General features: G+C 34.9%; 2 protein-coding genes across 3 annotated transcripts; one reads left to right on the top strand and one right to left on the bottom strand.

The window, feature by feature from the left end:
• Positions 1-526: 526 nt before the first annotated feature.
• LOC8275072 (50S ribosomal protein HLP, mitochondrial) lies at positions 527-3,168 on the top strand. 2 transcript variants are annotated; one of them, XM_015723622.3, is made up of 5 exons: positions 579-678; positions 842-970; positions 1,884-1,938; positions 2,257-2,348; positions 2,648-3,168. In XM_015723622.3, exons 3-5 carry the CDS (start codon positions 1,905-1,907, stop codon positions 3,020-3,022), a joined length of 501 nt encoding a protein of 166 aa, XP_015579108.1. In that variant the 5' UTR covers positions 579-678; positions 842-970; positions 1,884-1,904; the 3' UTR covers positions 3,023-3,168. The 2 variants fall into 2 exon arrangements, with proteins under 2 accessions (XP_015579107.1, XP_015579108.1); XM_015723621.3 differs by lacking the exon at positions 842-970 and having other exon boundaries at positions 527-678.
• Positions 3,169-29,013: 25,845 nt separating this feature from the next.
• LOC8275074 (protein argonaute 1) lies at positions 29,014-38,817 on the bottom strand. Its single transcript, XM_002526229.4, has 22 exons — positions 38,620-38,817; positions 37,214-37,890; positions 36,921-37,129; positions 36,683-36,832; positions 36,470-36,603; positions 36,231-36,340; positions 35,888-35,994; positions 35,662-35,800; positions 35,475-35,591; positions 34,550-34,657; positions 34,364-34,435; positions 32,616-32,738; positions 32,356-32,518; positions 31,973-32,232; positions 31,718-31,860; positions 30,633-30,695; positions 30,480-30,543; positions 30,149-30,284; positions 29,986-30,059; positions 29,809-29,903; positions 29,546-29,577; positions 29,014-29,438 (listed from the first exon to the last, which is right to left on the bottom strand). Exons 2-22 carry the CDS (start codon positions 37,880-37,882, stop codon positions 29,215-29,217), a joined length of 3,192 nt encoding a protein of 1,063 aa, XP_002526275.1. The 5' UTR covers positions 37,883-37,890; positions 38,620-38,817; the 3' UTR covers positions 29,014-29,214.
• Positions 38,818-72,089: the final 33,272 nt, after the last annotated feature.

Here is a 72,089-nt window from a genome sequence, read left to right as displayed (position 1 = left end):
AGAATTGAAATTTTTAATTGCTTAATATATTTTTTATTTGAAAAATTATTATATGAATTATATTACAGTTTTCTTTTATAAAGAAAGTGAACGAAAAATAAGTCTTTTAATTAATTTGATTATCCTTCTATTCATATTTTTTTATGAATCATAAATAGATTTTATATGTTTTTAAATTATAATATGTATTCTTTCTTTAACAAGAACAAATCATAACTAAATAGAATCATTAAAGACTAAGAGAGGAAAACTAATCGCTTACATAAATTCAGGTCTTTGGGATCTGGGAGTGGAAGAAACAGAAGAAGCCAATAGTTTTTGATATGGTTGTCTTGTGAAATGTAAGCAAGGTAATTGCCTTTGAAAAAAATTTAGGCACTCCAATGAGAAATATAAGGATTAATTTCAAAACTTCAAAGTAATAAAAAAAAGAAGAAGGATTTTAGTGGTATTAAAATTAACAATAAGGAGTTTTATGATATAGATTAAACTTTAGGGACTGCGATGAGAACTAAGCTTAAGTCAGGGACTGAAGAAAAAATATACCCTATCTCTTGTTGCCTATGAAAAGTGAAGACTGAACTGTAACTAAACCCTAACCTTTTGAACTGGTGATTACGGGAAATAAAATTTGAATTCAGTGCCCTATTTGATATCCCATTTTCACCTTCGGATCAGGTCAGTACTCTTTCTCACCTCTTCTCTTATCTCTATCTACTCAATTTGTAATTTCAAATGTAGTATCAGTTGTTAGTATTCACTTGAAATAATTTGAATTTTTCACATTAAATGCTTCCAAACGAATGCTTCGGTACTTAGGGTGAGAACATTGAATTTGTAGGACATGAGAATGTGATGGACAAACCTGGATGATGTGTGGGAAAGTAATGAAAAAGGATTCAGTGGCCCTAATTCCTTCTTTTTTCTTCAAGTATAGCCTTGAACTGGGTGGCATTCTTAGTCAATTGGGGTAGGAGTTATTGCTCTCTTTATTGGATTGATTGTAAAGTTGACTTTCACTTGGGAAATTCTAATCCTGTGTTTTTAGCATGACCAATGGCAATTTTAATCAGCATGCATCCATTTTTAAGATATAGCCTTGAACTGGCTGGTATCCTTAGTCAATTATGATAGGAGTTAGCCACTATATTATCCCTTTGCTCTCTTTATTGGATTGATTGCAAAGTTGATGTAGTTCAAATTTCCTTTAGGAATTCTAATCCTGTGTTTTTAACATGATTCATGGCATTTTGATGAGCATCCATCCTTTTATTTAAAAAATTTCTTTTACAGCATCATCGAGTTTTACATGTTGCAGTTAAATCTACAAGGAAGCTTTGTGTGGTAATTTTAGAGTTGAGGGATAGACACCACACAAGGGTGGCAACTTTCAAGTATTGCTATTAGATTTGCTCAAAAAGCAACCTAATCTAGGATTCTTTTATTACTAAAAGTACCTATACATTTGCCTCTCTTAAGCATGCCTTTTGTTGTCTAGATGAGTAATGGTATCCTGATAAAATCATGAATTGGAAGTCCAAAGAAGAAACTATTATTAGGGCTTAAAAATCAACTGTTAAGTCTCAATGTAATGGTGTATAAATGTTGTATTCTTCCTTCGAGAGTCTAATTTGGATGAGTCGGCAACAGTACTATTGGGTTTGACGAGCATATAGCAACAATATAATATCTTTATCAGCCTCTTTCTTATTTTTCTTCTTTTTCTATTAGGGTTCTTCTTTGCATTTCAATTTTTAATCTCAGCTCAATGGTGGAATTTAAAATTCCAAGTTCTAATTTTTTGTATTTCTTGTTCGATATTGCTAGTTAGATTTGGAGTTTTATATAAAATTTGATAGTCTATTTTATCATTTTTTTTCCAGCGATCGAGTTTGGCACACATCATGGCTTCAAGTTTAGTTTCCAAATGTTCCTGTGGTACGCTTTGTCAATATAATCAACTGGATGATTATTGGTTTTAATTATATGTTCTTTATAATGAATTCTTGTTTTAGATTGAGTGGATCATTTTGTATTTACCTTAAAGGTTGCTGTTTTGATCTTAGGGTTTTAACTTTTTTAGGGATAAATGGCTATTAGCTTCATTCACTTTTATGTAGAAGATCAAATTTTGACTTACTTTTATGTCTCTTAAACTTTACTTTGTGCTATTGCCTTTGATTTCATTTTAAACGTCTTGTTATTAAGCATGGTTTTTCATGGTTGACTTATTGAATCATTGGTGAACATGACTAGTTGGCCGTTCAATTTTGGGAGGTCTTGGCAGTAACCTTTCTGGTTTAATGGGCACATCAAATCAAATGACAAGCAGTAATTATATGTGTCAGGTTAGCTAATTCTAAATTATGTCATTTTTATGTAAATGGCCACTGTAATACAAGATTGGGTTGATATTTGCTTGTAGCCTGCTTTCGCCTGCTTTGATTTCTTCAATTGATTTCCACAATTGATTAAAGTGTATTTGGAGACTAGAAGTTCATTTTTCTTTGAAATTTGCAAAATGACCATTGATTGAAATCGTTGATGAGCAGTTGATTGAGCTGTGACATTTCTGTTAAATCTGCTAACATCTTTTGCTGTACCTTGTTTCTATAGACGGTCGTAATATTCATTTGTGCTTTTGTAGCAACTAAGGACATTTATACAAATGAGGACTGTTCTCAAAGTTGTTGACAATTCCGGTGCAAAGAAGGTGATGTGCATACAAGCTCTGAAGGGGAAGAAAGGAGCAAGATTGGGGGACACAATAATTGCTTCAGTAAAAGAAGCCATGCCAAATGGGAAAGTGAAGAAAGGAAAGGTTGTATATGGTGTAGTTGTTCGAGCTGCCATGCAGCGGGGCCGTTGTGATGGGAGTGAGGTCAAGTTTGATGACAATGCTGTTGTTTTGGTTGATAAGCAAGGTCAACCAATTGGGACTAGAGTATTTGGGCCAGTTCCACATGAGCTAAGGAAGAAAAAGCATGTCAAGATCCTTACTCTGGCAGAGCATATTGCTTGAGGTCAGGATTTCTTGCTATGAAAAATATTTCCAATTTATGATCTCTGCAGGGCCTGGGGACTTTGTTAGTGTATTGTTGAGGGAGAGCTTTTAAGATGAAAAACAAATTGTTGAATGCTTTAATTAAAGAGTAGAAGTTGATCATATTTCTTTCCTCTAAGAATTCAGGTCAGTAGGAGAAAGACAATGTGAAAGAGAGCCCCATAGGGTGGGAGCTTTGGCTACCATATGCTAACTTATTTTATTGGTGCAGTCATTATTAGTTATTTTTAGCATTAGAGGGCCATATTGTCCTTGTACTATTTGGGCCCATTCAGGTGTTTCAGTAATTCTCTGTTTTCAAATTATAAAATAAACGTTTTTACAGTTTGAAGAAAATATGCAATTAATTCTCTGTATTTTTATTTAAATACATCTTTAACAATGAGAAAATGAAAATCAGGAGTCTTAATTAGTTCTCATTTTTTTCTTTACAATTTCTAAATTAATCTCATTATAGGCAAAATGGGCACTTGGACACCTGAATTTTAGTTATCTTGTTATTTTAAAACCTGTACTTGAATTCTATTTTTTAATTTTTGATTTAATTTAACAAATATAGAAATATATTTCCTTTACAATATGTAAATACTTATGCAAAATATTTGTAGATTTGTTAAATGAAACTGTACGTAAAAAAAGTATAAATATGATAATAAATTATATTAAATGTTTGTCAGGTAATGAAGATTTACGAGGAGTTAGACTCGCTATTGGACTGCAAGATTTTTAGACACGGGCATTTTACGTAAATATTAAATAGTTAGGCTCATTATTATTAATTTATTTTATAAATAAAATAGAAAATATGATTGAAATACAGAGAATATAATACGTTTTTCGTTGATTTTCTCTTTAACTTAATGAATTCAAATAATATTTTGCTCTTTTTCTAAATTATCTACTCCAGTTATTTGTAGTAGTATACTTTTATTCTATTAATTATATGCTTTTATATTACTTAGTTTTAATTTTAAACAATTAATTAAAAATAAGACATATTTTGAATTAAATTTTTTATCTCAAGCATTTATCTAAAAATTCCTTGATTAATCGCGTCTTATATGTCAAGTATATATTGAATTGCATTTTTTGATACTTTATATGGACCAAATTGATATTTAGTTACTGAAAGTCAAAATCAATTATATAATAAAATTATAATAGAAATATTGCCAAATATTAAAAAAAATTCTCTAAGAATTCGATACATTTTTTGTTTGATATTTTTATTAGTCAATTTAAAAAATCCTAATAGTGATAGAACTTTAAATAAAAATTTCCAATATAAAATTTTATATTTTATATAGAATCTCCAAGCATGTCATCATATGTTTATTTGGTGAATATATTACTGATTATATAATTTTTTAGTGTTCTTACAAATCTCTGTTTTTTCCTAAGTGTAGGAATTATTAGAAATTTATAATTTAAACTACTATAGTAAATCCTATATTTCCATGCAAAAGTACTAAAAAAATTTATACGTATACAAGCTTCTCATTCTTTTTTTTAATCAATGTTATACTTCATTTCTTTCAACCGAATTTAATAATTTATTATATATAAAGTTAAACTTGTGTTTTAATGTATTTTTAATATTATTTACTAATAATGTTTTTTATGAATTTCTCTATTCATTTTTTTCATTAGTAATCATATTCTATCTAAAAACGCAACAACAAAAATGTTATCTTTAGTTGCAATAAGATTTCATGAGTATTATGTATAAAATATTAATTTTTAATTTTAATTTAATAAAATCTTATTTTATAATTAATATAAAAAATTGTAGAGTCACACTTTTAGGGCTAAATTTTTACTTGATGAATTATTAATATTATCTTTAATAAATTTAATTAATAAATGATCAAATTAACCAGATTAATCAAAATCAGTAAGTTCCTTTCGGTAAATTTATTTTTTCGTTTTTCTTTTACACTTTTATATGTATTTGTTATATTCCAATAATAAAAATTAAAATAATCATCATAGTTAGAATCATAAACACTTTTAGTGTTATATTATGGCATAATTTTTAAATTAGATTAATAGAATCATAAACACTTTTAGTGTTATATTATGACATAATTTTTAAATTAGGTTAATTCATCTTAATATTTAAATATGAAAAGTAATTTATATAATTTATAAATTAAAAAATTCAATTGTTTGCCACAACATAAGGTTATAATAAATATATCAATCACTAATAAGATTACTTTTAAATGACAAACTTGTATATTTCAAGTTATCTTAGGAAATCTATTAGCAAGCAAGTTATGCTTCCATTGCTTCCTTGATTCCGTATTCAATTTAGGTTTATATTTTTTGGACTTAATTATACTTAATGGATGAAGATTTTAATAGAGTTGAATTTATAAAATTAGACTTTTATTTAATAAATTAATTATGTTATTTATTATTAAATTAAATTAAATGACTAAACTAATCTAATTAGCTAAATAATTGGTAAGTATTAGAATCACATGGACATCTAGTATTAAAAGATAACATCATGTTTAAATACAATTGGTTTACTATTATTATTTTAAATTATAATTTTTTTCTATTGTTTGTTATTATAACAATTGTTTCTGATCTTAATAATTATTAATTAATATTTTAAGGATAAATTTTATATAATATTATTAAAAATAATTTAATTGTCTTTTCTTAAATATATCCAAACTTTTTACCTTAATCTTTTGTCTTTCTTTTCTTTTTTCTATTGTAATTTTCGTTGATTTTTATCTACAATCTTTTATACATTAAATTTATGATCTAATTACTTAAAAATATTCTAACTTTATACATTTTAACAACTCGTTTTTTCAAATTTTTTATAAAAAAAAAAAAAACTAAATTTTCAATTTTATTTTTAAAATATAACCCAGCCACCAGAAATGGCGGTTTTTACTGAGTGTTATTTATCTGCAAAAAAGAAAAGAAATGAGTCAACAATATTTTGCTGAATCATTAAATCCAAAAAAAAAAAACTGTGTAATAGAAGGACAAAACGATGTCCTGAAATAAAACTAAACTAATACCACCTATTTTTCTCAATATAGCTCCAAATACCGATCAGTACCACCACCACCAATAGCACTATCAGCACCAAACATAATATCAAAATTGAAAAACAAAAATCAAACTTTATAAATCTTAGTTCTTCTAGCTAGAGACAGTTCACTAGCTCCAAACTAACCCAACACAACCAAAATCCCCTTACTTTACTCTTGCATCTTGTCACCAACCAAACAAAACCTCAAGTCCAAAGTAAACTCAAAAAAAAAAAGAAAACAATGAGCACACTTAAAATCCCCTAGAGTAGTAATTGACTGGAACACAGTTGGTTAGTGACGACCTTGTAGAAACTGAATCGAATAATATTTACAGTTCTAGACACTTCGATTCATAGTTAAGAAAGAGAAAGAGTACTGGGTGTCTGCAATTCGCGATTGAGATAGAACTATAGAGAAGAAGAAGAAGACGACCAATTTTTTCTTCATAATTTTCAATTAGCTTTTCTTGTTTTGGTTGCATCGAAAGTTTCAAGCACTTCTTTGCTTTGCTTTGTTTCTGGGTTCCTTTTATTTATTTATTCTTTGTTGTGTTTTAGTGTGACTGTGTTGTGTGTGTTTTTGGGTCTCTCCCTTAATTAGTTGAACTTGAAAGCGCATCTCTCTCTCTTTCTTTTTTTATTTATTTTTTCATAGTTTGGTGCGACTGTGTTGTGTGTATTTTTAGGTCTCTCCCTTAATTAGTTGAACTTGAAAGCGCGTCTCTCTCTCTCTCTCTCTCCTCTTTCCTTGTGCCATCAAATAACTGAAACGAAGTTTAATTTTTCACTTGAAGGAAGACCTATCAAAGATTTGAGCCCCACTTCTAGCAGTCGTTGCCACCGACACTGATTTGGTGTTGTCTAAGCTTGTATGCCAAGATTACAGACTAATCACGATTAAAGATACTAACTTTATTACTGCCTGGTACGGACGACAGTGGTCCCTCATACATTGGTGCTGGAGGTGGCGGTGATGGAGATGGTAGTGGCTTGTAAAGTGTTGCTGGCGGGGGTGATGGCCATGGTGGATGTGGAAAATATTGTGCACATGGTGATGGCGATAGAGGTGGTTCTATACAAGGAGGTGCAGAGCGCAATTGATGATGAATAGACTGGTAGAGGAGGTGGAGAGTAAACAGGGGAGGCAATCACACAAGAGGTGGTGGAGATTGTGGTACGACAAGAATAGGTGGCGGAGAAGGGTAAAAGAGTAACACCGAAACGATGTGTTTTGCTAGTGTTGATGAGTCAACAATTTTTTTTGCTGACTCATTCTTTTTTTCAAAATAGAGAGTAACACGTCAGCAGATGTTGCTGACTCTTTTTTTTTAAGAAAAAGATTATTTTCACTTAATTGTCCAGTCAGCAAAAAACCATTGCAGGAAAACATCAAATTGTATTTTAAAACAAATTATTTTAATATTTTTTGAAAAAAAGTTACAAATATTAATTAAAATTATTAAAATTTAAAGAATTTTTGGATAATTAGACTTAGATCTATTATTGATTTTTATTTTTAAGCACTGTTTATTTGAAGAATCAATTGAATACAATAATTCTTAATTAATTTTTTTATTGCATCATATAAATTATAAATAATCAGACTCATTATTATTTATTTAATAAAATTTAAATTATTTACACAATGTAAAATAATATACATTTTAAATATTGCATGTAACTCATTAAATTTATAAACATCTAAATTCTATTATTAGATATTTAATTTAAAAGTAGAAAAGATTGATATATAAATATTATATCTTTATATTTAAATAAAATATACATGACTCTATATAGTAACTTATTATGGTTGAATAAAATTTAAATACAATATAAAATCAAAATTTCTTAATTTATGCACTGCAAAATTTGCAAGTCCCAATATACATAGAAGAATTGTTTAATGCAAGCAAACGAAAATTGTTTTATGATATTTACGGTATCTTTAGGCTTTAGCTAATGCTCAAGGAGCTCCATAATGCGGGTGTTTGTTAACAGGAAGAGTTGTCTTAGCTGTGTTAGCCTCGTTTTTGTACTAAAAATATTTTTGTATAAATTTTATTTAAATATATAAATTTAATTGTTTATAATTTTTTAATATTTTATTTTTATACAAATTTTAAGCGGAGCCACTCGACTGTAAAGGAGAGGAGCTCCTGCTTTAATGCTGGCCAACTGTGTCACGTGAGTTTTGTTTTATCCCCAAAATTTTCCCCACGTGCGGCCTAGCTCGCTTGATTTCCCCGAAGTCAAGATTACTAGTCAGCCTTCCCTCGGATGCCAAACTCGGCAAAGTTGCAGCAATTACGCTAGCGGTAGTAAGTTTAAGAAAGTGGCACAAAGAGAGCACAAGAGTTTTGGAAATGTAAACTTATATTACTTAGTTCTCTATCTTTCTCTCTACAATTCTCTCTCTCTCTCTCTACTTCTCTCTACTTCTCTCTACCTGTCACAAATGAAACAAGGAGGAGGTATTTCTAGATTTCCCCCTGTTCACCAACATGGCCGTGTTCCTGGCCGTGTTTATAACACGGTCGTGCTCCTGGCCGTGTTGAGAACACGGTTTGGTGTTCCTGGTCGTGTTATTCTCTGTGGCCGTGTTCTCTAGAAGCTTCTGGTTCTTTCATGTTTTGATGCATCCAATACGGCCGTGTTTATGGTCGTGTTGGCAACACGGGCTGTGTTGAATCCAGCACGGCCGTGTCAGGGTAGCCTTCCTTGCCTAATTGTGAGGCGGGTCGTGACATTCTCCCCCACTCAATCTGGCAACGCCCCCGTTGCCTTCTCCTCGTAAGCTTTGATTTTCTCCTCGAATTGCCACAAGTCACGAATCGGCTCCCAACTTGCCTCACTTTCAGGGAGTCCCTTCCACTTGACAAGAAACTCCGTCATGGGAGGTTGATTGGATTGTGGCACCTTACGATGAGAGATGATGTAGTCCACCTCTTTGTCATACTGAGCCCGCACATTCAAAGGAGCTCTTGTAGACTTACCTCGGCTCGGGTCATCGCGATCCTCCCTATAAGGCTTCAGCATGCTCACATGAAAAACAGGATGGATCTTGATGCCTTGTGGTAGTTCTACCTTGTACGCTACCTTACCCACACGCTTAATAATGGGGAAAGGTCCATCGTACCTTCTTCGGAGTCCCCAATGAAGTCCGTCGGCTTTGCCATGCAAATATAGCTTGACAAGCACCTTGTCCCCTTCCTTGAACTCCATTGGTCTCCTCTTCTTGTCCGCCCACTTCTTCATTCGCTTGGATGCCTTTTCCAAGTAGGCTCGAGCAACGTCGGCTTGCTCCCTCCATTCCTTCACAAGCTTGAAGGCAGGTGAACTTCGGCTTGACCAATCCATGGCACGACCCTTCTTTAATAGATCCGTCAAAGGAGTGGTAATGGAAGAATAGCCCTTGATGAACCTCCGATAATAGTTCACCAAACCAAGGAAAGATCTCAGCTCGGTCACCTTGGTTGGCGGCTCCCAATCTTGGATGGCCTTCACCTTTGAACCATCCATCCTTAACTTTCCATCGCCAACGATATGCCTAAGGAATGCCATCTCTCGTTGGGCAAAGGAGCATTTCTCCTTCTTGACGTAGAGCTCGTTATCCCGCAAGGCTTTGAACACTAGCCTTAGATGCTCTACGTGCTCCTCCAAAGTGTTGCTATAAACAACAATATCGTCGAGATAAACAACGACAAACTGATCAAGGTAAGGAGCAAGTACCTTGTTCATAAGTGTGCAGAATGTGGCCGGTGCATTTGTAAGGCCAAAGGGCATGACAAGGAATTCGTATGATCCATATCTCGTCACGCATGCTGTCTTTGGCTCATGTCCCTTGGAAATGCGCACTTGGTAGTACCCGGACCGTAAATCCAACTTGGTAAACCACTTAGCACCACCAAGTTGATCGAAGATGTCGGCAATGTTAGGAATCGGGTACTTATTCTTGACTGTGATCTTGTTTAACGCACGGTAGTCTATGCATAATTGAAGAGAACCGTCATGCTTCTTCTGAAACAAGACCGGCGCACCTTATGGAGCTTTGGATGGCCTTATATAGCCTGCATCAAGCAGCTCCTTAAGTTGCCTCCTTAGTTCCTCTAGCTCCGGAGGCGCCATACGATAGGGTGCAAAGACGGGTGGTTTGGCTCCCGGTTCTCACTCGATCTCGTGGTCCACTTCTCGTCATGGAAGAAGCTTCTTCGGCAGCTCAGGCGGCATAACATCTTTGAACTCATCAAGCACGCCTTGGATAGGGCTTGGAAGTGTGGCATCATCAATATGGGAACCTTCTTCCACCTTGAGGGTTGCTAGAAAGGTTGGCTCCTTCCTTTTTACCCCTTTAGAGAGTTGTATGGCCGATACCATCATATCTTAGCTTAGCTCCCTCTTTATCGGCACAACACAAGGTTGGCCATTCTCCATTATGCACATGGTGTTGGCGTAGGGAACTAAGAATGCCTTCACCATGTCAAGAAAGTCCATACCAAGATAGAATCATTGATCATTAATAGGAGCAATGGTGATATCGACCTTACCTTACCATTGGCCTATACGGATGTTGGTCCCTCTCGCTATGCCAATGATAGGTAGCCTATTCGCATTCACGCCCTTGATGAAGCCCTTTTCCTTTTTATAAGGCAGCTTTATAGAGTCGGCCACCTCCTTCGCCATGTACACCGTATCAGCCCCGGTATCCACCATGGGTTGGATGCTTTCGCCTCCGATGTTAGTCTCCACGTACATCCGACCATGAGGCTTCTGCTCCACTTTGGCTTGGATGGCATTGAGGAGTCGAAGGGAAGCAATTCTTCGTTCTTCTTCTCGCTTCTCCTCTTCGGTGATTACTAAAGCTCCAAGTTTCCCACGCTTTGGACACTCGTAGGCACGATGAGGTCCGTCGCAGATGAAGCAAGCAAGTTTTTTCGGAGAAGAACTACGCTTGTCTTCCTTCTTCCACTTGCCTTTATCCTTATATGAAGCCTTACCATCCTTGGTAGAAGATTTTCCTCTATCTCCACCACCTTTGTCACTTCCTTCGTACTTCTTTACTTTTGGCTTAAATGAGTCCTTCTTCTTCAACTCTATCAAAGACTCGGCAACCGCCATCGCGGTGGCAAGGTCCTGCACACCTCGCCTTTCTAGCTCTAATTGAGCCCACCGAGACAACCCATCAATGAAGGCATGGAAAGCTTCTTTGTCTCCCAAATCGGGAATCTCCAACATCAATTCGGAGAATTCTTTCACATATTCCCGAATATAACCATCTCTATGTTGGAGTCGTCGAAGCTTTGACCTTGCCTTCTTCTCGGCATTGTCGGGATAGAATTGCTTCTTAAGCTCCCGCACAAAATCTTTACATGTATTAATGGTGCAAAGGCCCTTTTTCACATCCTCGCACCTACGTCTCCACCATACGGTAGCAATATCACTTAAGTAGAGAGATATGGACTTTGCCTTAGTGGCGTCATCCACTATGCCCACTGCATCGAAGTATCCCTCCAAGTTCCACAAGAAGTTGTCGATCTCCATTGCACTCCTAGCCCCACCGTAGGCCTTTGGTTTAGGAGCATCGACTTTGTGCACCGTTGTTATTTGCGCTCCCCCACTATTCGCCAACGCGGCCTTGCACAAGTTAAGCTCCACCTCGAGCTTATCGACCTTCTCCAGGCATTGGGCAAGCAACTTCTTAAGAGCCTCATTGTCCCTCGCTAAATTGTCGGCGAGAACATTTAAGGCACCTTGCATCTCCCCGCGAAGCTCCCCATCGTCCTCCTTTCTAGCTTCTCGATGCGAAGGTCCATGTCTTCGATTTTATCACACCAATCAGACATGGCAGTCTCCACCTTGACTAGCCTTTCCTCCATCGCGCCAATCACGTCGCGGGACTTATCCCTACGGCCCTTTCCGCTATCCTTTCCTCCTTCCCTTGGAGTGGGAGGAGCGGTAGAAGTGGATTGCTCACCAACTTTGGCCATAATCTCGTGCAAGAATTCCCCAAAGAACTCAACCGCGCTCTACTGCCAACTGGGCTTTGACACGAACTTGGCTTTGATACCAACTGTCACGTGAGTTTTGTTTCATCCCAAAAACTTTGCCCACGTGCGGCCTAGCTCACTTGATTTCCCCGAAGTCAAGATTGCTAGTCAGCCTTCCCTCGGATGCCAAACTCGGCAAAGTTGCAGCAATTACGCTAGCGGTAGTAAGTTTAAGAAAGTGGCACAAAGAGAGCACAAGAGTTTTAGAAATGTAAGCTTATATTGCTTAGTTCTCTATCTTTCTCTCTACACTTCTCTCTCTCTCTCTACTTCTCTCTACTTCTCTCTACCTGTCACAAATGAAACAAGAAGGAGGTATTTATAGATTTCCCCCTGTTCACCAACATGGTCGTGCTCCTGGCCGTGTTGAGAACACGGTTTGGTGTTCCTGGCCGTGTTACTCTCTGTGGCCGTGTTCTCTAGAAGCTTCTGGTTCTTTCATGTTTTGATGCATCCAACACGACCGTGTTTATGGTCGTGTTGGCAACACGGGCTGTGTTGAATCCAGCACGGCCGTGTCAGGGTAGCCTTTCTTGCCTAATTGTGAGGCGGGCCGTGACAACTGGGAGTAGGTTTCGGCTGCTCTTTCTGTGATGCTATTTCGACCTCCCCAATCCTTGAAAGCCCTCCTCTCTTGAGCCTAGCCCTCTTTCTCAACTTGAGTTTTAAGCTCAGCAGCTTTTATCGTTGATGAAGATTTCTGGTGCATAAACACCAGTAGAGTTTAATCAGTATGTAAGTAATCAGTTTCAAATAAGTAATTTGATTTCTCTTTTAGCTATATAAAATGAATCTTTTTTGAATATCTTTTAATTACTTCTTGTGAAAAAATAAAAAAGAAATTGTACAGTATGAAATAACATAAAAAACGACTCAACTCATAAAAAAAAAATAGACCGATTGTTCAAATAGTTCAAATTCATTGATGTAAGCCGGTATAAATATTAAAAAAAACAGAGCGCGACTATCGAGGCACAATCCAAACTTAAATATTTATATAATATCACTATTTGTTACCTTTTCCATTAAATCTTATTATATTAATAAAAAAATTTAATAAATTTATTTGTACTCCCTTTCCACATTTATATATCAAAAGCAAAAGAAATGCATTCCACGTTCATATCAACATAAGAAATAGAGGCATATATACGTCATTTTTAAAAGTAATTGTAAAAATCCCTTGTTTTCTTTATCAATTAAAAATCCCTTGTTTTCTTTATCAATTAAAAATCCCTTGTTTAACTGTATCACATTTTTTCACTTTTTGTTGTCTCTTTTTTACGTCTTTTATTGGTTCTTGTTTCTTCTCCACTCCTTTGTAAGTGCTCTTCCTTGGCGCGCCACTGCTGCCACCTCCACTGCCGTGAGTGTCACCATCTTTTCTAAAAGATTTGACTTCTCTCTCTCATGGTCTCGATGTTTTGCGGCGATGAAAGATGAAAAGTAGGTCGTTCGAAAGCTGTAGAGAACGAGGGGAAATTATCTGCTGTTTGGTGGTGATTAGTGGTGGAAATGGCAGTGAACGGTGGTTACTGGTGGTGGCGACGCTGATATGTGCGGAGAGAGGGAGAGAGATAGAAGGAGGGACTTAGAAAGGAATTTGTTGTAACGGAAAAATCCCCTTAGGTCCCTAAATGGAAATTATGCTATAGTGTTCGATTTTTAATATTTTATTCATTTTCTTTCTTCTTCTTTTTCTTAAAAAAAGACTTCATTATAATAAAAACTAATTAATACTAATCTAGTCTCATTAGTAACAGTAATGAAAATAAATTCTAAGATATTAAATATCAAATTACTCTTAAAAATTTATAATCAAATAAAATTGAAAATTTAGAGTATTACAATCTATTTAGAAATGATTTAAAAAATATTTAAAATTACTTTAGTTTTAATTAAGTAAAAAGTTTAATGAGTCAAACTTGAATTTTCCAAACACTTTGATTTAATAAATATACAAGATTAATAAATTTTTATTATTGATCATTATATTTGAAAATTTACATAATTAAAATTAATGCCATTGTTAAATTTTTATTATTGATCATTATTTATTTATTTTAAAAATCTAATTTTGTAAATATAATAAATCAAAAATTTTTGAAATATTACTTTATTACTTTAAACGATTTTTTATTGATGTTTAGTTGATATTAAAATATATATTTAGTTTATGTTTTGTTGATGTTTAATTTCATTTGTTTATCGTCTAGTCCACATATTAATAGATTTTAAATTTAAAAGTATTTAAACTATTATAAAATTTAAAAAAAATCTTGAACTGAAATATTGAAAAAGAGGATAAAATTCAAATGTTTCTATTAAAAATAATGGAGAATATAATTGTAAGAAGAATATTAATGTTAGGTCTTCAAGAAAAATAAAAATCAGATGGTGATGGTGATGGCAAAGGAATTGCTTTGCTCCATGTTGATTTTGATTTGTTATGATATTATTTTCATGAAATTTAGATATCTGATTTGTTATGACAATAATGTCCTTTGGTAATAGAATGCTCCTTGCATCAAAAGTTAGATATCTGATATTTTCTTTCAATTATCCATTGTGGTGAAGAAAAATAAGTATTGTGTTCAAATTTATACATGAAAAGAAAATAGAAGATTTCAAAATCTGAAAGGAAACTATATGTAACAATTGAAGTATGATATACCTGAAATATATTAGTTATATACTTTTTATTGTTTCTTCTAAAATTATTTTATATATTGTGTAGATTATGCAGAATAAAAAAGGAAAAATACCTCTTGATGATTCTACAAAAGTGTTCATTAACACTAGATCACAAATACAATTCACAAAGGAGTTGTATTTTAATGTTCACAACTCAAATACTAAAGTCCTAAATTTGTTGTAAAAATTCAGAGAGAACTTTTTGGTTCCAAGTATCGAAGATGTTAGAAGTGGTGGTTATTGTAACTTCCACAAAAATAACTTTTTATTAATTGCTTTGTATTGGTAGCTTCCCCAGTAGTTAGCAATACAAACAATTAACAATAATTATCTTTATATTAATAAATTAGTTATAGTTAATATAAGTTAATTAAATTAAATGAGTTTGGGTCAGCCCATCATATGGGCGACCCAACCCAAATTTCAACATCTCCCACTCGCACATGACAGATAAACATTATGGTGGATGAGGGTATAGAGTCTTATAGCAAAAAGGAAATAATGACAATGATGAGAATAGTGATGTGGAGTTTGTGAAAGGGGAGGCACTTGTTGTTCAACATACACTAAATGTGAAAATGAAGCATGATGATTATAATGATACTGAGCAGCCTGAGAATTTATTTCACACACATTGCCTGATTTCTAACAAACTTTGCAATTTAATTATTGATAGCGGCAGTTGTACAAATGTTGCTAGTACACTTCTTGTGGAGAAACTGAAATTACCGACACGAAAGCATCCTAAGCCTTGTAAGCTACAACGGTTCAGTGATACTGGAGTTCAAAAGGTAACCAAACAAGCTATGATCTCATTCTCAATTGAGAAATATAAGGATGACCGTGAAATCATTTGTGTAAGAAAGACGCCTCATCTAGAGACATACCTTCGAAGACGTTTTAGCAAGAAATGCAACAATCAAAGATGCCTCAATCAGAGATGCACCAATCAAAGACGCCTCATTAAGAGACATAAATGCATCAATAATCACAGTCTCAATTCTTAAAGACGCAGGGGGCAAGCTTACACAAAAGACATTAGGATCACAGTAGCGCAACAAAAATAAAATCTAGATCACCAAGACATTGTGCAAAATATGTGAAAAACACTTCATGCATAAGACGTAGGATGCCCTATGCATCAGACGTTCAAACATCAGTGAACTCAAAAGACACAGTGCACCACACACAAATCCTAGACAAGGTACAACCTTATACTCATAAAAAAATCTTTGCTTTGATAAGACTCTTCTTTTTCAAAATGCTTTTTCCATAAAATCTAAGATTTTGTTTCAAAAAAGTTACCCTCTAAAGTAGGGGGCAAACTATTATCAACGAAAATCGAGATTACTATTTCCATAAACCTAATGATGAGAATTTTTAGTTGGCTAATGGTTAAAAGGAAAGAAGGTATAATTTTGGTCTAAAAGAACTTTGAAGAGTAAGAGTGACAAATACTTGAGCTTTTATGGAAGTGGAAGTAAGGTTAAAAGAGCTTTAGCTTATATGCAGTCGCTACTTGTACTTGTGTACAAGAAATCATTGCTTAACACTAATGACTTAACAGCTTTTGTTCCAAGTGTTATTTTAAAACTTTTGTAGGAATATGAAGACTTGTTCCCTGAGGAGATTCTAAAAGGCTTACCACCAATTCGTGAGTAGAACATCAAATTGACTTTGTTCCTGGAGTGAGCATTCCTAATAGGCCAACCTATAAGTGCAATCCCAAGGAAATAAAAGAAATTCAAAAAACAAGTGCAATACTTGATGGAAAAAGGTTATGTGAAAGAAAGCATGAGTTCGTGTGTTGTACCTGTACTTTTAGTACCTAAAAAGGATGGGATGTGGATGATGTATGTTGACTATCATGCAATTAATAAGATTATGGTAAAGTATCGACACCATATTCCTAGACTAGATGACATGCTAGATGAGTTTCATGGATCGTGTGTGTGTTTTCTAAAATAGATCTTAAATCTAGGTATCATCAAATAAGAATGAGAGAAGGAGATGAACGAAAACTGCCTTTAAAACTAAACATGGTCTTTATGAATGATTAGTAATGCCTTTAGGCTTAACTAATACACCAAGTACTTTCATGCGATTAATGAACCATGTTTTACGTGCTTTCATTGGTAAATTTGTAGTAGTTTATTTTGATGATGTTCTTATGTATGGCAAATTTATAGATGAGCATGTTAAACACTTGAGGGCTATTTTTACTATACTTAGGAGTGAAAGTTTATATGCTAATCTTAAGAAATGCGCATTCTGCACTAATGAAATAATCTTCCTTGGTTAAGTTGTTAATGAACATGGAACTATTGTAGACCAAGAAAAGGTTAAAGTAATTAGGGAGTGGCCTACACCCACGAGTGTTCATGAAGTGCGTAGTTTTCATGGTTTGCCTAGTTTTTACAGGAGGTTCATTAAAGATTTTTCCACTATAGCCGCACCATTAACTGAATACATGAAGAAGAATGTAGGTTTTAGGTAGGGTAAAGAAGAAGATGAAGCTTTCAAACTACTAAAGGACAAACTTAGTTCTACACCTTTACTTGCGTTACCTGATTTTAACAAAACTTTTAAAAATTGAATGTGATACAAATGCTATAGGTATAGGAGGTGTCTTAATGCAGGAGAGAAGACCACTTGCATTCTTCAGTGAAAAGTTAAGCGGAGCCAGCCTAAACTATCCAATTTATGATAAAGAGTTTATGCCTTGGTGATGGTACTTAAGACTTGGCAACATTACTTATGGTATAAGTAGTCTGTCATCCATACAGATCATGAGTCCTTAAAATACCTAAAAGGAAAAGGAAAGCTGAGTAGAAGACATGCCAAGTGGGTAGAGTTCATAGAATCTTTTCCTTATGTGATCAAGTACAAGCAATGTAAGAAAAACGTGATAGCTAATGCTTTTTCACGCAGGTATACTCTAATCTCATAACTTGATGTAAAAAGTGTTAAGATTCGAACTTATTAAAGATGTTTATGCTTCTAACCCTAATTTTGCCACTATATATGTTGCATGTGAGAAAGGGGGAGTGGATAGGTTTTATAGGCATGATGGATTTCTATTTAAAAAAAACAAACTTTGTGTGCCTCAATGTTCTTTAATGGAGTTGTTAGTGAATGAGGCACATAGTGGAGGACTAATAGGCCATTTTGGTGTGAAAAAGACTTTAGACATACTAGATGAGCATTTCTTTTGGCCTTACATGAGAAGGGATGTAAAGAAATTGTGTGAGCGATCCTTAACATGTAGACAGGCCAAGTCTAAGATAATGCCCCATGGGTTGTATATACCACTTCCTATTCCCAGTGAACCATGGGTGGATATATCAATGGATTTTGTTTTAGGTTTACCTAGGTCTAAAAGTGGCAAAGATTTTGTGTTTGTTGTTTTTGACAGGTTTAGCAAAATGACACATTTTATACCTTATCAGAAAACCAATGATGCAACACATATAGCATATTTATTTTTCAAGGAGATAGTAAGATTGCATGGCATTCCAATGACTATTATTAGTGATAGGGATGTCAAGTTCTTGAGTTACTTCTAGAAGACTCTTTGGGGGAAGTTAGGTAAAGCTCCTATTTTCAACCACTTGTCATCCACAAATTGATGGACAAACTGAAATGGTGAATAGGACCTTGTCTACACTTTTAAGAGCAATCATTCAAAAAAACTTAAACAATTGGGAGGAATTTTTACCTCATGTGGAGTTTGCTTACAATAGGACAGTACATACTACAACTAAACATTCACCTTTTGAAGTGATCTATAGCTTTAATCCGCTCACACCATTAGATCTGTTGCCTTTACCAATTGATGAGAGAGTAAGTCTTGATGGAAAGAAAAAAGCTGAAGCTATTAGAGCTTTACATGAGAAGGTGAAATCGCAAATTGAAAAGAAAACACAATAGTATGCTACTGCACACAATATAGGGTGAAAGAAGGTGTTATTCAAACCAGGTGATTGGATTTGGTTGCACCTTAGGAAAGAAGATTTCCTAATCAAAGGAATTCTAAAAACTCATGCCTTATGAAGATGGACCGTTCTAAGTGCTTGAACGCATAAATGATAATGCCTACAAACTTGATTTTTCAAGTGAGTATGGCAATGTATCTGCTACTTTTAATGTGTCTGATTTATCTCTTTTTGATACAGGAGATGATTCGAGGACGAATCCATTTGAAGAAAAGGGGAATGATGAAGAATAAGATGGTCTAGCTAGCCAAATAGGTCCATTAACCAATTTTAAAGGACCTTTAACTCGAGCTAAGGCTAAAAGTGTTAAAGAAGCTTTATGAAGCTTCATCCAAAATATTAGCTCAAAGCTAGCTCATGGAGAAGAACCCGAAGCTCATGATAGTCCAGTCTTGGTTAACTTGGTTCAAGGCATCACAAGTGAAGAGAGGAACTTGGTTTAAGGGGACTATTCAGCCATTTTATCTAACACATTTAGAATTTAATTTCATTAGAACTTTATTTATATCTTTAGTTTTTTTCTTAATTTAGGCCATATATTATGTGTTGGATTTTCTTAATTTCTTTAGTTTATTGAGCTTAAGTTAAAATTATAATAACTAGTCTATGAATATGATAAAGTTAGGCTTGTAGTAATATCTAATTAAGTATAGTTAATGGGCTAAAAGTTCAAGTATTTAATTAAGTACTAATTATGTTTATTATTTGTGTAGTTTTTAGGTTTAGATTGAAGAACATAAAAGGAGAAAAGGAGCATGATTTTATTCATCCTTTTGAAGGCTTACGATGAAGAAGAATATTATATTCATTATATATGGAAGGTCACATACATGATAATATTGCATTCAATCAAGAAGGTATTATGACTTTTCAAACCATTAAAAGGAGAGGTTATGCTTATGAAAATAACATTAAATATTGGGGGTTACAATTGTAGGAGTTAGTTCTTTATTTATGTATTTCCTTTTCTTTACTAAACTGCCATTGGCCTCTTCCTATAAATAGGCAAGGTATTTTCACTTGTAAAGATATGATTGAGTTGCATTTTGTTTGGTACTTTGGAACTTATCAAACTTTTAGTTTGTGACGTTCAACATCCAGACACCTTAAACTATAGCTCTCTAGCTCTCTATAGCTAAAATGGTTATAGTTCATATACATAGTGTCTTTAGCTCTCCTATAGCTAAAAGGTTTTAAGTCTTTATTTTCTTTAAAATTCAGAATCCTGATTGATAGATCCTACAAATCAAAGAATCGCCATTGGAATTTTTGGATTGTTCATCTTCATTCCTTTTGGTTGAATCTAACTATTGGGTTTGTAGTGGCATATTCAAAAGTTTCAATCCAATTCATACCACTCAACCTTATGAGACAGATTACTCACTTTATAAGTAAGTGATAACATATTATGATAGTCTCGAGCATTTAATCAATATCCTGCTATCAATATCTAATTCTTGATCAAACATTGACTATGAATAAAGTTTAAGAATATATGTAATGAGAACCTCATCATTATAAACTCACTTTATAATTTCTCTTATATTTGTGTTTACATTCCATAGTATTCATCTCTAACTGTTTGGATTATTTCTTAATAATACCACAACTACTCGTATAACTAAGAGTTGAACAATGCATGTGGTATAATTGTATGCCATCAATATGATGTATAAATTAAAATAAATCATCTAACAACTCTTTGCCTTTACGGCATACTCTAACAGTTGGAATGAGAAGAAAAGATCAGAGAAGAGGTCTCCAAGCATGTAAAAGCCGACTTCTTTGATGTAAGTTGACTATCCTGAGTGGTTGGCAAATATCGTCCCGATCCCAAAAAAAGGATGGTAAGGTCATAATGTGTATAGAATATAAGGACTTGAACAAGGCCTACCTAAAGGATGACTTTCCGCTACTTCACATCGATGTAATAGTCGATAGCATGGTTTTGAGCATGATGTACTCTTTCATGGATGGATTCTCAGGGTACAACCAAATTATGATGGAGGTTGTGGATAAACTCAAGACATCATTCATACAAAATATGGGACATATTGTTACAAGGTTACAATTTTGGGTTGAAGAATGCTGGGGCAACTTATCAAAGTGCAGCTACCACCTTGTTTCATGATATGATGCATAAGGAGGTAGAGGTGTACGTAGACGACATGATGGTTAAGTTATAAATAAGGAAAGGGCATTTTTAGGGTTTATATAGGTTTCTCGGGAGAGCAGAAAGGTATAATCCGGGGCTGAAACTTAAGAAGAGTGGGCACATCGTGAGTCAGCGGGGAATCTAGATTGACCCAGTAAGGTTAAAGAAATTCAGGAAATGCCAGCACCGAAGATAGAGAAAGAAGTTAGAGGGTTTTTAGGACGTCTATAATATATCAGTCGGTTCATCTTCAAGCTTACAATGGTTTATGATCCTATCTTCAAACTTCTAAGAAAACACCAGCCCGTTGTATAGGGTGAACAGTGTCAAAAAGCCTTCGACGGAATTAAGGAATACTTTATGAATCCGCTTGTGTTAAAATCACTTATGGATGGGAAGCCTTTAATCCTTTACTTAGCCCTGGAAGAGGAAGTAATGGAGGCAATGGTAGCGTGGTGTGGGCCTAATGACGTAGAGCATATAATCTGTTACCTCAGTAAAAACTTGCTATCTTATTAGTTAAAGTACAATCACGTAGAGAAGACATGTTTGGCTATGATATGGGCTACGAGGAAGTTAAGACATTACTTCCAGTCTTAAAGGGTTAAAGGAAAACTAGACCCGCTCAAGTACTTATTTGAGGCTCCGTCTCTCACTAGTAAGTTGGTAAGATGGTTGGTTCTCCTGATAAAGTTCGATATCGAGTACGTCACGAAGAAAATGGTCAAAGAAAGAGCTATAGCGAAATTCCTAGCACAGAATGCTATTGACTGAGACGACCTTTATGATCTAGAGTTTCTTGATGAGAATCTGAGGGCAATAGAGATCTAAGAATGGAGGTTGTATATGAGCCAAGGGCTCTAGCGATGCTTAGAGTGTTATCACTGACTGATGAAGCGTACTCGAGAGGTTTCAAGAGAGATGTAGTGGGTCTCACGGTTCCACCCTTTTTGCTTTAGGGAATACATGATGCTATTACATAGATTGATCTTAGAGAAGACCATGGAGTCACCACTCGAGTAAATAACCGTGGGAAAATAATAGGGACTTAGGCAGCGACTCAATTCCTTGGAAAGTGCTCAACAGCCTTCACCTATTTCATAGATATTTGGTGTGAGTCTCAACAGTGAGTTAAAATCATATAATCCAAAAATAAATACAACCATTTCAATAAAATATTTATTTAATCAGAATAAAATATTATATCATATTAAAACGCGTGTCATGCCATAATTCAGAAAAATATAATTTAAACGTTATAGGACTTAGCAAAACCCTAACCTCAATACTAGCAGCTTTTCAGTTCTCTTACTTCAATAGGATTGGAGCCCAGATAGCAACGCTCGACCAGGAAACTTTATTCCAGAAATCAAATCCTCACAGCATAGAGAGTTGAATTTGACCAGGGCAAGTCCAAAAAATATTCTTTTACTACTTGTCTCTGATTAATACCAGTCCGCATGCGGTCCTGATGCAATCTATCAAGTGACATCGCCTCATCTTGAGTCAATATGCAATCATAGTATCGATATTGTAAAAAATGGTATATAAATAGCAAGCAACTTAACTAATCTAAAATTTATAAAGCAATCGATTGGATAAATAATAAATAAATAATTTAAATCTATAAATCATTTAATTAAATATAGAATAAGAATTAATAAAAAAATTCAGTAATATCCATCATGACAAAAAAAAAATATATATATATATATATATACGATGATAATACTATATAAAATAATTATTAATCAAAACTGCTATATAAAAATTCGATATGGCATATGTATAGAGGATATATGACTTTAACTCACAGTTCTGCGGCGCTACGCAGTCTGCTCCTACGCCTCGGGTGGAGCTGGCTGGACGGACGGATTATCTATTCACGAAAATAACTCAATTAATAAGATATTCTTAATTTTTTCTAGACCTAGACTTCTAGATTAGACTACCTAAGAAATCTCGCCTATGAGATTCTATCGAAAATTCAGTAGAACCTCTCTCAAAATATGGACGTTTACCCCCCGTATAATGGGTCAAGAACCTACTAGAAACACTTCAAATATTTCATATTTATTTAACAAGAGTTGAGCCACCAAAACTGCATTACTTTTCCTACTCCGCAACACAGCCCAAATCACAATTCAAAAAAAAAATTAACAGTCTGGCAAAAATAATAATATTGTTTCCAATACAATCAAACAATATTCCTCACATTCAATTCAATTAATCACAGTCTAAATTTACATAACAATATATTAACTCCTAAAATTAATCTGCAGTAATTCTAAAATCAAGCTACTAATTAATTAGATTAATTATAACTAATAATTTATAGACCAATTATTTTCTAATAATTTTAAAATAATATTTAAAGTTTAAAAAAAATTATACTGAGCCGAAACCTCCGAACTTCTACGCTCGAAAACCCCGAGTCTCAAAGTCGGCATCGCCAATGTCGATTTGAATCTGAAAGTGCCTATGCGAAGCTTGAGTTGAGAGGAATCCGTATATACAAATTTTTCTGCCGGAAACTCAGCGAAAGCCACCGGATTGAGGCCAGAAAATTTCAGCTCCGACGAGGCTTACACACTACTGTCGGAGGAGAAACAGCGGGGAAGCTTGGCTTGGGAGTTTTTAATGGCGGGGAGCTCGTTTTCGGTGTCGAATTCGCGAGGTAAAGGCGGTAGAAGGCTGCACTTGCAGTGGCAGCAAGGAGGAGGGTTTCCTTCCTCCAAAGTTATCGACAACAACGAGGGAGGAGGAGAAGGTGACATCACCGGCGAGGGGAGAAAAAAGAGAGGAGGCTGCAGCGATGGAAATGGGGGGGTGAGAGAGAAGGAAGAAGAAAGGGTAACGGGGAGAGAGAAAAAGGAGAGGAGGGGAAAAAATTTTGTTATTCTTTTAATAAAAAAATAAAAAAATACAAATGAGTCCCCCCACAAGAAGTTGCTAAAGTGACACCCTTGACCCAATTATTATTATTATTATTATTATTATTATTATTGTTGTTGTTGTTGTTGTTTATTTATTTATAAATGTAAAATATTGACTTATCAATAATTAATGTAATGTAAATCTAAAAATTTACCAAATTATCCCCGATAAAAATTAAAGCAATTAAAATTTAAATTCACGGGTATTATATTTGAGTTCATAAGTTAGGTACGAATTGGGAAGGTGTTAGAGATCCCAATCCACTTGGACATCGGTCCAACCTCCATCTAAATTTATAAATTCTATTAGTCTTATAGATGTTAACTTGGCCAATCCTATTTTAGCCTTATTTTATTACACACAGCCAAATTTACCTTTCTTAGCATGTGAGCTGAGATTGAAATGTTGTAAAAGAGGATTGTGCTAGATATGCTCTAAAGATAAGGAGTTGTCAAATGATCTACATTAATTTATACATCACAATTGGTGACATATAATTATACTGAAGACATTGTTCGACTCTTAATAATACGATTTGTCGTAGTATTATGAAGGAATAATCCAAACTATTAGAGATGAACACTATGGAATGTAAACACAAATGTAAGAGAAATTATAAAGCGAGTTTATAATGATGAGGTTCTCACTACATACGTTCTTAAACTTTATTCATAGTCGATATTTGATCAAGAGTTAGATATTGATTGTTGGATATTGATCAAACGCTCGAGACTTCACTTACTTATGAAGTAAGCAATCTGTCTTATAAGATTGAACTTTCTTGCATCTTAGTACCTGTACTTTCACAATCTGCAATTTCACCCCTCAAATTTAATTTTTCTATCATTTTTAGTCCAATTTGATTTAAGAAAATAATTTTGGTTCGATTACTCACAATCTTAATTGGGATTCACCCGTCCTCACCTTCCCAAGACTCGAGAAAAGCAATAAATTTCATCATCGGATTTTTCATAATTCCCTCGATATCTAGATCCAGAAAGAGAATTGGCATATTTTTTTAACAATTGCATTCAAGAATAAATTCTAGAATTGATATCCATAATTAATTCAATTAGATGAAGTCCTGATCTCTAGTATTCTAAAATTTGATAATCCATATATTTTATTTGCTTTCTTTAAGTTTTTAATAATTTCACTATACACTTTTGTAATTGTTTCAAGCACTTTCTTAGACTGTTATATTAGAGTTATCCTCGTGGGATCGACATTAATTTTGTAATTCTATACTATAGTTACGATGTGCATTTGTAGGTAAATATTTTAGCGATCAATGATTAGCCACACTAGGACTGAGATATGGCCTAGACTTCTACGAGAAGCAGTTAAGGGAAATTTTTCGCAATAGGTCTACGGGTCATGAAATTCTTTTTTTCGGAGAAGAAGTAATGACAACATCTTGATAATAAACATCGATTAACTCTATGCCAGCAGCCGTGGTAATACAGAGGATGTGTTTTAATTGAACATTAATTCTAGAAAATTTATTAATTAAAATAATAATTTAAATTAAATTATACTATTTTTACTATTTATTGTGAATTAAATTTTAAATAATAAATTTCAAGAGGTTATTTTTACTAAAAATAAAAGTATAAAAATTTATTGTCAAAAAATAAAAGTACAGGGTGCAAATGTTTATGAAAAGTTTAATAAAACTTAACAAGTCATTTAACACTTTCAATTACAGAGCATGTAATACACGCACTAACTAGCCATTAAAACTAGCCATTAAAAAAGAATCTAATATCAATGAAAATAAAATAACAAGGACTCAATGTGGACAAATAAAATTGCAAGGAGAAATTATAAAAAAATAAAAGTGGGGTTGCCCAAGATGCATTTATCCAAAAGATGCGTTAATCCAAAAATAAATTGAAACTAAATCCATTTTATTATGGCATAAGGAACTAGACAAAAAGGTCAAAAAGTGATCCAAAATTATTGGTAATTATCCCTATAATCAAAGTTATGAATTTCATTCGGCCATCATTCTAGATGTATTATTAAAATAAAATATTTCGGTAACGGAGCATTTTGGTGTCCCGTTTCATACTGTTCCGGATTATATATATATAGTTAAATTTTAAACCATTGAAATACAACCCTATAAAATCATAATCCATATTCTAATTAGATAGCATATTAAAAAGCAACAAGCAAAGATATACTTAACTTTTTATTATTATAGAATTACAATAATGAAATCTCTTCCATAACACAACCGACTAAAGAATAAAATAGTATTTTGTAGCTAATAAAGCTATGAAAATCAAATTACATAAGTAATATATTATTATTATTAAATAATATAGATTCAATCACAAAAAGAATTTTAATGAATTAATGAAAAAAAATACATAATTAAACTATAGAACATAAAATGAGATGATAGATAAAGATAAAAAGATGATTATGCAGAAACTTTTAAAATTTTGATTTTAAAAATTTAGATTTCAATTATTGATAGAGAGCAAAAAAAATTTATTGAGTTATGATTAAATGTTACTGAATTATTTCTTTTTAAGGGGAAATTTCAAAAATAACCAAAGAATGAAACGAATATCTTTTATACGCTATCATATATTTTCTTTCAAAATTCTTTGTACCTTCTTTCTTTTTAATAATTATACGGTGTACTCTTTCAAATACACATAATTAACTATTAAAGTATGACCACGTGCATTCATTAAAGTATTTGAGTCCTTCTAATATCCCACTAAATTAACACTAATCCATGCAGATAATTTTAAAACTAAAATTATTTCTTTTAATTACTAGTATAATCATATAGTCTATCATTTTGTTAATTTATTTATCTATAATAATAATAATATGTAATATAATCATAACATATTATATTGTCTAAATATAATTAATTATATTTTATGTGTTTATTCTAATTAGTGTATTCCTCTAATATCGTGTTCCAAATTCTCAAAAATAATTATTGCTAACATCTCTGTATCATATCATTTTGTGTCTTGTCTCCATGTACGTGCTTCTTAGCTAATATCTATTTATGGTTCATGTTTAAACCATGAATCTCTATCATCCAGGTGATAATATTGTTTGAAAATAATCTTATTATAATTGAATATATAGTACCTGTATATATATTTTGATATTTATTTCATAGGCTAAATTACTCTTATCATCGCTAAAATTTGAAGGGATATCATTATTATCCATAAATTTAATATGAACACTAAATTTTAAATTTTATATTACAAAAGTATATTACTTTCCGACCAAAGAACCATTGGAATAATGATGTAAAATATACGTACAAATAAATTTATTTGTAATTTTATAAAATATATGTCATTTCATTAAATAGATTAAAAAAATAAATAATAGCGTAAAGGGTTTTTGTGATATCATAAATTATAAGTTACAAATTGACTTTATGTCATATTAAATTTATTAAGAATATAATTTATTTTACATATATATAATTATTTTTTAAAAAAAAATAAAAAATAATTTTTTTTTATAAATGTACAATGAAGGTAAATGTTAGGTATATATTTAGTATGTTTTAATCAAAATTTAAATTAGGTCAACATATTTTAATTTTGAAATTCTTTTTTTCTAGTAGTAATGGATAAATACCGGTGTTCATTCAATATAATGGAATATATTCAACTTATTTTAATATACATTTTTTTATATATAATATACTTACTACATTTATATCTTTAAAATAACACAAGCAAATGGTATACATTTTACATATTTATGTATATGTTTTGTATATATTTAGTATATAACTGGTTTATAATTTATTTTATATGTATGTCAATTATATTTAATTTATTTTAAATGAACACTAAAGGATATATATTAAAGATATGTTTATAAATGTATAGCATATATTAGCATTTTGGTATCTAGTTATATATATTTCATTTTTATACACAAATGGTATATGTTAACAAAACTTAGAAATTTTTTCAAAGTATTATGAATCATTAATGTTAAGTTATAAATTCAATTTATATCATGCTGAATTTATTAAGCATATAATTTATTTTATATATATGTCAATTTTATTTGAAAAAATTTAAAATTATTATACGAAAAACTTTTTTAATAAATATACAGTAAAAAGTATATGTTAAGTATACATTTGGTATATATTAATCAAATTCTCTATTTGTTTAGTTAAATGATTTACCATTTTATTCACCTTTAGGGCATCCAAAAAACTATTGTGCTTATTGATACATGTATTCACATTTTATTTAATAATAACATAATATAAAATTTAAATCAAACACTAATAGATCAATTTTAACAAATAAAATTAAATAATCACAACTAAAAATCTTTTGATAGAAACACCTTAATGCCCATTCACATAAAAAAAAAATAATAATAATAAAAGTTAAAATTTATCTTCCTCCACTAATGATGCTACTGTCAATTCAGATGGTGAAAATACTTCTACTAAACTTCTAAAACTCTTTAGAGTTTTTAATTAGTCAAGTAGAAAGTAAAAAGAACAATGAAATGAGAGAGAAAAGAAGTGGTAGAGTAATTGATATTAGTGCTCTAATTGTGGTAAACAATATATAAAAAAATGCCAACATCATATAAAAGAAAAAAAAAAAGTAAAAATGAAAAAAAATGAAAACACCGTATAAAAAATATTGTATCAGAAAAAACCATGAACTGTGTAAATTTCTTTTCTTTTTAAAACTGTTTTCTTTTCTTTTAAAATTATTTTATCTCCGCCAATCTCATTAATTTCAGCTCATTAATTTCAGATTAGGCGGAAATAGCAATTTTGATTGTTCCCGTCCCAGATGGTCAAAATGTTAGTCAATACAGAACAAAAGATATTTTTGTTTCAAAAACAGCCCTTCCCTCCAAAACGAATGGCATCAATAACCTTGCCTATTATAATAATAATAATAATGAAACAGGGAAGCGAAGTAAAATAAAGTAAGAAAGAACCACCGATGCAATTAAATTAAAAGCTAGGCAATTTGCGGACTAAAGCGATAATGCGGCAATCAGGCAGTCGCACCACATTATATCAGTGGAAATCATCAAATTCCAAACCTAAAATATAGTCAAAAGATTCACACATCCCAATCCTGGATGACATACAAGAAATCAAACAGACTGCTGCAGACGACACAAGAAACCAGAGTCTTAACTTAGTAGTAGTCTTTGGTAACAATCCAAATGTCGATTTCCCAATTACTTGGTAGTAAAATACAACCCAGCATTATCTAGCAATAAAACATGACCCGCTTAACATTCTCCTTCAAGGCAGGCAAGGGTCGCACAGCAGCACTAGCTGCAGGTCCCCGTGTGCTCCTGGCACCTGCACCTCCACCCATGCCTCCACGTCCACCGACAGGTCCACTTGTCATTGATCCACTGTCTGACGTCTCTGGTTCCATGTAGAACCGAGCTCGAAATGCTGCAAGATGAGCATAGTATGCAGGAGGTACTGCCAAATCATAACAAAGTGTCAATTTACTTTATAAATCTTCCCGAATAGTGACAATATATGCAGAAAGAAATGGCATAATCTAGAGGAAAGCAAGAGAGACCAACCGATGGAAACAGAGCGCGTGCATCTCGCATATCTGTAAGGAAAAGAAAAAAGACAAGCACCGAGCAACTCAAATCAGTGCCATGGTTTCACCAAAATCGAGATGGTAGCAACAGGTTATTAGCATATCATTTAATAGCAAGGTTTAGCTCCAAGAACAAAAACAAAGTAACATCCCATCTTAGAGTTAAAGGAAACAAGTAATCAAATAGGATATTACCATAATCTGAACTTTTCCACATTTGGGTTGAAAGAATCAACTTACGTGTAGCAAAGATTGTTTGTAAGGGACTGTAACCCGTCGGCAGTAAACTTGTTCTCATCCCATAATACATGGTAATGAGCTGGACGGCTGGTACCCTGTGGTTACGTTGGTTTAATGTTAAATGGCATCTTGAGTACTTAATCAAATTAACTACAACAGAATTTATTATGCTGTTACCTGAATCCCAGCATGGCTACACAGATAGAAGTCAAATTCAGTTGGATGGCAGATCTTAGAGTCCACGACAGTACCTGTCAAATAAGAAGTGTTGGCACCAGGTCACTCATGAAACTGCCTAATATATAATTCTCAAATTAAAACATCAAACTGGATCATTTACCAGGCAGTATATTTCCGCTCTTGTCAACAGCATTACGGTCGTTATGGTTGTTTGCAAACAACCTAGTGTGGTGACGCTTCTGAACCACAACAAATGTCACTGGAGGCTGATAGTTTGGTTCTAAAGAAGCACACGCCTGAAATAAGACAAGTCCGTATAACAAACAATTTACTTGAAAAGATTTACCACAAACAATCAGAATATGCAGAGTATCAGGCTGATATTGTGTAGGTGTGTGCCTGAAAAATAAAAATATGGGAAAACAGACAACAGAATCAAGCAGGTTCACCAAATCCAAGAAGATGAACATCATGCCAAAATGTAGATTTACCTTCCGGATAGCATCAAGTTCATACAGCAGCACTTGGTAGAATTGTCCTTCACTAACACCATCCCTGGAGACAAAATACAAAAATCATAAGAAAAGACAAACAAGATTTTTCAAATAAAATTAATTAAAAATGTAAAGGATAATGAACAATGCCTGTAAAATATAATACGCTGAGGTTTCTGCCCAGTTGCTCTGCGGAAAGATATAAGGAGTTCCCTGTATTATTAAAAGAAACAGTCATGCTACAATCTTTCAAACTACAGAATTCTCACACAAAGACCATAGTTGTCAAAGGTGCAAGGCACACAAGGCAAAGGCAACATTTACTAAAATAGGATAAAGTACTTCACTATTTTCAACTCATGATACAAAATTTAAAAATTAGACACATAAATTTTGAAGACTAACGGAACTACTAAAACTAGTTAACATAAGTCACAAGCACATGAATACTGAAGACAAATGGAAATACTACAACTAGTTTGACAAAAGCCACAAGCATGTAAGATTGAAAAGAAATAGCAACCAGCACCAAGACATAGTTCAAAACAGGCACAAATCGCCGTCTTCTTCAAACATTCCCCTTAAAACTAATCCCTTCATACACAAATATAAACTTCCCAACAGAACCCTTACATGCACTAGCATTTGTTACTGCTTAGGCCTCTCGGTTAATTAGAAGGGAAGGTGGCTGTTTTAGTTTGCAATTAGAACACTTGTATGGTAGTATTCACCTGGTAAAAACTGAATCTACTTATTTTTACTTAGTTTTTAACAATATAAAGTATCATTCAGTGTTTGTAAGTCAAAACCAAATTACTAAGCAAAGTATAGATACATCAGAGCATTCTGTGCAAGTAAAACCAACTAATAAAGAGTTAAATATAAAAGAACCGAAGACCCTTGCCCTGCACTATCCAGCCTCCCACCCTCTTCTATCCCAACACTCTTCCCTCCCCTCTGCCCTGCACTACCCAGCCTCCCACCCTCTTCTATCCCAACACTCTTCCCTCCCCTCTTAGCTCCCCTAATAGGCGTATAGGCGCTATACACAAGCTACAAAAGAAAAGAAGACCCTTGCCCTGCACTGCCCAGCCTCAACCTCCCTATCCCGGCACTCTTCCCTCCCCTCTTAGCTCCCCTAACACAGGTACATAGGCGTTATACACAAGCTAGGATGAAGGCTGGTCTGAGATTATTTTAGATGACTACAAAAGAGACACAAGAGATAGTCTTACTTAATCATGCCACCAGTAACTCTTCCTCTCACAGGGTCTTGCCATTCTTTAAAGAGATCTTGAATAAGCTCTTGCCGATGGGCTTGTGCACAAACCAAGCCAGCATATTTCGTTACTTCTGGCCAATCTTGAGAAGCCACAACCTGTATTTGAATTTTCAGAACCTTTTCTTACAAAATCTATGAACTGACTGATAAAAGCCTAACAGAGGTGAATAAAAGAAAGAAGACATTCAGTAGCTAGGAGGAAAATTACAGCTGCAATAGATGGGCTCGAGTCTTCCCCCGGATGTGGATGGGTGACATCAGCACCAAAAATAATAGTGGGCCGATCACTAACCAAAGGAATGCGCCTTGATAATGCATCAACAAGCACAGTGTTTCTTCCCCCAACCTTAACATTAATTTTTAATGCCACATTTGCCAAATATTGTTTGTTCATCCTGAACACATGCTTTGTTAAACAGCACTGAGAAACAAGACCAAGATCCGTCTCACAAATGCGCTTCAGTTCACCTGCATAACAATTAAACACGAGGAATTCTGCTCAACAGCCCCCTGAGTTTCTAATAAATCATAGATGAACAAAATAAAAAAGGAAAAAGTAGACTACATTCATTAAATACTAAGATTTCATACCATAAAGAGAGCCATTATTGTCAGGGAGAATTACGATAAGCAGATCAAGCTCCTTGCCCTGTTGGAGTTTTGTCATGGCATCATGGTAACGAGTTTTCAATACCTTCTCTACCTGCTCTGGACGAGCACTAACCGGAGGAAGTACAGGTTCAGGATTAAATGCCTGCTTACAGCCCGCAATCCAAAGTTTAGAGAGCCCCCAAATTTCATGTACAAGATATCAAAAATATATGCCTATAATAATAATGCAAGTTCCATACCATTCCAGATATGTAACACATTTGTGCAAGTTCATAGCAAAATCCACGGGCCACACTGTCTTGAACATTTCTAGAAAAATTTATGCAGATCCAGTTGTTCACTGTTCCCCCGTTGACCATTTTCTGCACCACAATGACAACATATCAAAATATAGAGCAATCAGAGTACTAAATTCTAAAAGAAAAGGTACTAGACACACCCAGCTATGCAGCCAGCCTCCTTAGCAATAAATGCTTATGCAGTACTACTATGTAATTGTATACCTTCATACAGAAAAGGAATTATTCCTTGCAATCATCTAGAATAGGTCATACTGTCTGATCCATAAATTCCCCTTTCTCTTTTCCTTATATCTGATGCATCTTAGCTTTACATCCATCTTATGCCAGATGACAAAATGGTCCAAAATGTCAAAGGGATAGCAATTCACTGTCCAGGCCATCTCAGCCAATTCATGACAATATAGTCTTCTTTAAAACCATTAGGTCTTGCATCTTTATTTATCTCAGTCAAGTAACAGCTAGACATGTATCCAATTGGCTTTCATTGCAGTCCATGTTGCTTTTAGGACTTTTACTTTTGCTGGAAGGCATGCAGTAGCAGAAAATAGGCTTTTTGGTGTCCCAAAAATTGTCTTTCCTATTGAAAGTAATAAATCACTATTGGCTTCTACGTAGCATTCCACAGCTTAAAGAAGATTCCCAAATCATATTCAGCTTCTCAGTAGCTATTCTGCAGTTGGGATGAAATAGTCTTCTTTTTCATAGATGTTATTGCCAAATTTCATCTATTCAATTTCCTTTTGTTCTCTACCAATCAGGTGCAAAACTCATCCAGATAGTCAAATTACCATATGCACTGATTGACACTAACATTCTCACAACCCCCTTAATACCCTAAATTATTATCTAAATATTTAAAAGAAAAACATTCTTTTTAACACATCAACATCCTTATCCCTCATACATCATTCTTCAACAATAATCTTAACATCAATAGCACATAAAACCCTTCAGATTCCCCCAAGCATGGTATATGTGATAGACCACAGAGGACAGAAGAAAAAATAAATATCAGAGAAAACCTAAATGTGATCGCCAACTGTACACCTAAAACTAGTAGGACGGTCGTTACTGAAAAGGTTTGCTCAAGAAAATATTAGCAAAACTATTAATCACCAACAATAACAAAGAAGAGACAAACCACAACAAACTGGAAGCACAATATAAAAATTGCCACAAAATGATGATAGAGCAATTTTTTGAATTCAATAAGTACTATAATTAATTAAAAAAATAGCCTAGATTATCTTCTAACTATTGAACCAACTTCAACATACCAACATCTATATTCATCATTCATCACTGTTTAGCGAAAGTCTTAACATCAGTCACAATATAGCACTAAGCCAACATCAAATGCTTCAGATCCCCACAAGCATTATATATGTGCCAGATCACAGAGGACAAAAGAATAAAAAAAAAAAAAAAAAATTCAAAGAGTAAAACCTAAATGAGATTGCCAACTGTACACCTGAAACTAGTATGATGGTTCTATCTGAAGAAATTTGCTCTGGAAGATATCTTAGCAGAACTTTTTATCACCAACAATAACAGAAAAGAGATGAGAAACAAACTGGAAGCATAATAATGAATCGCCACAGGATGATGATAGAGAAATTGTTGATTCCAATAAATACTATACTAATACAAATGCAATTTTTACAAAAATTCATAGTAGGAAATACCTTATTCATCATGTTCCATTGTCCAACTTGTGGCAGGCAATCCTTCTCTCTACCAGTATCATGATATTTAAGCTGCATGACCAAAAATATATAAAAAGCCCAAACAAGTAAGGAATGCACACTCAGTACACAAAATACAGTAGCTTATGAAGGTGATAAAGAGAGGATACAGTAAGGATAAGTTACCCATGGGGCAGGCAAAATGCGAGCTTCAACTGAAGCAAGCTTCTCACTAATTTTGATTCCAAACTCCTTTGCATAAGGATCATTGCCGTACGCATTATGATGAACAGTCTACACAAGCAACATTAAGCACATTATAGGTTCGCAAGTGTATGAAATATATGCTGAGGGATCAAAAAATTTCAAACAACAAATGACTTAGGTCACCAACAGGGAAAAGAAATGAGCTTAAGCTATCTGATTGTTAGCACCATGTCCCAAAATACTATCATGTTGCCGGAATAATGGCAATGAATTCAAATTACCACCATATCAACTTGCTTAAGGAACTCCAGAATAGTTTTCCATGTATGTAAACCAAGATTCTTAGCCCAATGGTAACTAATTCACAGCTAAAAGAACAACACTGCCATATCTCAATCAAACAATTTTGCAGCTTGTATAGATACAATATCTGCACAATATCTTCTCCAGGTAGACTGTAAAAAACACTACTACATATTTCATACGATTCAATCATTGAAACATCTAAATATATAAAAGCATACAAGCAATTTCAGGTGCATGCAACAGTACTAACTAAATAGACCTTCTTTCGTCGTATATGCAATGCACAGATATTCACATACTTTGCATACAGTAAAACCTCTTCCAAGCATTTTTATCACAATCTTAAGGCAGTAAAAGAAATAAGAGAGTGCATTATAAACCACAAAAACAATATCTACTTTACATAGAAACAGTTTACTGTAGTGGAAATGGAATAAGATGTTCATCAGATTGACTATTAAACTAAAAATAATTACTTATGCAGCTAAGGGACTCCAAACAAAAAGCAAGAGACTTGAGGTCTCCCAAACAAATAAGAAACAGTACCGCCCCCCATGACAATAAAATTCAGGCAGATGTAAACACCACAACACCACACCTGCATAATATCACGCTCCCTTTCTTGAGGACGCTGACAGGTCACCTTCAGCAAGGCAGTTATCTGCCTCTCGTTCAGTCTCTTGGAGTACCTCTGGCCCTCAACAACCTTGCAAACCTGTTATGAACCAGTACCTTTTGAAAAAGAAAAATCGACACACACTGAAAAGCATAGGTACAAGTATTACCTCCATAGGCAGATAATTCGGCCTCTGCTGATTCCCCACTTGTAGACAGGGCCATTGCGTGTGTTGAATTACAAAACCATATGTCTCGTAGAAGTACTCCACGACAGATTTCATTGTTCCTCTTTCGTCAACTGGAAAACTAATACAAAACAATTAAAGGGAAACCAGTCAAATACCACACACTAAGACCACTGAAAAGTAAAAAGTAACATCATGTGATACTCACGTCAACTCTCGTGTTGCCTGTGATGTTAAACCAGATATGCGGTACTTTCTGCGCATATTTCCACGGTGTGTAACTTCCACCTTGACTCCTCTAAGAGCCTTTTTAATCTATTGAAACATTAATGGAACTACTCATCAATTCATGGCCATAAATAAAGGTCAGCTAAGTGAACCTCAATATGAAAATATTAAAATGATAGGTTGCATGGGTAGTTCCATCAAACAAGCAGCAACAATTATAAAAACTATCATATTGAAATATACATGATGCTTAGAAGAGGAGGTAGAATTAACCCAACAGCCAGAAACAGTAGGTCACAAAATAACAATTAACAAATTCTGACCTTCACGCGGTCAGCATCAGACAATGGTCGAGAAGAAACATCTCGGTTCAACAGTTGATTCACAAAGTCAATGACTGGTAGCGGTTCAATGAAAGCAGTGGAAGACATATCTGCACCACAACAGGCAAAAAGTAAAAAGGTAAGCTTAGGAAGACAATAATATCATAAAGAGACTAAAAATTTAATCAATTAATTATAATAAAAAAATATTGACGTTAAAAAATGTCAAAATCACATACCAATATTTAAAGACAATCCCATCTGTGTAGGTCGAATGCTTTGGTAAAAACCACGCCAGCTCTCCAAACCCTCACCAAGGGGTTGCCTTCTTCCTAGATCAGGAGAATAAAATGATCGACCGACAGGGCAATACCTATAGTTGATTAAAGGTCAATCCTCAGACAGAATGGAATGCATAACTAAATGTCAAAAGAAAAGAACGTGATCAACACCTAGTAGTAGGTAACTCTCGCAGAACAATGTCAAGAACTTGAAGGGCTTCCTGTGGTGCATCTGCTTGCCTTCCCTGCAAAAAGAGCCCTAAATGATGCAGGTCCGCACGAGCAGCTAATTTGATCACAACCCTAAATTCCCTCTCTCTCCTGCAGCAAGAAGAACATACATTAATTACCAACCATGGGAAACAGCAAAGGAATCTAAACAATATGCAGAAAGAAAAAGCCGTAAAACCTTTGCCCGCCTGATCCATCATCTTCATCAATCAGAGTGATTTTGAATTCCTTTGATATAAAGGGAAGTGGCCCAGCAGTGTATAGACTCTTTCGGCCATCATATGCAGGAAGACGCTTTCCAAGATGAGACTCTCTGTACAACTTAACCAGTTGTTCCATTACAGCACGGTTGACACCCCGTGATGTGACCTCTGGTGTTATTGTAACCTATTCACATAAATAGTGCCAAATAATTGTCTCCATAAAATTAACAGAATTACATCACTAAGTAGAAATTATAAGGGAACTCACATCATATTGGTGCAAATCCTTGTCGGGTAATTCGGCAAAGAAGTGGTTAGCCTTCACTATACACCTTATTCCAGTGCTACCCTTCCCAGGCCTAAGTGGGAACCTCATTGATTTGCTGGAGGGTGGTGGTGCCTGGATTGGTTGGCTTGAAGAAACTTCTTGCTGGATAGAGAGCTCCTGCATCTGTTGGGCTACTACCACCGGAGATGGCTCTGGTGGACCAGAAGAAGAGCTCCCCTCAGATGGCATCAGCTGAGGGGACACCCCAGCTTGGTAAGGAGCCAAGGTTGCTTGGTGCAGCTCGGGAACTGGAGGTCTGGATGGACCAACAGAAGGTGGACCTCCACGGTTACTACTGGAGCGACCACCGCCATAGCCTCCTCGACCACCTTGCTGAGGTGGACCTCTTCCCCTGCCTTGATATTCAGGGCCACCACCATACTGTTGTTGTTGAGACATCCCACCGCTACGTCCACGTCCACCACCGCCGCGACCTCCTTGCTGAGACTGCGGACCCCAACTCCTTCCACCTTGGTATGGTCCACCTGGTCCCTGTTGAGGTGGTGCATTCCTCTCATATGGCCGTTGAGATCCTCCACTTGCCGCTTCATGGGGCTCAGAGCTCTCACCCCCACTTGCAGGAGCCTCAGTTCTCCTCTTCCTCACCATAATGAGTGCTGTATAGAAATAATAATAGACTCAGATACGAGGCAAATGTCAAATGTTGAAAATTAATTCTTTTAACAAAGCACCAAAACAGTAGGAGCATGGCTCATATTGATGCCAACAACATAAACATGGCACAACAAAGAAAAAGTTGACCCATAAAAATTGAATCCTAAAGCCATTATCCCCTTCAGACTTCATCAAAATAATACAAAGTAATTCCACCTAGCATGTTTAGCTTAGCAAAACTTAATTCCAACAGAGTAATTTATTTAATCATCGGAACTGAGAAGCAAGATAAAGAAAGAAAAAAAAACTCTAAGAGACTGCATAATGTCCTACCACCAAGAAAAAATACAAAAAGTAAGAAATTAAAAATAGCATTTAACTTTCTATATAAGAGAAATCACTAGAACTCTCACTTAGTATAGCATAACACTAGAAAACCTGAAAAGGAGACCGTTGATAAGTCCTAGGATCTAAAATGAAAACCCACAAAATTTTACTAGTAGACAACAGTCTACACACAAAATAGAGACTAAAAGTGACAAAACCCAGTCACTACCTTGCAAAAATCAAATAGATCTATGCAGAAAAGGTACTAACCAGAAAAACAAAGCAGATCCAATACAAAGAAAAATACACATACATGCAACCGCAACGACGGTTGAAGAGAATCACAAGTACGATTAACAAGTAATCAGATTAAAAACGGACCAAAAGAAAGCGGTTTCACTCACCTGAAAACCGCTACCGGAAACCACTTACAGTGCACCAACAAAAAGCTAAAAAAAGAAGAAAAAAAAACTGTACGACGCCAATCTTCCGAGAGAGAGAAGTACAAGCCCTACCAAAGCTCTTTGGGGTTAAAAAAGAAAAGAAAAATAAATAAAAAGGGAAAATCTTTGTAAAATGACATCCACACTCTGCTTATAAAAGAGTGGTTGGTGTTTGAAAATGACAACTCCGTCCCTATTACTCTATTACTGCTACTACCACCTCTCCCACTACGCCTCTAAAGGCGTGGATGGATGCTGACGTGGGTAGATTTTTTTTTTATTAGTTATTGTATCTATTTATTTTTTACTAATCTAAAATTAATGGATGATATGGCTCATATAAGTATTCCAAGGTGATTCTAACTATGCTACTTATTTGCCAACTAGGATCCACACAAATCTAGGATACTTCAATTCTATCATTGTTATGTATAATTTCTTTTTTTCATTTAAAATTCAATTTGATATTCAATGTGATTGTTTTGAAAGTTACATCTCCGGATCCATTGACAAAGAAGGTTAAGGCTCGAGAGGAGTTGTTTACATCGCCTCTTCAGGATGGTGCAGGTTTTTCTTTTAACTATAAGCTTATAGTTAATGTCATGGACTTAGAGAAGATGGTATCATATTTGAATAAGGTTGAAGTTGGCGAAGGGAATTTTCTTACTCGTTGTGAAAATGGTGTGCCGATTATTGATTTTTCATATAAGATCCATAGTGTCACGACCCGATCTGTGGACCCGTCACCGGCACTAGGGAATGGGCAACATTCTACATATTTAATTCGGTCTGCCAGAAGCATTAGGCAAGACCCGAAACTACAATAATTTACAACTGATAAGTCTATTATTTTTACTGTGGAGAATCTAAGATTTTACAAGTCAACATACCGAATCAATTACATCACCCGATGATGAAGGAGTAGGGTTGCTAGATAAGAGCCGCAAGAAGATTAACAATCATAAATCTGAAAAATAGTAAAATTGAGACTGTCAGTCTTGAGAGTGAGTTAAAATCATATATCCAAAAATAGTTACAAACACTTTAAAAATACATTTATTTAAATTGAAATAAATATTAAGTTATGCAAAAATAACTCTCACACACTACAGGACAAAGTACCTCAGCATAACCCTAATTCCAACACTAAACATCTCGACTCTCTCTCATTCTAACAGAACTGGCGCCCAGAGAGCGAAGCTCGACCAGGGTCCTTAACTCTAGTATGGTAACTTAGGTTTTCAAATAAGCCGGCGCCCAGAGAGCAATGCTCGACTAGGGCAATTCCTAATTTACCCTTTTAAAATTTACAAACCTTTATCCCCTTATTTTCTATCTCTGATTCATACCGATGCATCTCATTGATAGCAAGTGCTACAGCCGTCCCATCCCGAGTTAACACGAAACAACAAAAATCATAATGCAGAAAATGAAACTTATATAAATAGCGATTGAAATAACTAATTAAAATATAAATCATCTAATCAAAATTATTTCATAAAGTCTCAGCATAACACATGTAAACGCACATATGACTTTAATTCACAGCTTTGACGACCTCCTAGCTCTGCTCCGATGCCTCGGGTGGAGCGAGCCGAACTGACGGATTATCTAATCACGGAAAACAATTAATCAATAATGTTGAAATATTTGACAATTAACCCTAGGTCTAGATTCCTAGGACTGACTGTCTAAAAATCTCGACTCGCGTAAATTCTACTGAAAATTATGCGGAACCTCCCCTAAAATACGAACATTTACCCCCCGTAAAACCGGTCCAGGACCTGCCAGAAAATACTTCAAATATTCAACAATTTATTTTAACGGGAGTCGGGTCCCCAAGACTTTACATTTTTTTCTCGACTCTGCCACACATCACAAAACACGATCTAAAGCAGGCAGTCCGACAATTAATTATTTTAACTCACAATATTTTCCTAATGCTCAACATAAATCAATAAACACATAATTTACTAAAAAATTCTAAAATTAACGGGCCAGAAAAATTACCGAGATGCTTGATCGCTCGGTCAACTCGCCTCCAGCCGCCGAAGTCCGATCGACGATCCGAATGCACCATCGGACTCGAAAGAACGCACTGATAACGATTTCCGCTTCCGATCTTCTGATCCGACTCCCGATCATCCGAAGAGATTTACGGACGATCTCGGCCGTCAATTTTTGAACGGAGTCCGATCGCCATGAAACTAGTACCATTGGAAAGCTTAAGCTGAGGAGAGTCCGAATATGCCCTGCGATCATCCATTCCTCGCTGGAGCTCGCAGGAAAAGCCAAAAAACGGGGCTGCCAACACCTCGCCGGAACTCCTTCCTCCGGCCACCAAAGCCGATGCCGCCACTCCCAAAAGGAAACCCTCAACTCACCGGTCAAAATAAGACCGACTTGCGTTAGTACGGAACGCTAATCTGGCCGATACCGTTGCCCCCTTTTTTTGGTGAGCTCGCTAGCTCTTCCGCCACCACGTGGCGGCCATACCGCCCCTCCTTCCTCCTCTCTCTCTCTCTCGGCGACCCTTGACGCCTTTTTCTCCTTTTCTTTCTTTTGTTTCTTCTCTACATCGATAATAGGTCCCTGAACTTTTCTTCTTTACCATTTAGTCCCTCAACTTCTTAATTACTAACGATTTCGTCCTGTAAAATTTTTAATTAACCCTTAAACTTTTCTTTAGCTTTTCAATTAAACCCCTAACTATTTAATTTGGGCCAAATTAGAATTATTGAAAATACACAATTACATATTTACCTTTAAATGTGAAATTACCGAAAACCCTTGCCGACATATTTAATTATAAAAATACCAAACATACAAATTTTCATTAAAGCCCCATATTAATAAAATTATACTTTTAATCCTTATTCCAAATTAAATTTCTAATTTTAATCCTAACACACAATTAATTTGATTAATCAATTTGCTAAATACTTTTCAACTAAAATTTAATACCATTAGCTAATTAAAATGTCCTTTTCCCCAATAATTATTTTATAAAATATCCTTTACAAATTCTTCCATAACTCTCAAATATATAATTTAATTTATATATATATTCATTTGGGAAAATTTTTGAATAATAAAAAATATAATTTATTTCTCAAAGAATTTACTTAATTAATTTCTTAAAAATCAAACTAATTGGATATAGAAAATAACTCCTTTATTTGTCTAGCATTAAAATCTCCATTTAAATCATTCCAATTTAAACCAAATAAAAATAAAGTAAAATTATTTTAAATAAAAACTCATTTATTAATTATTATTAACATTATCATTATTAAAGAAAAATTTCGGGTATTACACATAGTATGACGGCTTAGTCTCTTGGAAAATCTGTTATTGTGTGATTTTTTAAAAGAAAGATTGGATATAAGAGCCTATCATCGAAAATTGAAGAACTTTAGCAGCCTTGCCATGAGTACAAAATCATTAACCTTAAGAGTGATTATTTTATGGTTAAATCTGGTGATAAGGAGGACTACTCCAAGGCTATGCTAAAGGGTAATTGGGCTATTTTTTTCATTATCTCATTGTTCAGCCGAGAACCTTGATCTTAGTACTAATGATAATAATTTGTCTTCTAATTCTGTATAGATTCGCTTTCTAGGATTGTCATTGCAGTACTATCATAAGAGTGTTTTGCAACTTATTACTAATTTTATTGGTAGGCCTATTAAAAATTGATTACTCAACATAACCAAGTGATGGGGATAAATTTTCTCGTGTTGCGGTGAATTAGATCTTCATAAACCTCTAATTTCTCAATTTAAGACTAATAGGAAGTTCCAGTCTATGGAATATAAGTCATTGCTAATGATTTGCTACTTGTGTGGTCTTTATGGCTAGGTTAGTAATCTATGCTCGTCTAGGGAGAAGGAAACTTGTGCTAATTGTTCGGGAGTAGATGAGCACGTTAATGGTACGACAAGTGGAAAAGGTGTAAGCACTTATTTTTCGAATTTAAATATTAAGAAAATTACAGAAAACACGATGATGAAAGTTGTTCCTCTTGAGTCTCATGGAGTTAAGGAAGGATGAGATTCCCATTATCCCTGTCTACTATCCAACAAAACGATAACCAAAGGAATGGGCTTGGCAGAATCAACAAGGAAAGAAGACCTTGTTGAGCTTGACTCTAGTCCGACTTTGTGAAATGACTTGAGAAGTGTAGGAAAAGTGGGAGCCTTAATTGACAGGTGAAATACCACTACTTTTAACGTTACTTTACTTATTCTGAGAATTAGAGGCGGGGCTACGGCCCTCTTTCTGGGCCCAAGGTCGCTTCAGTGGCCGATTAAGAAGACATTGTCAAGTGGGGAGGGGGGGAGGGTCGATAAGTTTACTTAAAACACCTACCTTAAACACTCTAGATACCTACCTAATTTTTGGAACTACCTCCTCCGCTACCCTTGAGACTCAAGGATCTGCAAAATATAATGACAACCTAAGAATTCTTCTATCCATCTCAACACATTTCCTATGATCTTTTCATTTTTTTTTATTCATAGTAACATATTAGGATATGCTCTTCTTTTTTTATCTTCTTTTGAATCTTAGATCTAGATATGATATTTGCCTATAGAAAACTTGCTTTAAAAATAGATTTGCATGTTCAGGGTCTAAATATGATAATCTATATATTAATGGATTATATTTGCATGTTAGAGTGATTGGTTTAATAGTTTTCCATGATATTTTTATTTAATTTATGTGGTTTTCACTATATCAACATGTTAGGACTTTGAATCTGATAACTTCCATGAGTTCACATGATTAGATTAAGTCTTGCCATATTTTATATTAGAATCCATGATTAGGCTTTGAACTACTGATCATTCAATATTTTGGATAAAGTTGTCATATTTAATTATCTATTGAATTTGCCTTTAAGTTAATTGTTTACTATTGGTTTATTCAAAATCTGTTAATATTGTTTTTAACCTAAAAGTTAGTTTATCTACTCGTTTATTATGCTTTACATACATTTTAACCGTTATTTATATTTTTATGCATAGGTTATTTTAGGAGTTTGAAGCAAAAGTTTGTGGGAATTGGCCTAGGACCATCCCTAGAGATAATTGACTCTATGAACAACCAATCAGTTATATGTAGAGTCGATCAGTTTTGTGACATAGCTAATCATTGTTTGTCCCTTAATCGCTCGTCTTACTGATTTTTTAGGCTTTTTGCCGATTTCTCTCCCATTCATGCATATTTTCATTAAATTTAAGTCAATTAGTTGTATGAGGGTTATAATAGTTTAGTTTTCTTGCTTTCATTTACTTTCTACTTATGTTTATATTATCTATAAGTGATGGACACATACTTGCTCATTTGATTGGTAATTAAAAAAAATCAATCTAGACTTGGGCTTTAAAATTTGGATTTTGGCAATACAATCTGTAGTCCGTTAGGTTAAGAAGATGGTACATTGGGCTTAATCATAAAATCCGATTAGACTTAGATGGGCTTTGTCACGCTTAATAAACAAACTAAGCCATTTAGACCTAGGAAATTAAAACATACTTTGTATGTAAAAGTAGCCCATTTAGGATTAAAGGTTGGTAAACTTGGACTTAATAAATAAAATCGAGCTAGACTAAGTGGGCCTTTGTATGTAATTGAGTAACTAACTAGGTTAATCAATAAAGTGGGAATTGGGCCAGGCCTAATAAAATAGGCTAGAATTAGGTGGACCTAACATGTTATATTGTTTATGTGTAGATAATATTATGCTGCACTTATAGGAAATAGACTATTAACTAATGAAATTAAAGGTAGGAATACACAAATAAGGAAGTTAGTTTTTGATTCCATTTCTAGATGTGGCGATGCTTCCTTATAGAATCTAGTTATGCCACGTAAGAAATGATAGTGTCATGGTGACTTAACCAGGTGGCGACTCCCTTTCTCTAAGCTAGTCTCTATGACCAGTTAGCGTGTTCCGGATTAGGTTGAAAGCCTTGCAATGCCATAGTCGCTAAGACACTTAGGTGCATGCCTGAAACTGTCGCCCACAGGAGGGATGATTGTGGACAATGACAAATCAACTCTAGTGGAGAAGTGCATATGTCTATGGATGCATATCGCGATGCATGGGAGAATAGGGCCCAAAAAGGGAATTACTGATGTTAATGGAATCGATAAGAGTGACATTAAGGATCCTTATATTCAAGATTTGATATTTTGATGGATTTGGAAATTAATGACCCAAAGGTTTTTGATTTAGAGGGATCTTCCTCGAATGGTGCTTATGAGAATCCCATGTTGGAGGTACATATAGATAAGGAAAAGGTGGGACATGTTTTGAAGAAGGATGGGCCTTTGGGCCGAGATGCTATAATTGGTCCAACCTTGCATGCTCATGCATCAACGTCTCCTTTGCCTTTTGATATCAACCGCCTTCCCAGGTTTGAAACTATTTCTGTTGAGACAACTTTGGATGGTCACTGCGATGGTGTGGTCCAAGTGGAAAATAAGGAGAATAATGGTGTGCCTTCTAATTCACTTAGCTCTCTCTCTATTCAAGATCGACTTAGTGGTGATGATAGACCACCTAACTTAAGGTGGATAAAAATTTCTTTCCTTCTCTAAACTTCTCTTTTAGTTAAGGATAGTTTGGCTTTAGATGACTACGTTTGTTGCATTTTAGTAGACTAGTCAAATGTCTACTTCTGCCCTAAGCCAAATAAAGAGAAGTTGATAATTTTAAATGGTCTTCTGTTCCTCCTATCACCTTTCTTGAATAACCTTTTCATCTTCCAAGCTAATGCAACCATCTTCTCATTATCATGTGAGTTTGCATTATTATCCTTTGAGTTGGCTACTAAGGCTACTCCTTCATTTTTCTCATTTTCCACTTTGGAGGAGATTTCCTTATTTGAGTGATTTCAAGTGATTTATAGAAATCAATACACCATGTATTTATTTCAGCAATGGTTTCAATTTGCCTCATATGAAATATCTCATAATCACGTTTGAGAATGTTCATATTCATTTCTTTAACTTAATAGATAATTATATAGATAACTTGTAATGTCTCAAATTGCTTTGTAGATGCGTAAGCACACATCTGGTTGAGTTCAGCAAGTGTTGAAGCACAATGAGTAATATCGACTACTATAGTGTCAACACCCGTTTTTCGAATCTAGAGATTGAGGGATTACGAAAAATCCGATGATGAAAGTTACTATCTTTTTCGAGTCTCAGGAGATTAAGGAAGGCGAATCAGAGTGAAATATGGGAATAATTAGATTTAAAATTACTTTTTCTAAAACTAATTTGGACTCAATTGACAGAAAAATAAAGTTTGAAGAGTAAAATGACAGTTTTCACAAGTTCAAGGATTAAATTATCAAAATTTTTGAAATTTCTGCTTCTTAGAGCCAATTGGCTCTGTGCACAGCTAAATCGGCTCTGCGGTGCTGATTGGTCGTTTTTCAAATCTGACATCGTTTTATGTATATAATTTGACTTAAAACGCTAAAAATTGGTAAAAAAAAAAGTTTTTGAAAGGTATTTATGATAATTATTATGATTTTTAAATATATATAATGATAATTGTTTAAATATAAAAGATTTAATCCATTTTTTATTTGATATTAATCTAATAAAGGGAATGGATAATTACAATTTTTTTTAAATAATTGTATATTTATCTGTCTTTAATAGGGTTTCCTAACCTTTTTGCTATAAATAGATTGATACACCTTAGGTCTATAACTAGCAACATTCCTCAAAGTTTTTTCTTCTATATCGACATATATAGAAGATTAGGTTTTAGCAAGCTACTAAGAAAGAGCTCCAAATTAGGAAACCCATTGAAGAACGATAGAAGCTTTTCTAAAATCCCAAAGTAGAACTGGATTCCCAACCAATCTTTGATTCAACAGCTTCCTTGTCTCATGAGACTCGCAGAAAAATAACCAACAATAACAACCTGAGGATTCCCCTACATCCACATTATTAACATCCCTTTCTCAATTGGTTTTTCTTTTGCATTTGTTTATAGAAATATGATTAAGAATTTTTTATTGATGTTAGTTTCACATGATTCACATAACTAGATTAGAATCTTTTTCCATTTAACATGCTGATTTTATTAGATTTTGAATATGATAATAAGAACACATAGGATTTTGAATATGATAATATAATTTTATTGGGTTTAAATTTGATTAGTGAATGAATGGTAAATATGGTTGATTTGTATTTCCATGAAGATGAATTAAATTTTAAGCTTGTATAATTAAAAACTTGGATTTGCCTTAGAATTCTATATTTGATTACTACTAGTTTAATTTTAGGGTTTACATGTCTTTTAGGATTTTATTTGTTATATTTCATTTTTTATGTTAATTTTACATGTGTATGTGGAAATCGGCTCTAGGCGTGAGAAATTGAGGAAAACCATAGAAAAACTACATGAAGTCCCCAAGAACCGATCAGCTCGATGTAGAGCTGATTTGGCTTTGTGTTGAGCCAATCGACTTTCTACCTTGAGCCGATCGTTGCATGGTTTCAGCCTGGTTTTTAAGTCTCTGATGTATCTTGGTGATTTTATGAACTGTAACTTAGTTTTAGGTTTTTTTCTTTCATTTTTTAGTTGTAAGCAGGTTGTAATAGCTAGATTTATTTTCTGCACTTTATTTTTTGCTTTATCTAGGAATCATGCTAAATATCTATTATGTGATTGCCTAAATTAAAATTGGCATATAGACAGTAGGCCATAAAAATTGGACCTAGTATGAAAACTGTCATTAGTTAATTAGTGGTAATTAGGCCCTAAAAATCCATATAAACTTAGTGTATCTTTGCCATGCTTTAATTAAATTAATTGGGCCATGTTTAGACCTAAGATCACTTAACTTAGGCCTTTTCATAAAAAGTAGTCTATTAGGTCTAAAGGTTGGAAATCAAAGCATAACTTGTAATTAGGCTAGACTAGATGGGCCTTATACATAATTGACTAATAAGTTAGGTTACTAACTACAGGTTGGGCTAGATTCAGATGGACCTCACATGTTGTAGTGCTTGATGTGTAATATATAACTATTGCATTTATAGGGAGTAGCCTATTAAACAATAAAATTAAAAACAAAGGTCCACAAATAAGGGAGTTAGCTTTCGGATCCATCTCTAGATTTGTGATGTAAGCTTCCTTATGGAATTAAGAAACGTCACTCATTAGTAAAAATGTCCCAGTGAATTACCCGGGTAGCGACTCCCATCTCCGCATTAGTTTCTATAACTAGTTAGCTTGTTCCCGATTAGGTTGAAAAGGCTTGCAGTGCCATAGTCATTAAAGACACTTGGGTGCGCGCCCGAAACCGCTGCCCATAGTGGCAACTCCACTAGGGATAAGAGAAGCTTATTCTACTGTATGTTTGCCTTTAATTTTATTTCTTAATAAGTGATTCTTGCATCACTACAATTTCACACATTGTGCACTTTGGTTCCTATAGCCCCGATGGCATCAGTTAGTAGTTCTTTGGTTCCATTCGTACCTTAGAATTGTGACACTGGCCAACCATCACTTACAGTCATGAATGAGTTTCCTTCGTCGCATGGACTTATGAGTTAGAGATGAGCCAAGTAAGAACACTTTTTGCATATGGGAGCCTTTTATCCTTCCCCAAGACTCAACTCATGGTGATGATTATAGTAATCTCCTCTAGAAACCTTATTGCTTGCTATTTGAGATGTTTCTCCTTATAAGTATTCACATCCCACATATTGAAAAGCCTTGGCCTAAGAAGCATTAAGCCCCAGACTCAAAATATGCAGGCTTTATACTTTTATTGGGAAACATCCCCTTGTCTATTTTATCTGCTTTTATAGTTTATGGCATGCCGTCAGGCCTATTGTTCCTTGCTAATAGAAAGCCTAGATCCAAAAATTCTAAGAAAGAAAGACTCACCACGAACCGTGTGCTCGAGTGATAAGGTTGGAAGGATGCTTTGTATATTAATGTGTGTGCTAACTCTTTTCTCCTTCTGTCTTTGTACATAGCACATGCATCATGTATCATACTAACCATTTATTTTTTAGCCATATAGACACTCTTTTGGGTTGGAGGAAATAAGATAATGGAGAAGATACCAATCTCGTAGAGAATCCAAACAATATTAGAGCTCATTGAAAAGCCAAGACATCAAGCTTCCACAAGCGAGACTAAAGCTACATCTGAAATGGCAAATGAAAGAGTTAACGAACAAGATGTTGAGATTAAAAATAATGTCATCGATGATCTGAGGGGTATGATCCAGGAGGAACTCCGACAGCTTTTGGCTAGGATGACTGCGAATCAAGCCCCACCTGCTGCTCCGATTGCACCAGCTAATCCCCCTACTATTATTGATCCAGTTGCAGTTGTAACTGAAACTACTGCTACAATCGCTGTCGTCACAACTAATGCTGTCAATGCCAATGCCGAAGACCCTACCAGAAGGGAAATGCCCTAAATTTCTGGGATTTATATGACTATGTGTTGGACCAAGCTAAAAGGGAGACTGCCCTTGCCACCAATGAAGCTGTAAATGGTTTAAGCGCCAAGCATGACAAAATGCAGGGCATGCTGGAAATCAAAGGGTTAGACCTAACCTATGATTTCGAGGAATTGGTGTTGACAGGTTAAGACAAGTTGCTTGCAAAGTTTAAGATGTCCGAAATGAACAAGTTCAATGGGACTGGTGATCCGAAGGTTCATCTAAAGTAGTATATTACCATCATGGGAACTACACAGTTAAGTAAGACCAAAATTGTCAAATTGTTCGTACTATCACTAGAAAGACCTGCTGTAAACTGGTATCATGGTTTGGAAAAATTTGTCAAAGCTGAATGTTGTGATTTACGTAATTCTTTTGTTAAGTAATATGATTATAATATTCAGTTAGAAGTCAGAATTAGAGATCTTTATTCCACTAAACGGAAACCGAATGAGTCCTTCTCTGATTTCTTGACTAGGTGGAGAAATAAGGTTGGGTAGATGAAGAATAAGCCCTCTAAAAAGGACCAAGTTCGTATGGTGGTCCGAAATGTTCTTCTTAGTTGGGTCAAAAGGCTTTATATGATGAATCCGAAGACTTTCATAGACCTGTATAATGATGGGCTTCAGGTTGAAGAAATTGAAAATGACAAGAGAAAGAATGTGCGAACCGACGGAAGGCCGAATTACCAAGCTGGAGGGAGTAGGACTTTGGATGTGAATGTTGTCTAGCAACCGAGAAATTTCTCAAATCTTAAGCAATCTCTCTCAAAGATTTTTGAGAGCTTAGTGCAGAATGGCATGCTCCAACCAACCACCCTTAAAAACCCACGTAACCTAAATGCATCGGGCTACAAACCCAAAACCTATTACAAGTTCCACCAAGCACCCAGCCACCACACAAACAATTACATCTGGCTGGAATATGGAATTCAAGATCTCATTGATGCCAGAAAATTAACCAACACAGACTAATCCAGTACCCGAAGAAACCCTCTGCCAAACTATAATAACACACCACCATCAAACCAAGTATCTATGATCATCCCTGACTTTAGTGAAGAGGAGGTCATGAACTCTTTCGGAGACATATCCCAACCCAAGCCAAACCTAAATCCATAACCAAATAACCCACAAAGGACCTTCATTGAGCTGGGGGCATCACCATCCGTGGTGTTCCATCACCTAAAATGGAGCAGGAAACTTGAAATCCAATTGCCAAAGAATAGTTTTAACCTCATAATATATTGTGAGTATCACTAGGCTTTTGTGTAATGCCCACCTAATGCATTTGCATTTATTTTTATAACATGCATATCATATAGATATGAGAAATGCATGAGATATGTATGGTATTAATGCTAATGTTAAATAGAAGAAGATTATAAATATTACAATTAAGTCCATAATAAGAATTAGAAAGTTAAGGGATTAAATTGATTAGTGGTAAAAATAAAGGGGTTAATTAAACCTAGAAAAAGAAAATATATGATAGAAAAGAGGAAGAAGAAAGAAAAGGTGGTAGTTCTTCTTCCTTCTTCTTTTTCTTTCTTCTTCTTCTTCTTCTTCAAAAAAAAAACTGAAATTTTCAAGTGGAATTTAAAGGTTTAGAATCTATTTTAGATCTAAATCTTCATCTACAAAGGCTTGAGAGATTTATTTGGTAAGTAATTTTAATATTTTGTTGAATTGAGTTAGGGTTAGCAGACATAGAATTCAAGCTCTAAAGACCCAGTTTTCAGTCTTATTGTTTTGATCATATCTTGAGCTAGGAAGCTTTAAATCGAGTGTTCTTTGATGATATAGAAACTTTGAAGAGTTATATAAAACTTCTCTTCTTTTTAGCTTGATCTGAATTAGGCTCTATGTTAGTATAATAAGAGAATATATTTTATTGTTCATTTTCCATCTTTGGTTTGAGTAAGGTGGATTGTTTTATAGGGATATTTCTCTATACACCTCCAATTGTTTTAAATTATATTAGACACATAAGGTTAGTGATCTAAAAATTTTATCATAAAATTTGTTGTATAAAAGTTTTGGTGGATTTTTAAATTCACCCTATTAATTCTGTCATAGTTGGCAGTCACACATATTTAGATAGTTTAATAATGTTATCATGCTAGATAAAATTCTATTATTTTTGGGTGTTTAAAAATAAGTGAATTATGATCTATTTCTGCTAAGCCAATTTGGAATGAGGGTGACACCCAAGTTAATTCAAGCAAAGGAAAAGGAGCAACAAAGGTAAGTGAATAACTTAATGTTCTATGTGAATATAACACAAAATAAATAATTATAATTTATTTGTTTAATTGATTGATTAAGAGAAATGTATATAATATATTATTAGATGTTAATTTTTTTTATGGTGATTTTTAATTATAGTATTGATGGGTGATTGTTTTCGAAATTAGATTGTATATATGAATGTTGATTAGTGAATTAAGGTGTCTTGTTATAATGTGAACAATATATTTGATTTAGCCATATCTGGAGTTTTATAACTCCAAATGGAGTGCTACTTATTGCTATAAAAATTTAAGAGGTAATTTACAAATGTTATAGAAATAGAGGAAGCTTGATTTTGCTGTTTTGATGGTCAATATGGATCATACTTTCTGTTGCTTAATTTTATTGACAACTTGACCATGGTGGATTGTTTTTTATGTTTCTCTTTCTATACACATCCAATTGATGTAAAAATCAGTTTCAAATCAATCTAGACTTATAATATTATTGATCTGGAGAATATGGTTTTGGAATTCCTAATGTGAAATTTTTGGTGTATTTTTGAATGTGCACTATTAAATCTGCCATGTTGAAATATGGTATGTTTTTGGTATATCATAGGTATATTATGGTTTCTTATATATTGTGGAGATGTTGATTATTTAAATGGAGTGGTATATTATATATATAAATATAAGAATTATGGTTGGATAAATGTAAGGACGCAATGCTACTTGTGAATGAGGCAAGGCTGTGTGCGATATGGAATTCCCCATAAGATTATGGTTGGTTGTGTGCGTATGGGGATTCATGAAAATTAAAAAAAAATAATTATTATGGAATTAAATATAATTCACAAGTTCATTGTTGTCCTAAAGAAAATATTATGACAATGTTTATACACATACTATAAAGTTATAATTAAATATCGAATGGTTTGATGCTTGATAATACTACATGTTTGATTGTGTTATTTTTCATATAAAAATATATTATTCTTTTGCTGAGTTGCAGGCTCACTCCTCTGCATTATTTTATTTTTCAGGATTAGAAGAATTATAATTGGTCTTGACGAAACATTTGCATCTGTCACACTAGCATTGTGTCAAGTAGGTCAGCAGGAGGTCGCCCTCAGTTTTTCTTGAACGTGACATGTCTAGTGGATTTTGTTATCATGTATAAAACTGGTGCATTTTATGTGTATATATAAAAAGAAAAGAGTACTACTTGATATTGTGAGCTTTTTGGTGTGTGACTCATATAAATAGTTTTTGTTATACATATTAATTTTGAGTTAAAAGTTAGTAATTAAGGAACATTTTATGTATCAGTCATTTGCATACAATGTATGCCTGACATCCTTTACAAGTTTCACATTTAGTGGTATCAGAGCACGGTTTAAAATTCATTGGGATAGAATTGTAAAAGCATTTAAAGGCATGCATGCATATACATGTTAGGGATGCATATGAATGTAAGAATTAAAAATAAGTATTTGTATTTTTAATAGGATGAGTAGAGAGGGGCCGACCGAGAATCTTGCTGACCTAAGTGAGTCTGAGTCTGTGCATGTAGTTGAGTATATAAATGCACCACCACAACCAGCTCAGGAATTGCCACTAGTAATGCAGCAATTTCTTGAGTCTTTGCAGCAAATAGTTAATCGGGTAGCCACTCAGCCAATCCAACAACCAATAATGCAACAAATGGCAGAAGTTAGAGAAACAAAGGCTAAAGATAAAACTTACGATAGGCTGAGAAAACAAGGAGCTACAAAATTTGAGGGGATCACTGATCTTGAGATAGTAGAAGAATGGTTACGGGAGACAGACAGGGTGCTGGATAGGCTGGATTGCACACTAGAGCAAAAGTTGAAATATGTTGTATCTTTGTTGAGAAGATCAGCTTTAGATTGGAGGGGTCTGATTCCAGGAAGTAAAAATAGACCTATGACCTTAAATTGGGATGACTTCCAAGGAATTTGCAAATAAATACACACCACCAATGTATAGAGATCAGAAGAAAATGGAGTTTTTGAGCTTGGAACAGGGATACATGACAGTATTAAAATATGAAATGCAATTCTCTCGATTATCAAAATATGCGTTAGAAGAAGTGGCTACAAAGGATGCAAAACATAGACGTTTTGAAAAAGGATTGAGAATGGATATTCGGGAAAAGATTTCCTTGAAGCCACCAAGTTACAGTACTTTATTAGAGGCTGCATTGAGGGTAGAAGAATGTTTAATTGAGAAAGATGCAATGATAGCTAAGAAAAGAAGGATGATAAATGGATATGGTGGTTCAGAAAGGAAAGGAAGAGACATTTCTTTTAGAGGTTCTGGGTCTCAAGGGAGTAGATATTATGGGAGAGGGGTTAGCCAACAAAGTATGAGTAAGTTTGCTACAGTGACATCGGGTAGAGGCGGACGATGTGGTTACAGCCAGAGTAGGGCAGAGAGTAAGAGAGGTGAGGGAGGTGTTTCAGTTAGTCATGGATATAGTTCACCATGTGCTAGATGTAATTGGTTTCACAGTGGAGAGTGTTGGGGACCAAGGCAGATACTTTGTTTTTACTGTGGTAAGCCGAGGCATATAGCTAGAGATTGTTGGAGTAAAAATCGAGCTAATAAAAGTCAAGTTTCAAGACAGAGCAGCATAGGTGAAAATATGACTCAGGGAGGAGTAAGTAGAGGAAGAGGTAGAGGAATGGGACGAGGAGGAGGTTCTAACATGGTACAGGCTGGACAGATAGGCCAACCTCAGCAATCACTGCCCCAAGCTAGAGTGTATGCAGTGACAAGATAGGAAGCACCTTCTGCAACTGATATTGTGACTGGTAAAATCTCTATTTATGGTTTTGATGCTTATAAGTTAATTGATCTAGGATCAACATGTTCATTCATTTCATATGAATTTGCATTGAAAAACCACAACGATTTAGAAACCTTGGGGTATAACATTTGTGTATCAATGCCTGCTGGGGGTACTGTAATTGTAGATAAGGTTGTGAAAACTTGTCCTGTGATCATAAATGGGAACACACTATATGCAGATCTAGTAGTGATAAAACTTAAGGAATTTGATGTTATTTTGGGAATGGATTGGCTATCTAAGAATCATGCTATAGTAGATTGTTACACAAAAGAAGTGGTTATTGAGACCTCAGAACAAAGAAAAATAGTTTTTGTGGGTGAAAGAAATATTATTTCAACTTGTTTAATTTTGGCTACTGCTGCTTTCCATTTAATCAAAAAGGGTTGTGAAGCTTATTTGGCTAATGTGGTGGATTTATCCAAAGTTAGTCTAGGAGTAATAAATATTCCAGTAGTGAAGGAATTTGCAGATGTATTTCCAGAAGAACTACCGGGTTTACCTCCACATCGAGAGACAGACTTTAAGATAGAAACTATACCTGGAGAAGCACCAATATCAATTGCACTATATAGAATGGCACCCTTAGAGTTGAAAGAATTAAAGAAGCAGCTGGAAGAATTATTAGAAAAGGGGTTCATTAGACCGAGTACATCACCCTAGGGAGCTCCAGTATTGTTTGTAAAGAAAAAGGTTTAAGATTGTGTATTGATTACAGGTAGTTAAATCATTTTACCATAAAGAAAAAATATCCTTTGCTGCGGATTAATGACTTATTAGACTAGTTAAAAGGAGCAACTGTATTCTCCAAGATTGATTTAAGGTATGGATATTGGCAATTGAGAATTGCAGAGGCACACATACCAAAGACTGCATTCAGAATACGATATGGGCATTATGAATTTATTGTGATGCCATTTGGACTAACAAATGCACCTGCTTCTTTTATGTCTTTAATGAACAAAATATTCCAGAGGTATCTAGATCGTTTTGTCATTGTGTTTATTGATGATATATTGATTTATTCTGAAATCGAGAATAGCATGAAGAACATTTGAGAATAGTGTTACAGATTTTGAGAGAAAAGCAGCTTTATGCAAAATTTAATAAATGTGAGTTCTGGCTAGAAGAGATTGCATTCTTAGGGCATATTGTTTCCAGAAATGGTGTACAACCTAATTCTTCGAAGATCGTAGCCGTAAAGGAGTGGGAATCCCCTAAAAATGTATCAGAGGTACGAAGTTTTCTAGGATTAGCTGGATATTATAGGAGATTTGTTGAAGGATTTTCAATCATTGCTAAACCATTAACAAACTCACTGAAGAAGAATGTGATATTTAAATGGGATGCTAAATGTGAGAAAAGTTTTGAGGAATTAAAGAAAAGACTCATTTCTACACCGGTTCTAACCTTACCATTAGGAAGTAGTGGATATGTAATTTTTACAAATGCATCACAACAGGGATTGGGGTGTGTGTTAATGCAAAATGGAAAAGTCATTGCTTATGCTTCTCGACAGTTAAGGAGTCATGAACTGAATTATCCGATTCATGATCTAGAATTGGCAGCAATTTTGCATGCTCTAAAAATTTGGAGGCATTATTTGTATAGAGAAACATTTTAGATTTTCACTAACCATAAAAGTCTAAAATATATCCCAAGACAAAAAGAGTTAAACTTAAGACAAAGAAGGTGGATGGAGTTGTTAAAGGATTATGATTGTACTATAGATTACCATCCGGGAAAGCCAACAAAGTTGTTGATGCTTTGAGTAGGAAAACCATTGAGAGAAGTGCTGGAATGACTTGTCATGCAGTACAGTCATTGGTAGAGCTTAGAACATTGCATGTAGAAATTGCACTTCGGGATGATATACTTCTTGCGAGTATGCATGTCAAGCCTTTATTGTACAGTAAAATTCAAGAAAGGCAGATGAGTGATCCATATTTAAGAAAAATGAAGGATAAAGTGCAACAAGGAATGAATGAACAGTTTGCATTGAGACACGATGTGATGTTGTTGATTAATGGACGTATTTGTGTTCTAAATATAAGGGAATTGAAAGAAAAAATTCTAAATGAAGCCCATTATGCACTCTAAGCAATGCATCCGGGAAGCACTAAAATGTACAGGGACTTACGATCTTTTTATTGGTGGCCTACAATGAAGAAAGATACAGCTGAATGTGTAGCAAAATGTTTGACATGTCAATAAGTAAAAGCTGAACATTAGGCACTAGCTGGTAAGCTTCATCCATTGTCTATCCCATAGTGGAAATGGGAAAAAATAATGATGGATTTTGTTCTGGGATTGCCTCGAACCTTCAGGAAGCATGATGCCATATGGGTAATTGTTGATCGACTTACGAAATCAGCTCATTTTCTACCTGTACGACAAAGTGATTCACTAGATAAATTGGCAGGAATATTTGTGTTAGAAATTGTAAGATTACATGGAGTGCCAACATCAATTGTGTCAGATAGAGATCCGCGGTTTACATCTCATTTTTATGGAAGTTTGCAAAGAGCTTTAGGGACAAAATTACATTTCAGTATAGCATTTCACCCCCAGACGGATGGACAATCGGAGAGGACAATTCAAACATTAGAAGATATGTTAAGAGCTTGTATGCTAGAATTTAAAAGGAATTGGGATGAGCACTTACCATTGATTGAATTTGCTTATAATAACAGTTATCATTCGAGTATTGGTATGGCTCCATATGAACTCTATATGGCAGAAGATGTAGAAGTCCTGTTTGTTGGGATATGGATGGGTTACGACAATTAGAAGGTCCCGAATTGATTCAAGAAACTGTAGACAAGATTCAAATAGTCAAAAAATGCTTAAAGGCTGCACAAGACAGACAAAAGAGTTATGTGGACAAGCATAGAAGAGAGATGGAGTACGAAGTGGGTGAAAAAGTGTTTTTGAGAGTGTCACCATGGAAGGGCATTATACGGTTTGGCAGGCAAGGAAAATTAAGTCCAAGGTACATTGGCCCTTATGAGATATTGGAAAGTGTTGGTCCCTTAGCTTATCGGTTAGCACTTCCACAGGAATTATTGTAGATACATGACGTGTTCCATGTTTCCATGTTAAGAAGATAAAGATCTGATCCTAGCCATATAGTACAAGAGTCAAAAATACAGTTAACTAAAGATTTAAGTTATAAAGAAGAACCTATTGGAATTCTTGATTGGCAGATAAAGAAGTTACGTAACAAAGAAATTCCAATAGTAAAGGTTAAGTGGAGTTGATATTCACCAAAATAAGCTACATGGGAAGTGGAAAAAGACATGAGAGTTCAATACCCTTACCTATTTTCTGAGAATGGTGAGTCATATTTAATTTCGGGGACGAAATCCTCTAAGGTGGGGAGAAAATGTAATGCCCACCTAATGCATTTGCATTTATTTTTATTACATGCATATCATATAGATATGAGAAATGCATGAGATATGTATGGTATTAATGCTAATATTAAATAGAAGAAGATTATACATGTTATAATTAAGTCCATAATAATAAATAGAAAGTTAAGGGATTAAATTGATTAGTGGTAAAAATAAAGGGGTTCATTAAACCTAAAAAAAGAAAATATATGATAGAAAAGAGGAAGAAGAAAGAAAAGGTGGTAGTTCTTCTTCCTTCTTCTTAAAAAAAACTGATTTTTTCAAGTGGAATTTGAAGGTTTAGAATATATTTTAGATCTTAATCTTCATCTACAAAGGCTTTAAAAATTTATTTGGTAAGTAATTTTAATATTCTGTTGAATTGAGTTAGGGCTAGAAGACATAGAATTCGAGCTCTAAGGACCCAATTTTTCAGTCTTATTGTTTTGATTATATCTTGAGCTAGGAAGCTTTAAATCGAGTGTTCTTTGATGATATAAAAACTTTGAAGAGTTATCTAAAACTTTTCTTCGTTTAGCTCGATCTGAATTAGGCTCTATGTTAGTATAATAAGAGAATATATTTTATTGTTCAGTTTCCACCTTTGGTTTGAGTAAGGTGGATTGTTTTGTAGGGATATTTCTCTATACACCTCCAATTGTTTTAAATTATATTAGACACATAAGGTTAATGATCTGGAAAGTTTTATCATGAAATTTGCTGTATAAAAGTTTTGGTGGATTTTTAAATTCACCCTATTAATTCTGTCATAGTTGGTAGCCACACATATTTAGATAGTTTAGTGATGTTATCATGCTAGATGAAATTCTATTATTTTTGGGTGTTTAAGAATAATGATCTATTTCAGCTAAGCCAATTTGGAATGAGGGTGACACCCAAGTTAATTCAAGCAAAGAAAAGGAAGCTTGATAATACTACATGTTTGATTGTGTTATTTTTCATAGAAAATTATATTATTCTTTTGCTGAGTTGCAGGCTCACTCCTCTGCGTTATTTTTTTTTTTCAGGATTAGAAGAATTATAATTGGTCTTGACGAAACATTTGCATCTGTCGCACTAGCATTGTGTCAGGTAGGTCAACAGGAGGTCGCCCTCAGTTTTTCTTGAACGTGACATGTCTAGTGGATTTTGTTATCATGTATAAAACTGGCGCATTTTAAGTGTATATATAAAAAAAAGAGAGTACTACTTGATATTGTGAGCTTTTTGGTGTGTGATTTGTATGACTCATATAAATAGTTTTTGTTATACATATTAATTTTGAGTTAAAAGTTAGTAGTTAAGGAACATTTTATGTATCAGTCATTTGCATACAATGTATGCCTGACATCCTTTACAGGTGTCACATTTTGGGCATGTGACAGATTAGTGCAACCATCTCAAGCACGACATTCAGGACCTGATTGACTATGGGAAATGGCAAGTTAAGTAGCTTCCTCGGTATAAATGTGAAGACCTATTAGAACAGCCTTCGGGAAAATTTAATTTCAAGGTATGCTATTCGAAGCCTCCTTCGGCTGACATTCGAATTAAGAATATTGTGCCAAGTGGCTGGGGGTTAGATGATGATCAATCGACTTGTGAGACTTGTCTTCTAGAGGTTTGGAAGGAATGAGAAAAGAAGTCGATCATGGTCATAGACATCTGGTACCATTCCAGAGATGAGTGTGAGGTCTAAGACATCGAGGCAAAGGATATCTAGGTAGACAACGACTCTGGCAAAGAAGTCGAGTCAGTGGGTAAAGACTCAGGTGTTCAAGAACTAAAGAAGGTCGCCAAAGCTCTTGAAGGGGATAACGAGTTATTAGAGCAACAGAAGAAAGGAAAGAAGACAATCGACATCTAGGAGTTGCTGATGCATTCATTAAATCACAAAAAAGCTTTAATCCAGGCCATGTCTAGTATAAGCATTAGCATAACAGCTCCATGTCTAGTATAAGCATTAGCACAACAGCTACTCCTAAGGAAATGATCAGAACGGTAACTGAGAAGATCATTAGATGATCACTTTCTCGGATAGGACTTACCACTTGAGGGAAAAGACCATACCAAGGCCCTCTATATAGTAGTAGAGGTCAAGGGGAAAAGCACTTGATGGCTGCTACTCGTGTTAGCTACAATCTAAGGCAGTGTACCTATCGATGCAGTCTAGCACTAATGGCGAGTATCAAGGTCGTATTCCTCGGGAAAGTGAAAGCCCAGAGTTACTCCTTTGTTCTTTGTTATATTAACCTAAAATGGATAATGAATAACTTCTAAACTAACTATTAACTACAAGCTAAGTTCTGAGGGAGATGCAGGAGTAATTGATAAATGAAATAATCAAGACAAGAAGACAAACCCAAAGGGAATCTAAACTAGTTGGCAACCGAACAAAAGATAAAGGATCGGTGAGTCTAATTATGCTATCCGTGGACGAATTCTTAACCGAATTTGGTTTCTCTCTCGAGATAACCGAATTCCTAAACCTAATAACCTAAAGTTGGAATCTCTTCCTAACGATTGATTCTTAAATTAGCATTAAGCTTTAATCCGCCTCTATTAAGCTTTGTTAATTCTTAATCCGGCTAGTTAATTATCCTTATCTCTAGCGATTATTAACTGATTCTTATTATTCAAAATTCCATTTGCCAAACGGATTTCTCAATCTCATAAAGCAATCTAAACATCACAATTCACAACGTCTCATGAATAATGCATAATCTTATTAATACTGAAAACAAGAAGAATACAAAATCAACTCAAACAATCCAACAATATAATATCAAGCCAACATAGTAAAGAAATCCCAATGGATTAAATCAGTCTAGCTAAACATGTTCATGTTTAAAACAATCTAGGAAATCAATTACAATGAAAGAATAATGAAAATAAAACATGTACACCCTTTTCTCTCGAATTGGATGAATGTACCCAAACTGGATCTACACTTTGATTAATCTCCCAAACTGCCTCTTGAATTGCTTCCACTACGGTTTTGCACTTAGAACCTTGCGATTCCGGGATTCTTACTCCCCGCAACTCTCTCTCGCACTCAATACTGTGCAGAAACCGAACCAGCCGCCAGGGCTCTATGTCACTCTTTTCTTTCCCTTTTTTTTCTCTAAAAGAACTCAAAATTGCCTATATAATTGATTCAACATGGCCGGGAGTCCAGTCATGATGATTCAAAGACGGCACGAGTCCAGTCAGTGATGAATCAAGACGGCCGAGTCCAAGCAGGTCTTGAATCTGCGGAGTCCTGTTGTCGACTCCTTCCAAGCCGTGCCAGTCTTTGAGCCACCACAGGCCGTACGGAGGCCGTGGTGGCTACCAAGTCGTATTTGAAATGGCACAATTGGGGATAGCCTCTTGGTAATTCAACATGGCCGGAGTCCAGGTCGTGCTCAACCCTCAGAGTGCTAGTTCTCACCCAATTTGATGGATTTTGGTCCGTAATCACACGTATTTCCCTCGATTATTGATGGTGTCCCTCGAAAATGACCTGAAACGAGAAAGGAAACAAAAGACAGGTGATTCTAGCATAAAACGGGATAATCATGCATAAAAATGTAAACAATCGAGCATGAAAACATGTGTAGTATGATGCTTATCAAATTACCCCACACTTAAGCTATTGCTTGTCCTCAAGCAATTAACAACTCACCCCATAAAACTACAGTTAGCAATTCCTTTCAGTTTATGCCCCTAGTCCACAACAGAGAGTATTCAACACATCTCAAAGGATACTCAATCATAAATCAAATTACAAATCATTAACAAACAATGGAAATAATATTAATGCATGAGTAACTTAGATGACAACTCAACACAAAAATCATGAACCAATGCCTCACAGGGATCACTCAAGTCGCTCAAAGTGTATATTAGGTGAATAACAAATCCCTCAAAGCAAATGCACAAGACCCGCTCACCATAAGCTTGCTCATAAATCATATCTTCGCTACTGTGAATAAGTAAATACCAAAATCAAAGGGTCTTTACCAAGGTTGAAATGGGGCTAAGGTAAAGGTACGGAGATTTGGATAGTAGTGTGAAAGTGCTGGAATTCGTGCGATAAACAATAGTATATGCTTAAAGGATTAAATGCCTAAGATCATAAAAAGAATCATTCACTAAAATCCCTACTTCATAGAATAACGCTCGCAAATGCTCTAAATCCAATAAAAAGATAAATAATTAAAGAGATTTGTTTATTATATATTCTTTTTTTTTCTTCTTTTTTTTTTCTCTTTTTTTTGTTTTGTTTTTTTTATAATAATGAACTAGCGACTTATTAGCGCATACAACTCGAATAAACATAAAGAATAACAAATACAAATTGGATCAAAGGGAGCATTTAAAATATCAAAAGATTTAGTGAATTTACCAACATAGCAACTAGCATTTTAATCCCACATAAAGTTGAATAAATCACGGAAAGAAAATCCAAAGTATAAGGGTAAAGGAAAGATAAATGTAAAGAATGGTATAATTGGAAGTGTATAGGTGTAGATTATGAAGAAAAGCTTAAGGCTCAGCGGCTAACTAATGGAAACATAAGGTGATAGGCTTTTGGTCAAATGTAGTGAATCCTAAATCGCCCAAATCATCTCATGGTATTCACAATATTCATGTAACTTCAACACGCATTACAAAGCAAGTTCTAGAAGCAAAGTTAAGTACAATGCACACTCAAACAAGAAATATAAAGAGCATAAGTATAATGAATGCTCAACCGGCTCAAAATCTCACTTTCGGGTGTGGTATTAGGTGCAGTTGGTTCGCAACATCATTAATTGAATCATTACTTAAGAAACACATGCATATGATATTATCAACGTTCTAAGTTAAAATTTGACAATTCGAAAAATAATTAAATAACACCGGTTTAACCCTAAGTAGGTTGATGTGTAAAACACCATAAATTGTTTTCTAAGGACAATGAACAACAAAGAAAAGTAACTACAATTCTATAAATCAAGTCATCAATCGGCTCAAAATAGCATACTTAAGTGCATAAAAACACAGTGTCCTAACATCCTCTAAAAATACACAACACCTAGCCATAGCAATTTCGGATATATTAAAAATCCATATGAGAGATTAAGGTTTACCCATAAGCACCCCACACTTGAAGAACACACCGCCCTCAGTGTAAAATGTTATGGATACCCCGCATGGAATGCTCAACTAAGAGAACAAAGGCAATACAATCCAAGTGCATGACATGTATGAAAAATAAAGTAAATAAATGCGGAAAAATAAAAAGATCTAGGGGATCGCCTGATCATCCATCGAGGCCGATGTTGTGGAAATTCGGTGCCTCCTCGGTAGAATCCTGAAAATAATAAAATAAAGAAATAAAATCGAAACCGAAATATGAAAACTAAAACTAATAAAATGTTTCAAAACAAAAGGTTAAAATATTAAAGATTAAAGATAAAGTTTGGGGTGCCTCCCAAAAGCGCTTCTTTTTTATATGATGAGTCTTCTTACCGGACTCATGGTGAAAGGCAAATGGGCGTGATCGACGGCCATCCATCCTTCTTCCAAGCAAATGTCTTCAAGTATCCGCTTAGAGGGATAATCGTTAATTTCCTCTTCCGACTATCAAGCAAGTACGCCAATATGATGGGCAAGACTCGCTCCTCGTATAATTGAACGTAGTCATGATGCTCTAGGGGCTCTTCCAATTTGAAAGTTTGGAGTTTCAACAATTGGAAGGATCGATGGTCGGGCAATCTCTTCAGAGTGTCGATGGTTTTCTTGATCCCGGCTTGGTTCACTTGCTAGAAGAAACTCGAGCTCCTCCAAGACTTCATCATTGGATAACTCGTGCTTATCGTCCATCATCAAAGGGACTTGTGGAAAATCTACCAACAATTCCTCTAACCGCAACTCAAAGATCATCAATCACATTCCCGCTGATAGTCTTTCGGAGGAATTATGCTCGCTTTTCCTTTCCCCGGTTCCATCTCCATGTTTAAGAAATCGTCCGCATGGAAGCATCATCGTCAAACATAGTAGATAAACCAGAAAAATTCTCACCTGAACGCAAAGTGATGGCGCTCAAATGCTCCTCGGATTCAGTAGCGTTTGATGGAGTTCCCAATTGCTCTTCAGCTAGTAACTTGAAGATTAAGCCTACTTGATGCTCTATGTTCTTAATTGAGGCTTGTTGACCTTCAAGTACCCTCTCTGTTTGTTGGAATCTTTCCTCAAGACTTGTCATGAACCTCATCATCAGCTCCTCTGGCACTAACTCTTCATCTTGAGTTGAAGGTGCAAGATTAGGTTGCTGATGTAGTTGCTGAATTCCTAGTGGTTCTTGGCCATCTAAGCTCCATCCAAAGGGTGAATGAGTGCTCCACTCTTGATTATAGGTGCTTCCATACGAGTCATTTGGCCAACTTCCGTATAATTCACTTGTTCACAGTTATAAGAACAATGAGCAACATCACTATACAATGGACAATCATTACACACATGTAAACCACAACAAAATTCACAAAAGACTTGAGATGAAAGGATAGGAGAAGAGAGTTGATCGGTAGCCCTGCAAAATGATTCAACTCGAGCATCTAAAGATGCACGGGCATCCCAATTTTTAGCACTCTCTTGGTTCCTGATCCCATTTTCCAATGTGTCATACAAAGAGTTTGAATTTAGCATTGAACCTCCTTATCATTCACTATCTGAATCATAAACTTAAACTAAATAAATATGTACAAATAAAATAAAATAATAAGAAAGAAAGAAAAAAATGGCTAAATTAACAAATAGCAAATTTCACTCTAGTTTTCAAACATTCCCAAGCAGCGCCAAAACTTGATGGTCATACTCGTGTTAGCTACAATCTAAGGCAAAGTGTACCTATCGATGCGATCTAGCACTAATGGCGAGTATCAAGGGCGTATTCCTCGGAAAGTGAAAGCCCGAGTTACTCCTTTGTTCTTTGTTATATTAACCTAAAATGGATAATGAATAAATTCTAAACTAACTATTAACTACAAGCTAAGTTCTGAGGGAGATGCAAGAGTAATTGATAAATGAAATAATCAAGACAAGAAGACAAACCCAAAGGGAATCTAAACTAGTTGGCAACCGAACAAAAGATAAAGGATCGGTGAGTCTAATTATGCTACCCGTGGATGAATTCTTAACCGAATTCGGTTTCTCTCTCGAGATAACCGAATTCCTAAATCTAATAACCTAAAGTTGGAATCTCTTCCTAACGATTGATTCTTAAATTAGCATTAACCTTTAATCCGCCTCTATTAAGCTTTGTTAATTCTTAATCCGGCTAGTTAATTATCCTTATCTCTAAGCGATTATTAACCAGTTCTTGTTATTCAAAATTCCAATTGCCAAACGAATTTCTCAATCTCATAAAGCAATCTAAACATCACAATTCACAACGTCTCATGAATAATGCATAATCTTATTAATACTGAAAATAAGAAGAATACAAAACCAACTCAAACAATCCAATAATATAATATCAAGCCAATATAGTAAAGAAATCCTAATGGATTAAATCAGTCTAGCTAAACATGTTCATGTTTAAAACAATCTAGGAAATCAATTACAATGAAAGAATAATGAAAATAAAACATGTACACCCTTTTCTCTTGAATTAGATGAACAACTCCAAATCTGGATCTACACTTTGATTAATCTCCCAAACTGCCTCTTGAATTGCTTCCACTACGGTTTTGCACTCGGAACCTTACGATTCCGGGATTCTTACTCCCCGCAACTCTCTCTCGCACTCAATACTGTGCAGAAACCGAACCAGCCGCCAAGGCTTTATGTCACTCTTTTTTTCCCTTTTTTTTCTCCAAAAGAACTTAAAATTGCCTATATAATTGATTCAGCATGGCCGGAGTCCAGGCTATGATGATTCAAAGACACGAGTTCTAGTCAGGATGAATCAAGACCACGAGTCCGGGTAGTCAACTGCGGAGTCTGTCAGGCCGACTCCTTCCAAGCCGTGCCCAAGCCGGGTTGAGCCACCACAGGCCGTCTTTGGAGGCCGTGGTGGCTACCAAGTCGTCAAATGGCACAATTGGGGATAGCCTCTTGTATTCAAAGACGGCCGGAGTCCAGGCCGTGCTCAACCCTCGGGGTGCTAGTTCTCACCCAATTTGATGGATTTTAGTCCGTAATCACACGTATTTCCCTCGATTATTGATGGTGTCCTTCGAAAATGACCTGAAACGAGAAAGGAAACAAAAGACAGGTGATTCTAGCATAAAACGGGATAATCATGCATAAAAATATAAACAATCGAGCATGGAAACATGTGTAGTATGATGCTTATTAAGACTCCATGTGTGATGGTAGATGATTGGTCAACCATCAATGTATGTCCTTCTTGCATACTCCTTAAGCAGGGGATGACTGCGAAAGGTCTGAAGCCATAAGATATGGTGATAAGAGGCTATGATAGGACAAAAGAGACGTAGAAGGAACATTCTCAACACTGGTAAAGAAAGGTTCTATTGAATCTTAGGTAGAGTTCATTGTCCTGGACATTCCAATAACTTTTGTACTGTAATTGGGAAGGCCATGGTTTCATGCCCTAGGAGTTCTTTCTACTGTGCATCAAAAGTTAAGTTCACTCATGAAGGTAAAATAGTGACAATTAACGCTGAAGGTGGTAAGGTTGTCGTAGACATTCAAGAAGTTGTGAAGCAGCTGGAAGCCCCTACTGGTTCCAAGTTATTATTCTCCATGAGGACTACATGGATCCTAAAGTAGCCAGCATGTTCAAGAAGATGGACTTTATGCCTGAAATGGGGCTAGAAAAAACCAGCAGGGTATTGCAGAGATGCTAGATTTCAAAGGTTAGAAAATTCGGCACGGGTTGGTTTACCATGAGGATGAAGATGAAGGCAAACCAAAGGATAAGACTTTACAAGACGTATTTGTCCAGGAGTATAAGACTTACTCTAGGGAGCTCGAACCTGTTACAGTAGCTAGGACTGAGGTATTAGGATTTGAGATATTTAAATATCTGATCATCAACAGGATGGTCAAGCTAAGTATTTAGGAAGTCCATGAGAAGGTTACCACTGAGGTTGATAAGCTAAAGCTGGAAGAGTTCACCGCTCTGCCTGAGAAGCTAAATTAACAAGAGCTAGCTACCCTAATAGAAGAGCATATTATTGATGTATTTTGTGATGATATATTAACGTCCAATCTTTATGAGGATGATGTTTCTTTCACTTCAAAGTTCAATGATATGAACAATGATTTTGCTTACTTGTGCGATATTTTTCCTGTTGGTAGTGTGCATTTTGATAATCATGACATGTGCATATTTGATATTAATTCCATACAAATTGATTCATTTAATTTAGGCATAGATAAAAATCCAAGAAACATTGTGATAACTCATGATATAACTCTTGAAGAGAGAAGAAAATTGGAAAAATTAATGGAATAAAAGAGGCATTTGATTGGTCTTACGACAACATGCCAGAGTTAGATAGGATGATAATAGAGCACCACATCCCAACTATCTGCATATCAAGCCGATTAAGCAGAAAATGAGAAGGCTAAGGCTAGAATGGACAAACAAAATTCGAGAAGAAGTTGCTAAGCAGGTAAAAACTAATTTTCTCCACATAGTGGATTATCCCGAATGGCTGGCGAACATTGTCCCACTCCTGAAGAAGGATGGTAAGGTAAGAATGTGTGTGGATTATCAGAACTTGAACAAGGCATGTCCTAAGGATGATTTTCCTCTTCCTCACACAGACGTGATAGTTGACAATACTACTTCAAGTGCAATATATTCCTTTATTGATAGTTCTCCTGTTACAATCAGATCATGATGGCAGTAGTAGACAAGTTGAAGACGCCGTTCATCACCGAATGAGGGATATACTACTATAAGGTTTTGCCTTACAGACTAAACAATGCGGGGGCAACTTATCAAAGAGTAGCCACTATTTTATTTTATGGCATAATGCACAAGGAGGTGGAGGTGTATGTGAATCATATGATGATAAAGTCAGAGATAAGGGAATGGCATTTCCAAGCTCTTGATAAGTTCTTAGGATGGGTAGAACGGTATAACCTAAAGCTTAATCCGACGAAGAGCATACTTAGAGTAATGTCAAGAAAGCTATTGGGGCGTATAGTGAGTTAACGAGGAATAGAGATTGATCTGAACAAGGTTAAGGCTATTCAAGAGATGCTAGCGCCAAAGATAGAGAAAGCAGTCAAATGATTTCTATCACGCCTACAATACATCAGTAGATTCATTTTTAAGCTCAAAATGGTTTGTGATCCTATATTCAAACTTTTAAGAAAACACCAACCCGATGTATGGGATGAATACTGACAAAAAGCCTTTGACAGGATTAAAGAGTATCTAATAAAACCATTGAAGAATGGAAAACCGTTAATTCTATACTTAACATTGGAAGAGGAAGCCATAGGGGCGATGGTAGCTCAATGTGGGCCGAATAAGAGCATGCAGTCTATTATTTCAGTAAAGAGTTGCTACCTTATGAGTCAAAGTATAACCTAGTACAAAAAATGTGTCTAGCCATAATATGGGTTCAAGGAAGTTGAGGCATTATTTCCAATCTTAAAGGGTGCAAGCGATTTTGAAAATAGACCCACTGAAATACCTATCCGAAGCTCCATCTCTCACAGTGAAGCTAGTTAGATGGTTAATGCTCCTAACAGAATTCAATATCGAGTACGTCACCAAGAAGATAGTCAATGGAAGGCTTGTAGTAGAGTTTTTAGCTTAACATATAATTGAAGGAGATGACCCTTAGGATTTAGAGTTCCTTGATGAGAATTTGGGGGGCAATTAAAATTCAAGCATGGAAAATATACTTCGATGGAGTTGTAATTATAGGAGGTGCAGGTTTAGTGGTAGTTCTAATTCTGCCAAAAGGAGAAATGCTACCGATGGCTAAGAGATTGGATTTTAAAGTGACCAATAACATGGCAGATTATGAAGCATGTTTATTTGGATTAGAAGTGGTTATGGTAGCAGGGGCGAAGCAGCTGATGGTCTATAGGGACTCCATGCTAGTGATCCGACAAGCCATTGAGGAATGGGACGTGAAAGAAGAAAGATTGAAACCATATGTCAATTACCTCAGGACTTTGGTTTGTAATTTTTCTAAATGTTCGTTCATACACTTGCTACGAGATCAGAACCAAATGGCGGATGCGCTAGCTACCTTATCGTCATGTAGGACAACCCCTCATGACTTTAATAAAGTCATTGGTGATCGTGAAGTCATGAGCCACTCCGTTATCAAGAGAACCGAATAAAGCAAATCCAGATGGGACTAGAAGTGAAGCCATAATCTAACTCTGATGTATCCCGAGGGAGCAATTGCAAAGGAAAGGTATCCGCTGCGGGTACAGGCTAGAAATTACCTCAGCCATGAAGGTGTATTGTATAGAAAAATGACTTCAGGCATCTAACTCTGATGTGTTACTAAGTTAGGAGCGTAGGGAGTGATGGAAGAGATGCATAAAGGAGTATGCAGGCCTCATATGAACGACATAGTATTAACTAGAAAGACTATGCATCAAGGTTATTACTAGTTAACAATGGAAAATGATTATATAGCTCTGGTAAGGAAATGCCGTGAGTGCCAACTTTACAGCGATCTAAGTCATTTACCTCCGACTGAGTTACATAATTTGACATTTCCATGGCCTTTTGCAGCTTGGAGAATTGCCATCATCAGAGAGATAAAACCTCATTCGAATGGTTATAAATATATAGTAGTGGCGATCGACTATTTCTCCAAGTGGGTCGAGGCTGAGTCGTTCACTACTACAAGGGCTAAGAAAAATGGCTAGGTTTATAGAGAGGAACCTGATATGCAAATATGGAGTCCCACACCACATTGTGATAGATAACGGGATGTAGTTCATGGGCGAAATAGCAGACTTGTTAGCATAATACAAGGTTGAGCACCACAAGTCTTCTCCATACAAACTTCAAGCGAATGGAGCAGTGGAGGTAGCCAACAAGAACTTAAAGAAAAAACTCTCGAAGATGATATAGAATCATAAGGATTAGTCATTTCCATTACCTTTCGCACTTTGGAGATATCGAACAACTGAGCGAATGTCGATCGGGCAGACTCCGTACTCTTTAGTTTATGAGACTGAAACGGTCTTACTAGTTGAATTAGAACTAAATTATTTGAAAGTTATATTGAAAGCAAAAATACCAAAATACTAGTGGGCTGATCAGCGATACCAACAATTGGCTCTAGTTGATGAAAGAATGATGAAAGACCTATATCACATGCAGTTGTATTAGAAAAGGATAACTAGGGCATTTAATAAGAAAGTAAAGCCATGGAATATCAGAGTCGAAGATTTAGTGTTGAAACACATAAGACCTACTATGTTCGACCCAAAAGGGAAGTTTAAGCCTAATTGGGAAGGCCCATACTTGGTCAAGAAAATCCTGCCTAAAGGTGCCACTAAAATCTCGAATTTGGAAGGAAATGAGTTCTCCTAACCAATTAACCTGGATCATCTCAAGAAATCCTTTGTGTAAAATATAATAGAAAAAATAGCTTACTGATTGGAAAAGCCAAAAAAAAGCTGGTCAGACAAAAGTCAGGGCAATGAGAGAAAATAATCAGTTAGAAAATTTGAGAAGACTGGTTGATGATAGGAGTTGTATCATGAGAAATCAAAATGTACCCATTTGGGCATTTACTAAATGAATAAATTATTTAGAATTCTTATGAAATGTACATATGTCTGTTTATTACTGCACATTAACTAAAAAGAAAAAAACTAAGCTAAAGTTCTAAGCAAAATGAATGAGATCTAAAATCTTCTCTTCTTTTTTGCATTTGCATCTGCATCTTTAGAATCAGCAGCTAGCTCTCAAGTCCTCTTGAATCTCACAAATTTAGGAGAAGTGTTAATTTGAAGATCGACCCGAAATTTATAGTTATCATGTGATCAGATCGCCTTTAAAGTTAAGGTTGCCCTCTATGTCTTGGCGAGGCTAGAGTCTCTCCGTCTTGTCTAAGAAATCTTGTTTGAATAGGAAGCCTTTAAATTTAGGAGGGAATTCCAAAATCTGTTACTTCCCCATACTGGCAGCAAAGTCTCAAAGATGTATAGAAAGTGGATGCTTGCAATCCAGGTAAAGGCACACAATCATCGTATACCTTAAGTGTGATATACCTAATTCTCCACCAGGGACAGATTTAGTGGTTCATTTTTTAGAAAAAAATGCACTTTGGTCCCTAAAAAAAGGCCTAGCTATATAAAAAGCCCCTAACACTAATTATTTGCTCAGTTTCTCCCCTTTTATAATTATACACATATATATACTTAGTTATTACTTGAATAATTTAACACTAAATTTAGACTTATAATAATAATAATAATAATAATAATAATAATAATAATAATAATAATAATAATAATAATAATCCTATACAATAAATAAATAATAATATTTAGTGTAAATTAAATCCAAGCTTAATTGAAAAATAAGCATTTAAGTAAAGAAGATTTTAAACTGTCCCAAATCAAGAAAACACATTTATTTGTAAAAGTAAATAATAAAACAACTCAAATAATGCATTTCAGTACTTGATTAATTAATTAAAATTATGTATTACTTGAAATTGATACCGAAATTATTTATTTACCAAAATGCCTTCGAAAAATAATAAAATTAAAATTCAAAAATGACGAGGTATTACATCCTCCTTCCTTAAGAAAAATTCATCCTTGAATTCGAAAAGGATAAGGCTTACCTCAAGACTGAAAGAGGGGTAGAATTCTCTCATCTCCTTTTCGGTCTCCTAGGTACATTCCTCGATGGAATGATTTAGCCATAGACCTTCACCATCAATATAATCTTAGAGCGAAGTTGGTGAACTTAAGTATCCACAATCATGACTGGCTGCTCCTCACAAGTCAAAGCTCCGCTTACCTGTACATACTAAGTTTGCAACATGTGCGAAGGATTCAGAAAATACATTCTCAACATAAATATATGAAATACCCATATGCGAGAAATTCAACAGTAATCCAATTTATATGCTACCTCTCCAATTCTATCAACAATCTCAAAGGGTCCCATATAACGTGGGATTAACTTCTTACCAAACCGCATCACCCCTTGCATAGGAAACACCTTCAAGAATACATGCTCTCCGATATTGCACTTCGTAACATAACTTTTCTGCCTACTAAAAATTATCTTTAGTCTCTTGCGGATAATAGAAATCTTTTTCGAAGTAATATGAACCAACTCTGGTCCTGCTAATTTCCGCTCACTAACTTATTCCCAATATGTAGAAGGCTGCATTTTTTGCTATATAACGCTTCATAAGGAGGCATTTCGATGCTCGCATGATAACCATTATTTTAAGCAAATTCAATCAATGGCAGGT

Source organism: Ricinus communis, chromosome 2 (assembly GCF_019578655.1).
Source record: "Ricinus communis isolate WT05 ecotype wild-type chromosome 2, ASM1957865v1, whole genome shotgun sequence".
NCBI classification, from domain to species: domain Eukaryota; kingdom Viridiplantae; phylum Streptophyta; class Magnoliopsida; order Malpighiales; family Euphorbiaceae; genus Ricinus; species Ricinus communis.
Note: the sequence above shows the minus strand (reverse complement) of the source record. Positions and strands in the feature narration are given on the sequence as shown.

Coding starts and splice junctions, on each gene's coding strand:
- LOC8275072 (XM_015723621.3), top strand. CDS start 1,905: ATGGCTTCAAGTTTAGTTTCCAAATGTTCCTGTG. Junction 1,939..2,256: donor AGTTTCCAAATGTTCCTGTG/GTACGCTTTGTC, acceptor GAACATGACTAG/TTGGCCGTTCAATTTTGGGA. Junction 2,349..2,647: donor GCAGTAATTATATGTGTCAG/GTTAGCTAATTC, acceptor GTGCTTTTGTAG/CAACTAAGGACATTTATACA.
- LOC8275074 (XM_002526229.4), bottom strand. CDS start 37,882: ATGGTGAGGAAGAGGAGAACTGAGGCTCCTGCAAGTGGGGGTGAGAGC. Junction 32,519..32,615: donor TGTGTTACATATCTGGAATG/GTATGGAACTTG, acceptor GGCTGTAAGCAG/GCATTTAATCCTGAACCTGT. Junction 29,904..29,985: donor GTAGCCATGCTGGGATTCAG/GTAACAGCATAA, acceptor ACGTAACCACAG/GGTACCAGCCGTCCAGCTCA.